The 53,103-nt window shown below is 43.8% G+C and overlaps 1 protein-coding gene across 1 annotated transcript; it reads left to right on the top strand.

Annotated features, from left to right (window-relative positions):
- Positions 1–3,074: 3,074 nt before the first annotated feature.
- RAB22A (RAB22A, member RAS oncogene family) lies at positions 3,075–51,017 on the top strand. The gene is made up of 7 exons (XM_055544616.1): positions 3,075–3,397; positions 4,392–4,471; positions 35,805–35,886; positions 44,479–44,550; positions 44,643–44,749; positions 45,298–45,407; positions 49,539–51,017. Exons 1-7 carry the CDS (start codon positions 3,362–3,364, stop codon positions 49,634–49,636), a joined length of 585 nt encoding a protein of 194 aa, XP_055400591.1. The 5' UTR covers positions 3,075–3,361; the 3' UTR covers positions 49,637–51,017.
- The last annotated feature ends 2,086 nt before the right edge of the window (positions 51,018–53,103 follow it).

The raw sequence follows: 53,103 nt of genomic DNA, 5'->3' as shown, positions 1-53,103 counted from the left end.
ATGTGTGATTTTTTTAGGTGCAGCATGCAAACTCTTAGTCGGATAATGTGAGGTCTAGTTCCCTGACCAAGGATCGAACCCAGGCCCCCTACTTTGGGAGTGTGAGTCTTAGCCACTGGACCACCAAGAAGTCCCTAAGACATTTTGGGTCTTCTGTTTCATCTAATCCTCATATTAGTCCTATGAAGCATCTCCAGTTGTCAGGTCTTCCAGATGAAGAAAGTGAACAAAGGTGAGTGATCGGCTCATGCTGACTCAGCTAAAGACAGGAAGTGGGTCACCGGACCTCAGGGTTTTTGCCGTAATCACAGTGTAATAATGCCTCCCAAATACTACCACAGTAAAGTGTAAAGGTGGGACCCAGGGCAGCATAAGTTACTGTGGGGGAAAGGCCCTCTTATTATGGCTATTAATTAGACCAATTATATTGTAATTTCATAGATACAGCATCCTAAAGACTCCACCTCTGCGCAATAAGGAAGCCTTGGGAGGCTCCCCAAGTGGCTCTACCCATGGCCTGGGTATGTTCAGAGCCATGATGCTGGTTTCCTTCCTTACCGAGACAAGTCTTCAGCAGTCTCCTAAACAGTATTGAATGAATTCTTTATTACAAGTGTCACCTAAGATATGTACAAATAGAGCCAAAATCAGAATTATTTTCCTATATAATCTCTTAATTCCTTTCTGTACACATATACAGAAAAGACAAAAGGAAGTTAGCTGCCAGAAGAGATCCAATTGCCTGCCACCACTACCCTTTGAAAGTCCAAGCTAGCCAAGGGGAAGAAGCAGCTGTGGAACTGAGGCCCTGATCTACAGTTCCAGCAGATTTCCTTGCCAACGGCCAGGTGAGGAAAGCCATTTTGAACCCTCCCATCTCCCCAGAGTTCCAGAGAACACATGAGGCTTCTGTATCACCCAGTCAATGCACAGAATTGTTATGCTGTTGATTTAAACCACTAAGCGTTCAGGTAGTTTGTTAGATAACTGAAAAATAGCCAAAAAACAGCTTTTCCAGGCAGGCCAAATATTAAATCTATGAATGAGAGGTGCCTTAACAGCAGCTTACTGTTGCTTATCAAGAGCAATACTACATTCCTTCCATTCAAAGACACCCATTGACTGAAACATTTTGTAAACCCATGGCCCACATTGTACCTTGCTCCACAGTATTCAATAATAATGGCAGGTAATATTTACTGATTCTTATGTACAAGACTTCATGCTAAACCTTTTATTTTTTATATATTTATTTGGCTGTGCCAGATCTTAGCTGCAGCACACAGGATCTCTGATCGTCATCAAGGCATGCAGGACCTTCTAACTGCAGTATGTAGGATCTTGAGTTACGGCATGCAAACTCTCAGTTATGGCATGTGAGATCTAGTTCCCTCACCAGGGATTGAACCTGGGCCCCCTGCATTAGAAGCACAGAGTCTTAGCCTCTGGACCACCAAAGAAGTTCCTAAACCTTTTATTAGTTAACCTCTACTAAAGCCCTCTGAGGTGGACCATTATTACGCCCATTCTACAGATGAAGCCAGTGAAGCTCAGAGAGGTACAGTGACTTGGCCAGGATCACACAACCAGTAAAGAGTGGCTCAGGATTTCATCCTCTGGCCGTCTGACTCCAGAATCCACAACCACTGGCCCCTTCAAGGGTCATTTTACTTTAATAAAGTTGCCTCCTTCTGAAAGAAATAATGTGTATAAATTACACATGTTTCTGAAAGAATATGTGTATTCAGCAAGAATATGTGTGTTCTTTCAGAAATATGTGTATAAATAAATGTGCCTGACCTATGGTATTTTCAGTAAACCCCAGTTCTGGTTAGTAGGAAACTTGTAGATGCAGAAGGAAAAGAGCACAGTAAGCCCCATTGATGTTGGTTACTGTGATGGTTTGTACAGGCTTCCTTCATCAGCAAGCACCCAGGGTTTGGTAATTATCTGTTTACAAGTTGGCTCTCTTCCTGGCCTGTGAGAGCCATCACAGTCTCAGGTTCATCTTTGTAGGTTCTGGGATCGGCACGTGGCCTGGCCCAGAAACAGGAGGTCCTCAAGAAAAGTTTGCTGAATGGAAAAGAAATGCTTCATTCACCACCAGTGCGAACTTGCCTTAACAGGTACATCTTCTCCACCCATTGTGGGCAGGAAGGTACAGGAGGGAGACCCATCCGAGAAACGCGGGTACCAGTGGGCTCCTCAATGGGCTTGTGGCCAAGACACTGGAGAAGTCTGTGCGAGTCTGTGCGAGTCTGTGGTCGGCCACACGTAGAGCCGGACCTCCCAAACTCCCCGGCATTCTGAAAAGTCCTGGGGGACAACTGGAGACCCTGGCTGGAAGCCCCCCAACCCCGGAGGGGGCCACGCCTCCTCCCGCCGGGAATCGCCAGAATGAACGAAGGACTAGCTCTCCCGGGCCACCGCAGGAGGAGGAGGAGGAAGAGAAAGAAAGTAACAGGAAGTCAGAAGTTTTCCAACAAAAATCCTCCCCACTGCGGGGAGGGCTCCCCGCCCTCGACCGCCCCCGCCCAGTGAGGAGGGACCGCCACAAGTGCTCAAGGCAATTGGGGGTCCCCCTATTCTGGTTCCAACACGAAAAGCCCAGCCTGTAGATCCCACATCCGCCTTCTGTGCACCCCTAATTCTGCGAGAAGTTCCCAGGGAAGGACGGGATGCCCCAACTGTTACTTACAATCGTCTAAGTCATCCTGCAAGTCCACAAAGTACAGGGACATCTCTGAAAACCAAGAGACACACAAGGAGTTACGAGGGGGCTGCGGCAGGTGGGCTCAGGGACGGTTGTGGGGGTCCTCGGGCCTCGTGGGGTGGTTCCGGCTGAAGGGGAGGGGGGCGCCCCAGGAGCTGGACCCCATTCACCCGCCATCTTGGGATGACCTGGAGGCGGGGCCGGCGCCTGAGGGGCGGGGCCTGAGCGATAGGGGCGGGGCATATGGCTTAGTGTTCCGCCCCCTTACTGCCAGCCCCGCCCTCGAGCCCGGGCCTCCCCGCAAGCCTCGCTGCGCCGGCCGGCCCCGCCCTCTCGGCGAAGGTGGCTGCCGAAGTGGGCGGGGAGGTCAGGTGACCCGGCCGGCGTCTCAAGATGGCGGCTGCGGTGGCGCCCGGGAACCCGCGGCACCGTCCGGGCTGCTGAGACGGGGCTGCTGAGACGGGCCCCGCGCGGCTGGCGACGGACGGGCCGGGCCGAGGGCCAGCGAACGGGCGGCCGCCGCCTCTGCGCGCCCCGCGGCCGGGGCTAGGCCGTGCGGCGGCGGCGCTAGGGGATGCTCGTGCTGGGCCGGGCCTCTCCCTTCTTAACTTAGGGCGGCGGCGGGCCCGCGCCCCTGGCTCCCAGGCCATGGCGCTGAGGGAGCTCAAAGTGTGTCTGCTGGGGGTGAGTGGCGGCGAGCTGACCGGGAGGGCCGCGGGAGGCCGGGCGGGCCGCAGACCAGGGCGTGCCCATATCCCCTCCGCCCCTTGCCCCAGACTGGGTGCGGGACACCGCCTACCTGTCCGGAGCCTCGCTTCTGCCCCCTGGGCCATCCCGCCCACCTGGCCGCACCCTCCTGAAGGATTTGCTGTTGGTAGGGTTCACCCTTGCCCCTCCCTAGTGCTCAGGGACTCTTCCTGGCCCCCAAAGGGTGAAGAGTCCTCCCTGCCCTTCCATTGCTTCTGGGTTAAGAGCAGTCTTAAATAGTTTGCCCAGGTACTAGTTAGGAGTTGGCCAAGGCTTGCAAAGTAAGATTAGTAACAGGTCTTTTGTTTTACAAGCAGCATTAGTCTGCTTTTCTTGTCTGCTTGGTGTTTTTGAACTTGTGGAATATCCCTGATACTTAACGCAGATTTACCTTCCTGGGGCGGGAGTGGGACATTCAAATCAAAAAGCCCCCAAAACTGGTTTGAAGCTTCAGCTGCCTAACTTGTCAAGGCAACTTTGCGATTTCAGAGCCTATTTTCTGAAGCTGATGCTCTCTTACCAGAGTTGCTGCTTTAAAGACTGAGAAAGATTTCAATAACTTAGTCGTACCCCTTCCCAGATTGGGTGGGGCTGGGATGTATCAGGAATTACTCAGAAGTAGTTCAGGAGTTCATTCTTAACGTAGACTTGTTAGAGAGCAATTGAGTTTGTCACTTTGCACACTACGCAGAAACTTGGGGTCTTTCAGAAGATCCTCACATCTTTTGTAAACTCAGATATTGTCTCCTACAATACATTTTGAAATCTTATCATTACTCCTCTGAATTTTTATGAAAACCTCCTTTGCGTTTCTTTAAAATTCGCCTATCCAGGATGATTTTTCCAAAATCCTGAACTTGGGGCACAAGGCAGTTTTTGGTACGTGCCAGCAAGTAACTTTTTCTTCTTCACCTCTCTGGTTGTATTTCAGGATACAGGTGTGGGTAAATCAAGCATTGTGTGGCGGTTCGTGGAAGACAGTTTTGATCCGAACATCAACCCAACAATAGGGTAAGAGGTTATGTTTACTGAATATGCGTCTAAAGGTGTACTGAAAAGTCCTTTCAAACAAAGGTGTGTTACAAGGGTAGGCATCTGCATTCTAAAAGCTAGTGAATTTGGAGACAGTGATGACCATCATCTCGAGAAGAACTTGAAACAGTAGAGCAAGGATTGATGTGTTTTAGGAAAATCATCTTTTAACTTGTGAGGAGTGAGAACTTGAGAGTGAGAGTATGGAATTAAAGTTTTACTTATTAGAATATACATAGAGTCTTCAATCTGTGAATAGGAACAGCAGATTTCACCTTGAAATAAGGCAGAAGAAATAGATCTTAATGCTTTTTTTCTCTGGCATGTCAACTAAAAGATACTTTAGATGGCTTTAGCTCTTCCTGAAAAATAGTTTGAAGTCTGAACCCTTCTCACACATTTCAGCACTATGGCTGCACATTCCAGTAGCCGTGATGAATTAACAGAGAAATATCAAAATGTAAGCCTTTTGGAGGTACCTGGTTCATAGGAAAAGTGAAACTGACTGGCTATAGGTTTTTGACTCTAAACTTTTCAGGCTGTTTAAACTTCGTACTGTTAATACTTCCTCTGTAAGAAGTTGTGTTTTGTGTCTTTTAATACTCGTGTTAAGCTTATAAAACTAGGTAGCTGCTATGCAAAGCCTCACCCAATTGGTTGTTTCCACTTAAAGAAAAATTCTGTTCTGCCTAATGGGGACATAATTCACAGCGTGCACGTCCATATTTGAAGGCGTCAAGATGAAACCACCACTGACTCTCTGAAATTCAAGTGACTTTGAATGTTCTTCAGGAAAGGACTGGGCGTGTCTGCAAGTTTGATGTGTGAACTCATCCTCCTCTAGGCCTGCCTGTCACTACCTGCGTGGGAAAGTGAAGGGACAGGAAGTGCCAGTAGGCCCTGCTGCTGCCTCAGGGAGCGACACTCCTCACACTAGTCAGCCCTCAAGCCCCACCGCCAGCTCGGTTAGAGGTGCCGCCTCGCCAGGGAAGAGGGGGGCTGACAAGGAGGTCTGTGGCCCTGTCCTGGGCGGCCAGGCCTCCCTGTTTGGCCGCGCACCCAGTCCCTAAGCCCAGCTGTCTTCCCCATTTAGTCTGGGTGAATGTCTCACAGAAAGAGCGATTTGAGGCTTTCCCGTCATCTCCTCCACCCTCCTGTTTCTCTATCCTTGGCACATGTGTTCCTCCTTCACAATCAGCCCCACACACACCTGAGCTCAGGAGCAACCCCCGACTCCTTCCCCAGCCCTGCTCCCCTTAGACAGGGCCATTCCCCAGGCCTGCTGGGCAAACGGGGGGTTCTGGAACAAGAGCTTACTGCTTCTTCAGCCCTCTGCCAACCATCCCACCCCTCTGCTCTGCTGAAATCACCTTCCCTCAGGACCTGCTTCTGTCTCACTGACAAAGCCAAGGGCTGTTTCCTTTCATTATTGCTCATCCAGTGCCGGCTGTATGCCAGATGCTAGCCTGGGTGCTGGTGATTCGGAGCAGGGCTCAGCAGACCCTGGCCTTTTGGCCCACCTCTCAATTCAATGATAAAGCCTTAGCGAGACACAGCATACCTGTTCATTTATATGTGGTCTCCACTGCTTTCCGGCTCAATGGTAGAGTTGTATAGCTGTGACTGAGACCCCATGGCCCACAAAGTATTTATTATTTAGAGCTTTTCAGGAAAAGTTGACAAGCCCCTCCTGCCCTCAGGTACCTTCCAAGAAGGAGAGAGACATACTGTGTAACCAAAGCACAGGAAGTGAGTTCTTTGGCCATTTTCTGTGCTCCGAAGGAGGAATGTGGAGGCCCGGTGAGAGCATGTAGCCAGGGCCTGACCCTGGCCCAGGGCTCTGCCAGTTCTCAAGGTGCCTCACGGTGAAAATATGAGGCACTTAGAAGCCCTGACATCTCAATATTGATAAATGAGTAGATTATATTTCAGAAGATAGTCTAGAGACAAAAGTTTTTGAAGAGTGGAAGGGAGCTATTGGCGATGTTGAGGGCAGTGAGTAGCATGGGGGACAGGGCGTGTTGGATGGGTGGCCCAGAGGCTGGACAGGCTGCAGGCCCAGGCCACGGGTGTTCTTTCTCTTCCTGTGTCTTTGCATGCTCTTCAGTCTTCTGCCTGCCCTTCCTCCTCTGCTGAGTTCACACCCAAGGGTCTTCCTCATGCATCCTGCCTGACTCCTCTGTGCCTTTCTCAAACATATTGGAGCTCTGCATATCCGTGACTAAGCTCAGGAGCTCCCTATCAGAGGCCTGGCCCTCTGCTCCTCTTTCCATGGACCTTGTGGTAGAGAGAAAAGGACCAACATGTCCTCTGGTACTCAAGCCAGAACCCTGGGCATCCTTTCTAGATCCCCCTCCTACTGTCCCTTCTCCTCCCTGAAGCCAACATGAGTCACTTGCTCCTGTCCAGGACTCCTGAATATCTGTTCATCCCTGCTGCTTTGTTGACTTCTAGACCTTCATCTTCCCTGGTGGTGGTCCAGACATGGACATTGCCACCTGCCAGCTGGTTAACTCTGAATCTGTTTCCCCATCAGCAAAATCGTAGTAATAACTGGCACCAACTCCATATGAGATACTCCTTTTCAAATGTTCAGCTAAGTGCCAGGGACACTGGGGCTCAATACATGATAGCGTTGTTTTTAAAATATTTAGATCTTATTAAAACCTTTCAAAATTACTTTTACCAAAGCAATGTGTGTGTGGTTTTTTTCTGTAATAGCTAAGTATTTTTTCTTAATAGTTAAGTATTAACAGTTCCCTGGTCCACTCTGACTCACTCCCTAGAGGTATCTACTTTTGTGATGGTTTTAGCTGTTTTTTTCTGATCTGTCCTCCAGATTTTTTCGTTAACACGCACATACTGCTAATTCTTGATCCCTTCTCTTCTCCCCCACCCCATCCCCCAATTTTAGGCATTATCTAGTGCTTATTTTCTTGGGAGATGGGAACTTAGTAATCCTGCTTCTCTTACCTCTCCCTGCTTCATTTGCCCTCCTCCTTTGTGTTTCCATTAAAGCTCTACCACTGAGCGGCAATGTAGCGTTTAGACTGCAAGGTCTCCAGCCGGTCTAGCTGCCTTCACATCCCAAGTCTAACACATAGTTGCTCTGTGGCCTTGAGCAAAGTATTTAACCTCTTTGTGACTAAATTTGCACGTTTGGGATAATTAGTTGCCTCTAATTACAGAGTTGTGAAAATCAAGTTAAAATACGTAAAAATTACTTAGAATGGTACTTTCATATGGTAAGCATATGTTATTTCTTAGCAACTGATATTTTTTGATAAACTTCTAACTATAGTTTTTTTAAACTGTATTTAAATGGAATTAGTAGATATTGTTTTGTATCTGCTTATTTGATTCATACTTTGTGAGGTTCATCTATGTCATTTCATGTAATGATAGTTTATTCTTGTTCATCTCTGTACAATAAGTATCCCATTGGATAAATACACCACAGTTTATTCTACTGTTGGAATTGTGGTTGTTTCTAGTCAGGGTTTGGGAATTGGCAGGGAAATTCCTGGCTCAGAAGGAATATGTATCTTAACTCTAGTAGATGTCTTCTGAAGTATTGTGTCAGTTAATGTTCCTGCCAGCAGTGTTTGGGAGTTCTGGTTGCTTCATATCCCCTACAACATTAGATGTCATCAGTCTCAAATTTTAGCTGTGTTGGAGGATTGGTGGTACTGCCTTATTCTGGTTTTAATTCCTGTTTCCCATATGACTACAGCTGCTGAACACATTTTCATATCTTTATTGGTTATCTGGATACGTTGCCTGTTTGAGAATCTTGTTCATTTTTCTATTGAGTTGTTAGTCATATTTTCATTGACTTATGGGTGTAATGAATGTATTCTGGATATTGTAGATTCTGTAGTCATTTGTTGCATCTGACTATTGCAGATACTTTCTCGCACACTGTGACTATCCTTTTCACTCTCTGGATCTTTTAATGAAGGGTTGTTACTTTTAATATATCCATTTGATCAGTCTTTCAATGAAAGATATTATGTTAGTGCTTTTTATGTCCTTTTAATAAACTTTGATTTACCAAAGTCATGAAAATACACTCCTGTTATCCTATAGAAATTTTGTTTTGCTTCTCAGATTTAGATTTAATTTTTACCTAGAATTAATTTCTATATGAGAAGTAAAATTAAGTTGTGGGGGATTGTCTTTTTTTTTTTTTTCTTTTAATTCCAGCAGAGATTTACTTCTCAATTTTTTTTTAAGATTATCCATAATTCACTGTTGTGTACTGAGAGCTGTGATTGTCATAAATTGATCATCTGTATTTATAGTGCACTTTTTATGGATTTTTTTAATTGTATCCCATTGATCTGTGTTTTAGTTTTTTTATAATTTTATTTGTATATTTGTTTTTATTTCTGACTATGCTGGATATTCGTTGCCGCCTGGGCTTTTCTCTAGTTCCAGCAGGCAAGGCCTACTCTCCAGTTGCGACGCACAGGCCTCGTTGCAGTGGCTTCTCCTGTTGTGGAGCACAGGCTCTGGGGTGTGTGGGCTTCAGTAGTTGCAGTACATGGGCTCATGAGTTGCGGTTCTCCGGCTGTAGAGCACAGGCTCAGTAGTTGTGGTACACGGGCTTAGTTGCTCTGCGGCATGTGGGCTCTTCCCTGACCAGGGATTGAACTCTTATCTCCTGCATTGGCTGGCAGAGTCTTAGCTGCTGAGCCACCAGGTAAGACCCAATCTGTGTTTTTAATTGGCTCACTAAAGTATAGTTTACATACAATAAAATGCACCCATTTTTAGTGAACATTTTGATGAATTCTGACAAATTGGGGAAGGAAATGGCAACCCACTCCAGCATTTTTGCCTGGAGAATCCCATGGACAGAGGAGCCTGGCTGGCTACAGTCCATGGGGTCACAGAGTTGGACACGACTGAAGCAACTTAACACGCAGCACACGTATACTTGTATGTATACATCTGTGAGCTCATCGCTACAGTCAAGATGTAGAACACTTGCATCACTCCAGTCTGTCCCCTCTTGCCCCAACCTGTATTTATCCCAATCCCTACCACAGGCTCCAGGCAACCACTGATAAGCTTTCTGTCTCTACAGATTATATGGAATTTTAAAGTTTCAGTTGTTTGTTCTTCATGTGCAAACATAAAGTTGACCTTGTGTCATGTGACTTGGCTAAATTCAATTAGTTCAGACATCTTTCTAATAGATTCCTTGAGATTTTCTTAGGTGTACCATCATGTCATCTGTAACAGGCAGTTTTCTTTCCTTCTTTCCAATCTACATGCCTTTTATTTCTTTTACTTGGCTGTCACGTGAGCTAAGACCTCCAGTACTTAAGATAAGTGGTTAACAGCCAAAATCCTTCCCTCATTCCTAGTCTTGCTGCTGCTGCTGCTGCTAAGTCGCTTCAGTCGTGTCCGACTCTGTGCAACCCCATAGATGGCAGCTCACCAGGCTCCCCCATCCCTGGGATTCTCCAGGCAAGAACACTAGAGTGGCTTGCCATTTCCTTCTCCAATGCATGAAAGTGAAAAGTGAAAGTGAAGTCGCTCAGTCGTGTCCTACTCTTCGCGACCCCATGGACTGCACCCACCAGGCTCCTTCATCCATAGGATTTTCCAGGCAAGAGTACTGGAGTAGGGTGCCATTGCCTTCTCCATCCTAGTCTTGAGGGAAAAGTATTTGGTCGTTTCCATTAAGCTGGATGTCTAGGCTCTTAGGTTTTTTTTTATAGGTGCCCACTATCAGGTTGAGAATATTCTCTTCTATCCCTAAATAAATGAGAATTTTTTTTTATCAAGGATTGTTTGAATTTTGCCAGGTGGGTTTTTTATCTTTTGAACTGTTCTTAACACTTTATCGTTTTCAGTCTTAAAATAGTGAATTACAACAATCAATACTAAAATAACAAAGTGATGTTTCATTCCTCAGATAAATTTCACTTGGTTATTATGTATTTTTTTAATATACTACTGAATTGGATTTATTAACATTTTTGCTAAAAGTTTTTGCCTCCATGTTCATGACTGATATTGATCTGTAGTTTTCTGTAATAATAACGTTTCTCTAGTTTTGGTATCAGGACCTCATAAAATAAGTTGGGAAGTATTTTTTCATCTTCTGTTTTTTGGAAGATTCCGTGTAGAATTGGTATTATTTCTTCCTTAAAGGTTTGGTTTAATTCACGAGTGAAGCCATCTGAGCAAGGAGTTGTGTCAGCAAAATTTAGCTACCGTTTCAGTTCCTTTAATAGTTACGGGCCTATTCATTTCTTCCTGAGTAAGCTTTGGTATGAATAGTTTGTGTATTGCAAAGAATTTGTCCATTGTTTTGGTCTTTTAATTTATTGGCATAAAGTTGTTCATAATATTCCTCTACTATCATTTTAATGTCATTAGAATCTGTCTAGCTATTTTAATGGTCTTCTCAAAGAACCAGTTTTTTATTTTATTAATGTTTCACTGTTTTTCTCCACTTTTCTTTTTCATTGATTTTTGCTTTTATCTTCATTTTTTTCCTTCCTTTTCTTATTTTGACTTAATTTCTTCTTTTTTAGTTTTTTAAAGTGGAAGTTTAGAATATTGACTTTTAAGGCTTTTTTACGTGTATGCAATTAGAACTATAAATTTGTCTGTAAGTACTGGTTTGGGTGAAATATCATAGATTTTGATGATTGTATTTTCATTTTCATTTAGTTCAAAGTATTTCTTTCCCTTGTGAGTTATTAGTTGTTTGAAAGTATGTTTTCTAACTTCCAATTATTTGGGGATTTTCCACAAATTTTCAACTACTATGATTTGTGGTTTAAATCCATTGGATCAGAGGACATAACTCATTGAATATTTCAGACCTTTTTACATTTAACGCTTATTTTATGGCCTAGCATGTGGTCTTCATGAATGTTCCATGTTTAGCAGAAAAGAATATGTTCTGCTGCTGTAAATGTGTTCTATAAATGTTAAACAATCAGCTTGACTAATAGCACTGTTCCTTTCTTCTGTATACTTAACTGATTTTTCCCCCTCATTTGCAGTGAAAAGAGTGTTTGAAATCCAACCCTAATTGAAGATTTGTCTAGTTCTGTTTTTAGTTTAATCAATTTTGGTTGATATGTTTTGAAGCTCTTACTATTGAACATATCTATTAATACATTTTATTGTTTTTATTCTTGATAGCGTGACCCTTTTGCTATCATGAAATGTCCCTGTTTTTCCCTGGTAACAGTCCTGATTCTGAATTTTTCTCGGTCTTATATGAATACACGCTCTTCAGCTCCATGTTGATTAGTGTTTGCATATCTTTTCCCGTCCATTTACATTTAACCTATTTCTATCTTTATATCTAAAGTGAGTTTTTGCAGACAGACAGCATTATGGGTCTCGCGTTTTAATTGGAGTAGTTGCACCAGCTGTCTAGTACAGTTGTAGGTAGCTGCACGTGGCTGTCTGAACTTAAGTTAAAATTTTAACTTGAGTTCCTTGGTCACACTAGCTGCCATTCAAGTTCTCCTTGTAGAAGGCTCTGTTGTACAGTACTGGTTTAGACCATTTTTATTTTTTATAGCTATCAATATTGTTTGGCTTAAATCTACCATCTTGCTGTATTTTTCTACTCGCCCCTTATATTAATGGTTCCATTTTATCTCTGCTACTGGCTTTTTAGCTGTACCTATTCTGTTGTTTTAGTGGTTGTGCTTTGATTTACAATATACTTCTTTATCATTCTTCCTTCAAATAATAGACAGTTTTACATATAGTATAAGAACCTTACAGGAGTATGCTTTCATTTCTCCTTGCTGATCCGTAGTGTTATCATTGTCATATATTTTGCTTCTGCATCTTATAAAATCCATAGTACAGTTGTTTTTTTGTTTTTGGGGGTTTTTTGCCTTAGTCAGTGATCTTTGAAAGAAACTATTCGTCCTTTTTTTTGGCCCTGTGCCAGTGTCTTAATTCCTCTATCTGTGTAATAAGTCTCTCTGTCCAGTGGCATGAGTACTTCTGTGTTATTCTTCAATAATTTCTTGGCTATTCTTGGCCTGTTACATTTCCATGTGAACATTAGTGTTCTCTTTTTTCATACCAACACACTAATTCCCATTGTGTTTTTGATTGACGTTTCATTGAATTTATAGATTGGTTTGGAGAGAAATGACATCTATATGATATTGCATCTCTAATATATGAATATAGAAATGTATTTTTCCATTTGTTAGGCTTTTTTTTATTTTTCCTGAGCATTTTTTCTGCTTTTCTGTTTAGTGGACTGGTACATCTTTCATCAGATTTTATCCAACTGGTTTGATGTTTCAATGTAGTTTTCTGCTGTTTTTGTGCTAAATGGTATTGCTTTGAAATCTTTATTTCTAATCCTTAAACTTTTTGTATCTTTTATTGAGTAGGATCTCTAGTTCAGTTTTGAATAGAAATGATCATACTGGATATTCTAATCTTAGCAGGAAAGCTTTTGCTATTATGCCACTAAATATGTTTGCTGTAGGGTTTTTGTACACACACCTTAGCATATTACAGAGTGTCTTTTTTTATCATATGCTGGAGTTTTTTGTTTTTGTTTTTTTTAAGTGTGAAGTGTGGATGGAGATTTTTATTCGATTGCCTTGGTTGTATAATTATTCTTTTATGCTATTAATGTGGTAAATTGTTGAATTTTCATGGAATAAATCCACTTATATTGTGATATATTATTCTTTTTGCATATCACTGGCTTTAGTTTACTCTTTTTTAGAACTTCCATGTATGTTTATGAGTAAGATTGTCATGAAGTATCCCTTTCTGTAACGTACATGTCAGGTTTGGTATGAAAGTTTTGCTTCCCTGATGAAACTATTAATAGTTGAGAAGCTCTTTTATGGAAGAGTTTGTAAAAAAAAAAAAAAAAAATGCTGCTATGACTTTTTTAAATGATTAGCAAAATGCATGTGGGCTTTGAGTTGTCCCTGTGTAATAGGGTTTAAGAAGTCAATTTCGTTCATAGTTGTAAGGTTATTCATTTTCAGGTTTTCTATTTCTTGCATTGATTTTGATAGATTGTGGTTTGTTTAAGGATTTTGATAATTTTCATATACTTCCCTCAATTTATTGGCAAAAAGATGTTAACACTTTATTCTGTTTACATTTTACACATACCCCTTTTACATTTCTGATACTGGTTTTGCCTTTGATGAACTCTGCAATCTTTCTTCTTTATTTCATTAATCCATCCATGCACCTATTTATAGTTTCTGTCCTGTTCAACATGCTAATTTTTTCTAACTTCTTCAGATAGATAGTTATATAATTGATTTTCACTCCTTATTTTCAGTTCTATTCCTTGTTTTAAAACTTTAGTCATGACTTTTACCAGATCAAACTAGTTTTTATAAAATATCATTTCAATCATTCATTTCAGAATATTTTCAAGTTTCTATTATGATTTCATCTTTGATCCAAACATCATTTAGATGTGTTTGTTGAATTCCAAATATAGGGAAATTTTCTAGTTAATATTTTTAGTGATTACTGCATAATTACATTGAAATTAGCGAACATATTTAAATCCTTTATTACTGATATAATTTGCAATTTGCCTGGCATATGTTGATTTTGGTAAGTGTTTCATATGTGTTTGAAAAGATGGCATACTTTATCTGCTTTGCAGCTGCATTAAGTACTTAACAAATCTAGAACCCTACATCTGACTGCAACACAGGCCTCCCACCATCTGAACTGCCCTCTGTAGCTCTGGCAGTGCGCCGCCTGGAGGCCTAATTGTGGCTGTTAGTGTACCAGCAGCATTTCCTGTGGTCGGTGTTTGCGTGGCGCATTTTGTCTCTTTTTGTTTTTTAACCTTTCTGTATCTTTTACTTAAGGTGGGTTTCTTGTAAGCAGCTTATGATTTGAATTTGATAATATTATATATATATTCCATATAACTACCCCTAATCAAGATCCAGACATTTCCATCATCTTAGAAGTTTGTTTCTGTGAGTCCCACTCCCCATAAGTGGCAACTGTGCTGACTTCAGTCGCTGTGGATTAATTTGCCTGTTCTTGAATTTCACGTAAATAATACAGAAAGCACTCTTTGGTGTCCTATTTCTTCCCATAAAACAATGTTTCAGAGATTCAGCCATATTGTTGTATGTATCATAATCTTTTTTTTAATTGGTGACTGATACTCTTCTATGTGAACAGGTAACTGTTTGTTTACCCATTCTCCTGGTTATGGAGGTCCAGGTTGTTTCCAGTTTGGGGTTATTATGAATATAGATACTGTGATCATTCTTCTACAACTCTTTTTATAGTCATAGGTTTTCATTTCCTTTGGGTAAATAACTAGGAATAGAATTTCTAGTTCATAGGAAAGGTGCATTTATATAACTTAGAATGAACTTGCCAACTTGGTTGTATCATTTTACCCTCCCACCTGCAGTGTATAGAAGTCCAGTTGCCCTGCATCCTCACCAGTACTTGTCTTTTTAACTTCAGTTTTTCTGGTGGATATAAAATGGTATCTCATTGTGCTTTTAATCTGCATTTCCCAGATGACTAGTAATATTAAGCATCTTTGCATGTGTTTCTTTGTCATTCACTATGAAGTCACTATTCAAGTCTTTTGCCCATTTTTTCTTAGTTTTTGCCTTATTTCTTACAGACGTGTAAAAATTCTTTACATATTACAAATAGAACTCTTGTCAGATATATTTATTGTGAATATTTTCTTGCATTCCATGGCTTGTTTTTTCATTTTCTTAATGATGTCTTCTAATGAGGAGTTTTAATTTTAATGACGTCCATATTGTCAATTGGTCTTCCTGGGTTCATGCCTTTTTTGGTCCTCTAAACAAGCACTGCTTGCCGTAAGTTCTCAAAGATGTTCTCCTATGTTTCATCATAGTTTTAGCTTTACTTTTAGTTCTTTGATCCATCTCAGATTAATTTTTCTGTATTCTGTGAAGTAGAGGTAAGATTCATTATTTTCTGATGTAATTATCCAGTTGTCCCAGCATCATTTGTTGAAAGCCTTTCTATCCCCATTGAGTAGCCTTGGCATCTTAATAAATCATAATATTGAGTCTTCTGATCCGTGAACATGGTGTCTTTCTCCATTTACTTAGGTCTCCTTTAGTTTGTCTCTGCATCGTTTTGTATTCAATGCAGGAGTCTTTTTTTTTTTTTTTTTTTTCAATGCAGGAGTCTTAAAAAAAATGTTCTTGTTGAAAAATCTCACCTCAGTATTAATGTTTTTTAAACTACTGTAAATGGAATTGTAGTATTTTTATCTGCAGTTTTTTGTAGAAACACCATTGAATTTCACATGTTTACCTTGTATACTTTAATACTGTTAAATTCATTTTTTTCTGATAACTGTTTTGTAGAGTCCTTACAGTTTTTTACATCCATGATTATGTTGTCTGAGAATAAAGTCAGTTTGACTTCTTTTCCTTTTAATTTTTTCAATACCATGCTGCATTGTCTAGAACCTCCTACCATGTTGAATAAAACTAGTGAGCAATATCCTTGCCTTTTCCCAGTCTTAGTGGGAAAGCGTTTAACATTATACCCTTAAGTATGATGTCCACTGTAGGGTGCTCATTGTTAAGATAAGAAAACTTTCTTCTTTTTCTGGTTTGCTGAAAGTTTGTTTGTTTGTTTTTAAATCAAGAATGGGTCTTGAATTTTGTCTTAATACTTCTCTGCATCTTTTTAGATGATATTATGGCTTCTTAACCACCATTTTTCTGTGAATGTGGTGGATAACTGTGCTCATTATCAATTGCTAAGTAACTAATTATCCCAATATTTAGATTATCCCAATACTTAGCCACTTGAAACAACAAACTTTAATCCACATTTTCTGTGGATCCGGAATCAGAGTGGCTTATCTGGCATGGTTCTGACTCAGGGCCTTTTGTGGTGATGCAGTCAAGACGTCCCAGTTAAATCAGAGCTTCAGTCATTTGAAAGCTTGGCTGGGGTTCAGGATCTGCTTCCAAGATGGTGCACTCACATGGCTGTTGGCTGGAGGCCTCAGTTTCTGAAATCTTCACCATGTGGGCCTCTCCAGTGGGCTGCATGAGTGTCTTCATAGCAGGGCAGCTAACTTTCCCCAGGCAAGTGACCCAGTAGAGAGCAAAGAAGAATCTGAGGTATTTTTATGACCCCTTGGAAGGAAGTTACTAATAAGCCCATTCCAAACTCACAGGGTACGGAATTAAGCTCCAGTCTTGAAGGAGTATCAAAAGTCAAAAAATGAACATACTTTATTATAACTACCAGAATCATATTAATTGAATTTAATTTACATTAATTTAATCATTATTACTGTATAATCATATCATGTGTAAACATTAGACAAATTCAGATTGAGAAACTGTTCTCAGAATGACAGGTGTATAATCCTCAAAAGTCTCAAAGTTTAAAAAGTCAAGGAAAGACTGAAAAGCGGACCCAGACTGAAGGAGACTCAAGAATCATGACAACTAAATACAGCATGTGTTTTGAACAACAAAGGATATTATTAGAACAGTTGATAAAACTCACATGGGCTCTGAGGACTAGATGGTAGTAATGTGTTGGTGTTAATTTCACAGTTTTGATTATCTTATTCTGCTTATGTTTGTAGGAAAGATAATCTTGTTTGTAGGAAATGTCCACTAATGTTCAGAGGTAATGAGGCAACTTACTCCCAAATGGCTCAGGATAAGTAAATTCTGTATTTGTAACTTTTCTCTAAATTAGAGACTGTTTCAATGTTTTTTAATGATGGCTATTTTACTGTAAATAAAGGCATTAAGAGACAACCAACTGTTATCTCTCTAATGTCATTAAAAGACAACTGATTGCTTGGTATAAAAGAGTGTAACATTGAGCTGTTGATGCCCTCATGCTGGCTCCATGAGGCTGGGCCACCCCACCCCTTGGCCACATGTACCTCCCTGCTTGGCCCACCTAACAGTGACTCTGAGATTGATTATTCAGGGTAGGAAAAAAAGGAAGTGCAAAACTCATTTCATTTTATTTGACACACATATTACCTGTTTCCATGTCCCTTCATTCCTTTCTAGAGTTGACTTTTCATCTGATGTCATTTCCCTTCTGCCTAAAGAACTGTTTCAGCATTTCATGTTATTCTCAGGGCTACTGGTAACAGATCCCTCAGTTTTTGTTGCTCTGAAAAGGTCTGTATTGCATCCTCACTTTTAAAGGATATTTTTGCTAGGTAAAGATTTCTGGAATTTTCCCCCTTTTTGTATTTTGTTTTATACAGCATAATGATTTTATATTGGAAGGTATTGTGAAGTGGTAACGTAATAACTTTAGTTAACATCCAGTCACCACACATTGTTAGAAATTTTTTTTTCCTTGGGATGAGAACATTCAAGATTTACTCAGCAACTTCCAAATGTACAGTACGGTATTATTAGCTGTAGTCACCATGCTGTATATTACATGGGTGAAGTCAGTGAAGGTGTCAGAGGTACCTACTTCCAGTTATACAATAAATAAGTCCTGGAGGTGTAATGTACAGGTTTTTTTCTTCTAGCGTTTTGAAAATGGTATTCTGCTGTGTTATGGCCTCCATGGTTTGTGCTGAGTGGCTTGTCATCATCCTTAGCATTGTTCCTCTGTATGTAACACATCTTTTTATTACTTGGCTGCTTTAAGATCTCTATTTTTTTAATTAATTTTTGGTGCAGTGTAGTTGATTTCTAATGTTGTGTTATTTTCTGCTTTACAGCAAAGTGAATCAGTTATACCTATGCATAGATCCACTCTTTTAGGTTCTTTTCCCACGTAGGTCATAGGAGAGTGTTGGACAGAGTCCTCTGTGCTCTACAGAGGTCTTTGTATGCTCTGGGACCTCACTGTCTTTTGTCTTCCATCATTTACTGTTGTGTACTAGGTGCTTGTTATCCTCTGGAGTGACTGAGTTGCTTGGATCAGAAATATGATGGCTTGGGACATTTTCAACCATCATTTCTTTAAATGTTTTGTCTACCCCATTCTCTTGCTCTGCCTGTAGGATTCCAGTTATCCGTGTGTTAAACCATTCAGTATTATTCAAACAGGTGACTGAGGCCTAGGTTTTGTTTCACTCTGTTTCTCCATCTTTTTCTCTCTAGTCTTAGGATCACATTATTTCTGTTGATCTGTCTTTAAGTTCAGTTGATCCTTCTACTGCCTTTAAGCACATCCTGTATATTTTTTTCACTTCAGATACTGTCTTTAATTCTAGAATCTTTATTTGGTGTTTTTTTTATATTTTGTAAGCTTATCTGTTCACTCAATATGACTCCTTTTCTTTAAATCCTGATTATAACAGCTTTTAAAGCATATGTCTACTAGTGCCAACATCTGGATCAGCTCATGATCTATTGGTGTTTACTCTTTTTTTTTCTCTTGACCTTGGATCACATTTCTTTGCAATTGTAGTAGTTTTTCTTTAATTATTGTTGTATACTGACTGCTGCAGAAGATATGTTGTTGTGGGGATTTTATATTATCTTTTGCTAAGGAGTGCTGAGTATCCCCTTGAACTTGTTCAGGTTTGGTTTTACACTCTGTTAGGATGGTTCCCTTGGAGTATTTAGCTCATGGCACATCCTTATTCTGGGGGCACAGTCTTTACTTCTGAAATGTGGCCTAAGGATCAAAACTTCCAACTCTTCCTGTCTTGCAGTTGGCAGCCGCTGAAATCTCTGCTTGGCTTTTACGGTATTCCACTCTTGCTGTCCTTGCAGCCCACCCCCTCCCCCTCCCACCGCCATGTGTGAGTGGTTGTAAAGTGACTCTGGATTTGAGCAGATTTGATGTGTGCATCTGAGGCTCCCTTTGCAGCATCTTCCTCCCAGGGCACCCCCTCTCCCTCTCCAGGACAGTGGTAGCCCCAGACCCTGTTGTCCAGCCAGTGGTTTTCTGCTTGATCAGTTGGGGAGGGTCCTCCCCATGCAGGTACCACCACCAAGTCTGGACTCCAGAGCTCTCAACTTTGACTTTTAATTTGAATATTTAATTTTGCTTTTAAGATAATTACTGGTGTATCTATGTTTAAATACAGCAGTTTTACACTTGGCTTCTTATTTACCTGGTCCTGTGTTCTTTGGATTGAATTTTGTTTTGGTTTTAATGCCATGTTTCTGAACCATTAGTTATCTTGGTACTTACACATTCTTCTTGTTCAGTCTCTCAGTCATGTCTGACTCTGCAACCACATGGACTGCAGCACACCAGACGTCCCTGTCCTTCATGGTTTCCCAGAGTTTTCACAGACTCATGTCCATTGAGTCAGTGATGCTATTAAATGGTGATGCCATTTAGTTGTTAAAGAACAACTAAATACATTCATTAGTTGTTCTTTAACTCTTTACTCTTGCCATCATCTTATGTATCCTCGCCTTATTCCAGTCTAATGTAAGTTACTTTCACCACATTCCAACAGCGCAAGAATCTCAAGTCTAATTTCTCTATCTCCTGGGTTGTATGCTCTTACCTCGTATTGTAATTCCAGACCTCACAGGACCTTTATTATTGCTACACAGTCACCATTCCTGTCCCTTTTTTCCACGTTACTTTTCCTGTTGCTTTACATTCCTGCCTGCATTTCTGGCCTTCCATCTGGGGTTATTTACTTCATTCTGAAGAAACACCATTTCATATCTCCTTTACTGTATGTACTCTTCTGGTGCTGGGGTTTTTTTTTTGTTTGAAAATGTCTTTATGTCATCTTTTTTAAATTGAGCTTTTATTTACATACAATAAAATGTATAATTTAACTAGTCTTTATGTTGTGCTTAAGTGCCACCAAGCTATAGGACATTTCTATTACCCCAGAAAGCTCCCTTCTTGCTGTATCCACCCTTGCCTCGCCAACCTAACTGCCATCTGACTTCTCTCACGGTAGAGTAAATATATGTTTTTAAACTTTATATAAATGGAATCTTACTATATGTACTCATTTGTGCAGCCTTCTTTTGCTCACAATACTGTTTTTGAGATTCATCCATGTTTTTGCATGTATCAGGAGTTTGTTCCTTTTTATTGCTCAGTTGTATTGTATGAATATACCACAATTTGTTTATCCAGTCTCCTGTTGATGGGCATTTAAATGGAGTCCAGTTTTAAGCTCTTATAAATAAAGATGCTTTGAATAATTGTATACATTTTTGTGTGTGTGGAGTAAACTCCCAGAGTTTACTCAAACTCGTGTCCTTTCTCCTCCCGCCTTCAATCTTTCCCAGCATCAGAATCTTTTCAAATGAGTCAGTTCTTCCCATCAGGTGGCCAAAGTATTGGAGTTTCCGCTTCAGCATCAGTCCTTCCAATGAATATTCAGGACTGATTTCTTTTAGGATGGACTGATTGGGTCTCCTTGCAGTCCAAGGGACGCTTAAGAGTCTTCTCCAGCACCACAGTTCAAAAGTTATCAATTCTTCAGCACTCATCTTTCTTCACAGTCCAACTCTCACATCCATACATGACCACTGGAAAAACCATAGCTTTGACTAGCTGGACCTTTGTTGGCAAAGTAATGTCTCTGCTTTTTAATATGCTGTCTAGGTTGGTCATAACTTTTCTTCCAAGGAGAAAGTGTCTTTGAATTTCATGGCTGCAGTCACCATTTGCAGTGATTTTGGAGCCCAGAAAAATAAAGTCTGTCACTGTTTCCATCTATTTGCCATGAAGTGAAGGGACCCAGATGCCATGATCTTCGTTTTCTGAATGTTGAGTTGTAAGCCAACTTTTTCACTCTTCTCTTTCACTTTCTTCAAGAGGCTCTGTAGTTCTTTTTGCTTTCTGCCATAAGGATGGTGTCATCTGCATATCTGAGGTTATTGATATTTCTCCCAGCAATCTTGATTCCAGCTTGTGCTTCATCCAGCCCAACGCTGGGCTTATGTACTCTGCATATAAGTTAAATAAGCAGGGTGACAGTATACAGCCCTGATGTACTCCTTTTCCTATTTGGAACCAGTCTGTTGTTCCATGTCCAGTTCTAACTGTTGCTTCCTGACCTGCATACAGATTTCTCAAGAGGCAGATCAGGTGGTCTGGTATTTCCATCTCTTGCAGATTTTTCCAGCATTTGTTGTGATCCATACAGTCAAAGGCTTTGGCATAGTCAATAAAGCATAAGTAGATGTTTTTCTGGCACTCTCTTGCTTTTTCAATGATCCAGCAGATGTTGGCAGTTTGATCTCTGGTTCCTCTGCCTTTTCTAAATCCAACTTGAACATCTGGAAGTTCACAGTTCACATATTGCTGAAGCCTGCCTTGGAGAATATTGAGCATTACTTTGCTAACGTGTGAGATGAGTGCAATTGTGCGGTAGTTTGAGCATTCTTTGGCATTGCCTTTCTTTGGGATTGGAATGAAAACTGACCTTTTCCAGTCCTGTGGCCACTGCTGAGTTTTCCAAATTTGCTGGCATATTGAGTGCAGCACTTTCACAGCATCATCTTTCAGGATTTGAAATAGCTCAACTGGAATTCCAACACCTCCACTAGCTTTATTTGTAGTGATGCTTCCTAAGGCCCACTTGACTTTGCATTCCAGGATGTCTGGCTCTAGGTGAGTGATAACACCATTGTGATTATCTTGGTCATGAAGATCTTTTTTGTACAGTTCTTCTGTGTATTCTTGCCACCTCTTCTTAATATCTTCTGCTTCTGTTAGGTCCATACCATTTCTGTCCTTTATTATGCCCATCTTTGCATGAAATGTTCCCTTGGTATCTCTGATTTTCTTGAAGAGATCTCTAGTCTTTCCCATTCTGGTGTTTTCCTCTATTTCTTGGCATTGTATACATTACTTTTGAGCATATACCTGAAGCATATACTTTTGAGCATATTTCTTATCATTGTATAACAGATTACCCTAAGCTTAGCAGCTTAAAACAACAATGAATATGTACTGTCTCACAGATTTTGAAGGTTAGAAATCAGGAGCAGCTTAGCTGGCTATTCTGACTCTTGCCATACTGACCCCTCTATAGGGCTGCCTGAGTGTCCTCCCAACACTGGAGCCCGAGATGGAACCCACAATGTCTGTGTGACCTCACCTTCATTTCCGTGATATCCTCCTGGTTACAGGGGACAGCTTCACTCACTGTGGGCGGGGACACACAAGGACATCCACACCACGAGTATCCGTAGGGCCGTCTTGAACGCTGGCACCACAGTAGGTTTTAAGGCATGTTTATAAGAACTTGCTGTTTTCCATAGTGCTTACATACTCTTCTCCGTTCCTACCGGCACTACATGAAAAGTCCGTTGGCTCCACAATTTCATCAGTTGTTTTTAATTTTAGCTCTTTTGGCAGATTACAATCATGTTTTGAGGCCTCTTTTCATTAGATACAGAATACTCGGTTTTCAGTTATTGCCTCGCAGGCCTTTGAATATAATGTATCCCATTTTCATATGACTTCATCTGTTTTGATTGAAGTCAGGTGTTAGTCTTGTTGCTGTTTCAATATTAACGTGTCATTTTCTTCTTGGGAGCCTTTGAGATTTCCTTTTGTTTTTAGGTTCCAGCAGTCTATCTTTGATATGCCTAGGTGAGATTTTTGTTTTATTCATTCTGCTTGGGTTCATAAGATATCTTGAACCTGTGGTTTGATGCCTTTCAAGTTGGAAAATTCTCAACCATTATCTCTTCAATATTATTCCATTTTCTCTCCTCACATTCTCAGACTGCTATTACATATAGTTTAGAATTTGTGTGTGTGCCTCTTCCATTCTTTTCTATATTTTCCTTTTTTTTTCCTCCATGCCTTAGACTAGGTATTTTCTCCTGGCCCTTCATCCAGTTTATTAATCACTTTTTCAACTAATTCTAATCTCATTTTAAACCTATCTATGAAGTTCTTCATTACAGTTATTATTTTTCTAAAGTTCTAGAATACTGTTGATTTTTTTTTAGTGTACCTTTTGTTTGTTTGTTTTGCTGACGTTACCATACTAATCACTGTTATGATACAATGTTTTGTTATCTTCATAGTAAATATTGAAAACTATAGTCATTTTTCTATTTATTTACTTACTTGTTGTCTGACCCCACCACTCCATAGTTCTATGAGAAGGGGAACCTTATCCAAAATAACCACTGATGTATCCTCAGTGCCTAGCCCTTAGTTATTTGCGCAGTAAAAAAAAATTTTCTTTAATTATAAGATTTTTATAGTTGAATACAGCCATCATTTCTCTTTACCAATCTGATTCATTTCAGATCCTCCTCTTATCATCTTCTGCCCTGTTATTTCACTGAAACCACTGTTTCAGAGTTTAACATCAACTCATGAATGGCCATTTTATTGTATTTGTCCTCTCTAGAAATATTTGGTGTACTTTTTTCACTGCAGAGCCTCTTGTTACCTGGCATACAGTTCTGATTCTCCTCCTTCCTATTTCATGGGATGGTCCTCTTTTTTCTGTTTCTTGGCCTTGGCATCCACTCCTAAAATGTAGAAGCAGGGAGGGTTTCTGCCATGGTCCTGGGTCTTCCCAGGTGACTTCGTTCACACTCACAGCTTTAAGAAGATCCCCTTTCTCCAATGACTGTGTATCCCTGCTGTGTCACTACAGACACACTCTGGACACCACATGTCCGCCTCTGACCTCCTCTCCCGACCCTCTCATCCCAGAGGCCTCAGCCTGCCTTGTCAGTGAGTCCACCACTGAGTGGAAATTGGTACAAGCACTCCATGCTGCAAGTAATAGTGATAATGTTTATCATATTCCATTCTTCAAATGTGGTCACTTAACTCTTAAAACAGCCCTGTGCACTCACAGTTCAGATATAAGAAGTCAGAAGATTCTCGTCCAAAAAATAAAACAAGCAAAATTAATTTTTAAAAGCCCACTAGACATCTGAGCTCACAAAGAAACCTAAATGAACGCAACCTCAGACAGTGACAAGCCACTCATAAGAGAGAAGGACCCCTCGCTGCTGTCCATCTCTGCAGAGACAGGAGTTGGGGGAGCTGCTGGAGACGGGCCTGTGGGCTGTCAGCTATGGAGACTTGAGGCCACAGGCGAGCCCAGGGAAACCTCTCTGAGGAAGTCCCCATCTTCGCTGGACATTGGGTGACTGTAACCAGGGCAAAGGGTCCAGGCGGGGAACTGGAAAGCCAAGATAACTCCTCAAAATTGTAATCACATTTACTGATCCTTCCTCCACTGCATCCAGTTAGCCACTAAGCTCATCTAATAAAATTTATATTGAAAGTCAGGTCAGGAGAGGACTTCCCTGGTGGTCCATTTATAGGAAACCAAAGGCCAATCAAGACTCATCTGTGAAGTAGAGGTCAAAAATGGTTTGCCTGAGGTAGGTATAAGACTTAGCTAGAAAAGGGCATAAGGGAACTTTCTGGGCTTAGGGAAATGTTCTGTATCTTGTTTTAGACAGTAGTTACACGAGAATGTGAAACATCAAACCCTATACTGCATGTTATTGTTCGTTAATATTACTTGGGTAAAATTTAAAGCGTTTTAAATTCCTGTGTTATAGGTACTGAAGTTATCCCTAGTTTTCAAATGAGAGAACTGAGGCAAAGAGAGGTTAATTGACTTGCCCAGTTGGTGGCAAAACTAATAAGCAGAGCGGGTAGTCTGTCTAAAAAGCCCGCATGCTTAGTGAGAATGCTATTGTCTCATATCCTTGCCCAGAAATCCTACTTCTAGGACTTTATCCTTCAGATAAACTTACTCATGTAAGTTTCAGACAACAAGGGCAGTAACTGTCCAAGGTTAGTAATTGCAGCACTGTTGATTAGCAGGGATCTGATTATATAATTTATAGTATAATCACTCAATAGAATGTAATATAGGGGGAAAGGCCAGCTTGAGAAAATTTCTTGTACTTACACTGGATGACCTCCTAGGTTGTAGCACAGGATGAAAGAATCAAAAGTGTGTTTTGTGTTCTACCATCTGTGTTAATAAAGAAGGTTGCAGGGGAAACTGCATACACATATACTGTGTAAACCATGGGCGTATCAGAAAGGCAACCTGAGAAGCAGATGAGATAGTTTTCCAGGGCGAGGAGTTGAGTGGCTGGAGAGAAGGATGTGCAGGAGAGTTCAGTCCAGTGCACCCGCTCTATGCACTGTGGGTCATGAAGCCCGTGAGCATGTTGCCTGTTCTGAAAATCAAGGCGCAGAGTACAGTTTGGAAATACCTGAATCACACATCACACACACCGCTGCCTGAGCCAGAAGCCTGCCTCAGACTTCTTAGAACTGTCCCTCTCAGCAGCCCACACCTGTGGCTTTAGGGTGTCAGCCTCATGGTGTCCCTTCACACCCATCAAGCCAACCCCATCTTTTTGCAGGACCCTCTCATGGCCTCAGAGCTCACCTCCGTTTCCCTCCGTCTTGTTCGAGCACTCAGCGATGCTCAGTTTCCTTGGGTTTTGCCTAGAATTCCATCTCCACTTCTGCCCCGTAAGGTCTTTAAAAATAGACATCTATCTCACTCACCCATGGATTATTAAGGGCTTGGTATCTGGTGGAAGGTATCTGTTGCGCGCTTCCAGAATTCAGCTTTCAAACAGATCTGGTGACACCATCCCTTCCTCCCCTTGGGGCCCCTCGCACTCTCAGCTGTCTCTCCCAGAACATCGCCCTTCAGATGACTCCACACAGTGCACAGGTGGAAGTTTTAAATTTATACTGTGAGGTATTTCATTGTGTGTTAGAAAATACAAAACTAGTCCCTGAATCCTGTGGGATTTTAATTTTACCAGTATTAATGCTCAGACAAGTTTAAGTTAAAAAAAAAAAAATAGAAGAATGAATTTTTTTACACCATTCAGCAGTAAGTAAGAGCACTGAAGCACGAATATGGCAGAAATGGTGATGGTGACACCCTGGCCTTTGGGAGATCCTGATGAACAGGAAACAGGGCCTCACAGAGCCGAGGCTTATCAGTGTGAAGGTGCAGCATCTTGTAGACCTTCACCCCCCATCTGCCCCCACCCTACCCGGAGCCTTTCATGTGGTTACCACCCCAGCCCTGCCTCACCAGGCTCGCCCTGCAGAACCACTGGCATTCTTCTTGCACATTTTCATCATTCTCTGCTTCTCTTCCTGCCTTTTCTCTTGTAGAATATGTCCCCACCCCGTCTCAGGTCTTGTTGCTGGGCCTCTGCTGGGCAGACAACCCCCTTAAACTTCTGGGTTCAGCTCAGACTTCAGCCCTTCTCATAAAGTCCTCCTTGGTGTAGTAGTTTCCGTTTGCTGCTGTCACAAAATATAGCAAATTTATCATCTTATAGTTCTGGAAGTCCAAAATCAGTTTCGCTGGCTAAAGCCAGGGTCTTGACAGAGCTGGTTACCCTGAGGCTGTGAGGAGGGAACTGGCTTCCTTGACCTCCAGCTTCCAGGGGTGTCCTGTTGTCCAGCCTCTGTTGGCATGGACAGTGTTTATTGTCAGGTGTTAAGAGTGCAGAATAGTAACAAACCAGAAGGCTGGGGGCAGAAGCAGGGCATGGCTGTCCTCCCACCACACCAGGTCCCTGAAACCAGGCCAGGTGGTGGGCCCCTGGTCCCTTCAGGCCCAGCATCCTCTGGAGAACAAGCTCCAGTGCAAGAGAGCTCCTCACAACACAGGGGAAAGAAGCAGCACCCTGGAAGATGCCCTTCACCCATCTTCAGGGCACACAGTCCTGCTCGCTACTTCCATGTTCCATCACCATCTCTGGCTCCAACTTCTGGTCTCCTTCTAAGGACTGTTGTGATTATGTTGGACCGTCTGATTAATCCAGGATCCTTACCCCAACATGAGATTTTTAACCTAATTGTATCTGTAAGGTGCCCCTTTTGCAGTGGGAAGTAACATATTCACAGGTTCTAGGGTTGGAATGTGGCCTTCCTATAGGGTGGGAGTGGAGGGGTGGGGCGGTCATCCAGCCTCCCACACCTGGAGTCACCGCTCCCCTAGGGACTCAGGTGTGGCTTTACCTGTGAGCCTCCTGGGACGGGGGTGAGGCTGCACTCACTCTGCCTGCCTGGAGCTCCTGCTCAACAGGAGGAGGCATGTGTTTGAGGGAGTCACCCCCCAGCACACCACGGTCCTGTGGTGCTGTGGTTCCAAGACCAGGCTCGAGGTCTTGCCTGACGAGGGTCCTAGCTGTGCTGCTGTCCTCCTCCGTCTCCTCCACGCCTTGTCTGCAAACTGGTGCTGACAAATCAGATCTGCCCCGGAGGCTCACACGAAGGACTCAGCGGGGCCACACGTATGATGGACGAGAAGAGCACTCGCCATTATGACCACTCAGTCGGGCAGCTCATTCCTTCCCGTGACTGTTGATTTTACTGTATGTGATGCAAACGGTTTTCCTGTTGGGTTAACTTATTCTTAACAAACTTAGGAAAAGAGATGCTGAACTCTTCGTTGTTAAATTTAATTATCTTTAGGTTTAGAGTAATGTCTTCATTGAGTTTAAATATTTTCACAAATAGTCTTAGAATGACAACAGTGTAAAAGGTCCTGGAGAATTTGCTCAGGGTGACCCGTGAATGAGCCTGCGGATTCAACCATCTCGTGTGCACCCACAGCTCTGGTGCAGGTGGGCGGAGGCGCCCAGGAGGGGGCCCTCTGCAGGGTGGTACGAAATGGCACGTCAGCCCTTAGATCTCATGAGTCTGAGAAATGGTAGAGTTTAAAGGTACATGAGATTCTGGGACTTGCATACAGAGCTGAGGTTATGGACACTCATTAAAAGGCACCACATACCGTTATGAGGGGGTTTCCCTGGTGGCTTAGCTGGTAAAGAATCCACCTGCAATGCAGGAGACCTGGGTTCGATCCCTGGGTTGGGAAGATCCCCTAGAGAAGGGAACGGCTGCCCACTCCAGTATTCTGGCCTGGAGAATTCCATGGGCTGTAGAGTCCATAGAGTCGCAAAGAGTGGCACACGCCTGAGCACCTTTCACTTTCACCATCATGAGGATGACAGCATCTGTGTGTCATTCCAAGAAAAGGGCTCAGGGGTACTGGACTGTGAACCAGGGCATACCTGTGTTTTGAAGGAGCCCAGCGAGTCCACTGCAGGTAAAGGAAAGGTGTTTTTAAAACCCCTTGTAGCAAGTACTTCCATTGGGAACTCATGCTCCCACCAAAGATTGTGGTGACGTGGAATGTCTGAAAAAAATGGAGAAGTTTATGAAAGGCAATCTAGCTTTAGGAAATAATGCTAGTAGGGATTTTAGATTAAAGAGGTAATAAGATCTGCCTAGACAGAGTGAAGAGAGATGGTTTAGTAGTGAAAAATAAGGGTGTCAGACAGGTAAATGGCAGGCTGGAAAATAAAAATGTGTCATTTGGATGGCAGGAAGCCATTGCCTGTTTTTCAGAAAGCCAGATATGAACTTATCCTGCCGTCCGTGTCATTTAACTTGAACATTAAAGGAGTGATCCTGGGATGGAGTGACGCTGGGAAGGAGAAATTGTAGTGGTCCCGCTTGAAGATGAGGGTCCAATTTATGAATTTACCTCAGGGACTGAAGTTCAAGTGTAGATTAAATATAAAATGGAGAGCCAGACAGTTCTCTCAGAGTGGATGAAAGTAACAAAGAAGAGCTGCAGACCAACGTTTCTGTGGAAGGCCGACACCACGTTCTGATTGAGAACTCAGAACTGGAGACAGACTGCTGTGAGGGTGGAGTGAAATTAAGCCCCGTCTTCACTGCCTTTAGTGTGGGGACAGGGACGAAGTGTCCTGACGGTGGAGCAGAGCTGCAGTCAGTCAGATTCAGGAGAGCATGTCCTCCACAGATGAAACCCTGAAGTGGGGGCCATGCGGGAGGCCTTCTGCCTAGTGCGCCTCTCGCCCCATGCCCACCCTGAGCCCCAGCGTCATCACTCTAGATCAGTCCAGCCTAATTCAAGTGCCGACGGGGAGGAGGTGGTCCTTACTGGTGTGACAGGCCAAGACCTCTGGTTCTCAGAAATCCATAGAGATGCCTGTTGCAGTGAGAGGCTTCGGGGGCACGGGGAGGAGGGGTTTGGTCGTCCCATCACCACCACTTGCGCTGGGACCCGTCCAGCATCACTGCTGCTTCCTTAGCAGGGTTCCGGGTACCCATCTCTGGCAAGATGCCCGGCTGATGCCTGGGAGCTGGCCTAATGGCTGAGTGGGAGCAGGTCGTGAGGATGTCCCTGGGCGTGGTCAGCCCTGCTGGTGGCACCCCACCCCACCCCCTAGAGGCCACACTCCTGGCTCAAGAGCCCCCCGAGTTGCCTCTAATCTTAGCTGTCTCTGCGCTTCAAAAGTACTTCTCACTGTGTGCTCTGGGGAGCGCTTGGCTGAGACTCCCTGGAACTGTGGACATCATGGAAGGCCAGGTGGCTTACAGCAACATAGTAGATGTTTTGTCAGAATTCCAGGGTAGCCAGCAGGGAGGTGAGGAAGATGCCCCTGTTACAGAGGAAGACCTGAACCGCAAGGTCCATACTTCCTGGCATTTAACAGATAAATTTAAAAATAGACAAATAAGCCAGGCAGACATTGTACAGGCCTTGTGGCAGACACCCTGAGGACAAAATGGGATGGTGTGTGTTGCAGGGTGAAGTTGAGATGTGAAGCCACCTGGCTTGGGTGGACCACACACATTTCTGTGACTGTTGGCAGTTGAGCTAAGACCTAAAGCCTGAGGAGCGTTTAGCCAGAGGGGAAAGCATTCACGGCAAAGGAACCGTCAGCATGAAGTCAGAAGCAGGAACAATTAGAAGGATTCAAGTCTGGGGGAAGGAGACCGGCTTGATGTCTGCAGTGGCCTAGGCGGGTTGTGCTGGGCTCATGGTCAGGGCCAAGGTGATAGGTGAATAAAGACAAGCAGAATCAGAAAAGTGGGGGTTACAGCTGGTGTGAATGAAATGAGTTCATTGTCAAGTGGGAGGGTTGACTGGGGACTATGTTGGGGAGCTTGGGCTTATAACTTCTGTCTTCTCTGAGAAGGAAAAAACGAGCTGCTGGCCTGGGAACAAGGGGTGGCAGGCAGTGGCCGGGGGCTGGAAAACAGTCAGTCATAGGAGTGTGGGATTGTTGCTGGGTGGAAGAAGAGGCCTGGGGTGGGCCCAGCTGACATAGGATCATCCCCACACCAGTCCTCCTGGCTTGGGGACTTTTCCTCCAGCAAGACAGCCACTCCACCTGTGTGCAGAATAAGCAGGGGAAGAGGCTGTCCTGGGTGGTTGAGACAGAAGGACAGATAAGACCCCTAAAGAATTGGCAGTTTGGCCAGTGACACTGGCAATACAAGGACAAGAGACCAGTAGATGTGGAAGCACGACAAGGAGTTGTGAAGGAGTTGTGTTGAGAGCATCCATGGGAGAGAAGGGATGGATGGTCTAAGGTCACAGACCGGAAGTTGGGTTTAATCCCATAAGATCCTTATATTTCATAGTAGCTGCCACTTGTCTGAGTCATGAATCTATACTCTCAGCAAAAGGAAGATGGTTGGCAGGTAGTTTGGACCTCAGTGAATTCTGATCCCAGAAGCGAAACACTTCCTTTTAACGTTGCATGTAATTCTCTCAGCTTTTGTCTCCTTGAAGCATATTTCTCCTCTTGTCCTCTGAGCAGCTAGTTTTTGCATGTTGGATGCTCTGGCTCCGTTTATAGGCCCGGTGCCTGTTGTACCTCTGACAGCACAGCCATAATTGATGGAGGACTGAGTTGCAAGCTCTTAGGACTAATATAGCAAAGTCTAAACTAAGACATTTCCTGGCACTGCCTTTTAATAATAATAATAACAATAATAATACCTTGTTTACAGACAGTACTTTATAATTTGCAGAGCATTTTCACTATATCGTATCATTTCATCTTCACAATAAATAAGGCTTTTTGAAGGCTTCAGTTCAGTTCAGTCGCTCAGTCGTGTCCGACTCTTTGCAACCCCATGAATTGCAGCACGCCAGGCCTCCCTGTCCATCACCAGCTCTTGGAGTTTACTCAAACTCATGTCCATCGAGTCAGTGATGCCATCTAGCCATCTCATCCTCTGTCGTCCCCTTCTCCTCGTGCCCCCAATCCCTCCCAGTATCAGAGTCTTTTCCAATGAGTCAACTCTTCGCATGAGGTGGTCAGAGTATTGGAGTTTCAGCTTTAGCATCAGTCCTTCCAAAGTACACCCGGAACTGATCTCCTTTAGAATGGACTGGTTGGATCTCCTTGCAGTCCAAGGGATTCTCAAGAGTATTCTCCAACACCATAGTTCAAAAGCATCAATTCTTCGGTGTTCAGCTTTCTTCACAGTCCAACTCTCACATCCATACATGACTACTGGAAAAACCATAGCCTTGACTAGATGGACCTTTGTTGGCAAAATAATGTCTCTGTTTTTTAATACGCTATCTGCTGCTGCTGGTAAGTCACTTCAGTCGTGTCTGACTCGGTGTGACCCCATAGACGGCAGCCCCCCAGGCTCCCCCGTCCCTGGGATTCTCCAGGCAAGAACACTGTAGTGGGTTGCCATTTCCTTCTCCAAATATGCTATCTAGGTTGGTCATAACGTTCCTTCCAAGGAATAAGCATCTTTTAATTTCATGGCAGCAGTCACCATCTGCAGTGATTTTGGTGCCCAAAAAAATAAAGTCTGACACTGTTTCCACTGTTTCCCCATCTATTTCCCATGAAGTGATGGGACCAGATGCCATGATCTTAGTTTTCTGAATGTTGAGCTTTAAGCCAACTTTTTCAGTCTCCTCTTTCACTTTCATCAAGAGACTTTTTTCTTTACTTTCTGCCATAAGGGTGGTGTCATCTGCATATCTGAGGTTATTGATATTTCTCCCAGCAATCTTGATTCCAGCTTGTGTTTCTTCCAGCCCTGCATTTCTCATGATGTACTCTGCATATAAGTTAAATAAGCACAGTAACAATATATAGCCTTGATGTACTCCTTTTCCTATTTGGAACCAGTCTGTTGTTCCATGTCCAGTTCTAACTGTTGCTTCCTGACCTGCATATAGGTTTCTCAAGAGGCAGATCAGGTGGTCTGGTATTCCCATCTCTTTCAGAATTTTCCACAATTGATTGTGATCCACACAGTCAAAGGCTTTGGCATAGTCAATAAAGCAGAAATAGATGTTTTTCCGGAACTCTCTTGCTTTTTCCATGATCCGACGGATGTTGGCAATTTGATCTCTGGTTCCTCTGCCTTTTCTGAATCCAACTTGAACATCTGGAAGTTCACAGTTCACGTATTGCTGTAGCCTGGCTCGGAGAATTTTGAGCATTACTTTACTAGCGTGTGAGATGAGTGCAATTGTGTGGTAGTTTGAGCATTCTTTGGCATTGCCTTTCTTTGGGATTGGAATGAAAACTGACCTTTTCCAGTCCTGTGGCCACTGCTGAGTTTTCCAAATTTGCTGGCATATTGAGTGCAGCACTTGCACAGCATCATCTTTCAGGATTTGAAGTAGTGTTCGTAGTGATGCTTTCTAAGGCCCACTTGACTTCACATTCCAGGATGTCTGGCTCTAGGTGAGTGATCACACCATTGTGATTATCTTGGTCGTGAAGATCTTTTTTGTACAGTTCTTCTGTGTATTCTTGCCACCTCTTCTTAATATCTTCTACTTCTGTTAGGTCCATACCATTTTCTGTCCTTTATTGAGCCCATCTTTGCATGAAATGTTCCCTTGGTATCTCTAATTTTCTTGTAGAGATCTCTAGTGTTTTCCATTCTGTTGTTTTCCTCTATTTCTTTGCATTGATCCCTGAGGAAGGCTTTCCTATCTCTCCTTGCTATTCTTTGGAACTCTGCATTCAGATGCTTATATCTTTCCTCTTCTCCTTTGCTTTTCGCTTCTCTTCTTTTCACAGCTATTTGTAAGGCCTCCCAGACAGCCATTTTGCTTTTTTGCATTTCTTTTCCATGGGGATGGTCTTGATTCTTGTCTCCTGTACAATGTCACGAGTTCATCAGGCACTCTATCTATCAGATCTAGTCCCTTACATCTGTTTCTCACTTCCACTGTATAATCATAAGGGATTTGATTTAGGTCATACCTGAGTGGTCTAGTGGTTTTCCCTACTTTCTTCAATTTAAGTCTGAATTTGGTAATAAGGAGTTCATGATCTGAGCCACAGTCAGCTCCCAGTTTTGTTTTTGCTGACTGTATAGAGCTTCTCCATCTTTGGCTGCAAAGAATATAATCAATCTGATTTCGGTGTTGACCATCTAGTGATTTCCATGTGTAGAGTCTTCTCTTGTGTTGTTGGAAGTGGGCGTTTGCTATGACCAGTGCGTTCTCTTGGCAAAACTCTATTAGTCTTTGCCCTGCTTCATTCTGTATTCCAAGGCCATATTTGCCTGTTACCCCAGGTGTTTCTTGACTTCCTACTTTTACATTCCAGTCCCTTATAATGAAAAGGACATCTTTTTTGGGTGTTCTAAAAGGTCTTATAGGTCTTCATAGGACCGTTCAACTTCAGCTTCTTCGCCGTTACTGGGTGGGGCATCGGCTTGGATTACTGTGATATTGAATGGTTTGCCTTGGAAATGAACAGAGATCATTCTGTCATTTTTGAGATTGCATCCAGGTACTGCATTTCGGACTCTCTTGTTGACCATGATGGCCACTCCATTTCTTCTGAGGGATTCCTGCCCACAGTAGTAGATATAATGGTCATCTGAGTTAAATTCACCCATTCCAGTGCATTTTAGTTCGCTGATTCCTAGAATGTCGACTTTCACTCTTGCCATCTCTTGTTTGACCACTTCCAATTTGCCTTGATTCATGGACCTGACATTCCAGGTTCCTATGCAATATTGCTCTTTACAGCATCGGACCTTGCTTCTATTACCAGTCACATCCACAACTGGGTATTGTTTTTGCTTTGGCTCCATCCCTTCATTCTTTCTGGAGTTATTTCTCCACTGATCTCCAGTAGCATATTGGGCACCTACTGACCTGGGGAGTTTCTCTTTCAGTATCCTATCATTTTACCTTTTCATACTGTTCATGGGTTTCTCAAGGCAAGAATACTGAAGTGGTTTGCCATTCCCTTCTCCAGAGGACCACATTCTGTCAGATCTCTCCACCATGACCCACCTGTCTAGGGTGGCCCCACACAGCATGACTTAGTTTCATTGAGTCAGACAAGGCTGTGGTCTGTGTGAAGGCTTAGATCTTCCTTAAAGTGAGAAGTCCTGGTGCACATCCTGATTTAACCATGGCAAGTGTAAAAAGTTTTTTAAACTAAAGATTCTGATACTTAACCTAAGCTCAGTAATGCTTCAGAAAGTCATTTTATCGATTTCAGCTTGCACTTTCTTGAAAATTATGTAACTGCTACTTGAATCTCTTCAAAGATATTTCAGATTCCGAATATGTGAAAATGTCTAGCCATTGAGTTCATTGTCCTGATTAGGATGATGAGGGTGTGATTCCAAGAGCACAGCTTGACCCTCAGCCCCAGAAGGTTTATTCAGTGGGAAAGAAGACATAATCATCCCTGGGTTCTTCTGCCAGACTGGGATGCCCAGAGGAGGCTGGGAGACAAAGGACTTCCCAGCAGGGAGCTTTCTGGTGGGTTGGGAGAGGAGAAGGTAGCATTGGAGCTAGCGCTGGCCTGGGACAGGCCTCTAGAATCTTCATCCAGGAGCCTCCAGAGGGTCTAGGCACGTGTTCCACAGTTCCTCACAGGTTCTCCCAAAAGCACAAGCCCCTGGCCCTGCCTTCAGAGGCCCCTGCATGGAGCAGTCCCTCACAGAGAGCAGGAAAACCTGTACAGGAGCATTCCTTCTCCACCCAGGACTGGGGTGGCCCAGCAGGACAACCAGTGGGGGGCCGATCTGTTACTGAAACACAGAGGTGGTGATTGGGAGTCTTTCTGCTTCTTGTTGGTATTTTAGTCTTATTAACCCTACTAGTCTAATACTAGCTCTTCACATGACCCTTTGGTTTAGGAATGGGCTGAGGACAAAGCCAAATGACCCACTGCTCACTACTAGTGCACTCATTTCCTGGACACACAGGTTTTCACAAAAGTTTTCCCATGGTGCCATCTTTCTAAAGAACAGCTTGAATATATTACAAGGGAGGCTAATGTCTGGATTATCAAATTATCTCATGGTTCTTTTGATGTGAAGTTTAGGCAGCCACAAGCCAAAGAACCCTTCCATCTTAGAGCATGCAGCCAGCATCTGAGTGTCTCATTCATACTCCAAAGAGGACCACAGTCAGAATGTAGTGTGGAGCAGGAATGTGAGAACTGTGGGGTCTAAGCAATGTTTCCAACTGGGGCTGGTGACGTGGTTTAAATACCTGTGTTCTGATTGTTTAGGTCTCTCTTTGTAGGGCATCTTTTATGACCAAGACTGTCCAGTACCAAAATGAACTGCATAAATTCCTCATCTGGGACACAGCTGGACAAGAACGAGTAAGTCACCCTTTGCATCACTATGTGTTTTCCTGAGGCCCAGGTGAAAGCACCAGTGCAACTGCTGGGTCCGGTCGCTTCACGTCACTCACTGCCCTTCTCTGCACCGGAGACACACACGGTCCTGTTTGCGCGGCCAGCCCTTTCCTGCTCAATTGGAACCACGAAGTCCACGGATGGAGAAAGTGCTCATGGGCACTAAGGGCATTTATATATATTTTAGTGTCTTCAAGTAAATGCTCACTAACAGGCCTGGTGAAACCCCGCTCAGAGCATGGTGTGTAATTTTGGGGCTCCATCCTTGAGCAGAGATATAGAAGAATTAGTGGTAGGAAGGGAGAGTGAAGCACATCTCATTATAGCCGCCTTTTAAGAGCTAAAGAGGGAACTTTAACAGCATATAAAGTTTGAGACTTTAAGTGAAATGGATGAGCTAACACTGTGCCATGCAATAGTGCTTATTAAACGCCTAATGATAAAGTTGTCCTGGATGGCTGTCTGCCTTGGGAGGGCCTGGGCCAGAAGTGGGGCCAGGGCCATGGTACCGCGGTGCAGAAGAGGATTTGACAAAGCCCACCCAAATGGGACGGGACAGGAAAGTGGGGAAGGGTCTGGCTGCTGCTGCCGCCCCATTCTTCCCTGTGTTGAGTTCCCTGTTGAGGTGTGTCTGGCAGCTGCCCCATTATTCAGCTCCTGTTTAATTTTGTTTTCAAACAGTGTTATCAAAACAGAACATATGATGGATGCGCTGTGCTATCTTAAAGCTCTTAAAAGTATAGCGGAAGTAATCAGGAGAAATAGTCTGTCCCCACAGTCTTATCTGAGACAGCATAGATGCTTCGAATGGTGTAAAACCCGACAAGCATCATCACAGACAAATGGAGGAAAACACAACAAGGCGTTACTTTTGTCCTGGATGTAGACATTGCACATTTGTACAGATTTCACATCTCAAGTTAGTTCTGTTTGGTTTCTTCTGTTTTGTGTTATTTTTTTAAACCACTGGATGTCACACCTTATGTCCACTTCCTCATCAAGATGTGTCTGTTTGGTCTCCAGTCCCCACGGCTCCTGCGTTGTCTGGGCCATGTGTGCTGAGGTGGGTGGGCCTTGGCCAAGCATCACTCACCCATCCTTCAGAAGGGCCGCCTCCCACAGAGCCTCCCTGAGTATGTCCACAGACATAGCCCTGGCATCCAGCCTATTAGCCACAAACTCATGGCTCTTCATACCAGTAATATATGTACCCTTTCAGTGAATCCCACATCTCAGTTACCCCTCCCATATATTTGATGAGACAGCAAAGCCCTCATCATAAAGCATCCTACTATAATATAGATTCCATTATGCCTTGAATCAGAGCCTGTCCTCATAGACACAGTGATGTATAACATCTCTTTTTTTTTCAGAACGTAAAAAAAGAATAACACGAGGGTTTATGCGTCTCTCTTGCTGTTGCCATGATAGCAGGATTCTGTTAAGTTTTGTAATTAGCTGGTCTGCCTGCCTCTTGTTTCCGCACCTCTAATTGATTCTGCACCAGGAGTCATTGCTCTGAGATGCAAATGTCCCTCACCCCTACCTGGAGCTCGATCACTGAGCCAGCCAAGGGCTCGCACTGGGAATACAGATGAGGCAGCTGGGCCCAGGAGGCCTGCCCAGCAGAGCCCCGCGCTGTGGAGACTATCAGGAGAGGGACGCTGGCCGTGCGCCCCCGCTCCAGCTGGTCGTTGCCAAATCATAGGGTTTAAGAAGAGCTCAACATCAACAGCGAATCAGAGACTGCTTGAAATGCTATGAAAATCCTCCAGGGCGCCTCTGTGAGCCTTTCCTGCTTGTTTGTCCCAGACACAGCCTTTTGGGCCTGGATGGTGCCAGCCTCCGCCAGACTCTCCATCATCACCTCCTCCCACCAGTTCATCCTCCAAGACCAAACAAACCTTTCAGATCTGCCGTCACCAGGCCAGTGCCTGCCTTCACACCCATGTCCCGTCATTCCCTCTGCTTGGAACACCCTCCCTCCCAGCGTTAGCCTGGAGAATGCGTGTTCAGCCTTCAAAACTCTCATCCCATGTTGCTTTGAGGGGGCTTTCCCCACCACCCCTGCCTTCCTCAGTTTGCCATAGGCCCACCTCGTTCAGGTGTGAGTCTAGAGGTGCTCCCTCCCCGTTAGCTGTCCTGACAGCTGCAGCTTCTAAGTCTACTCACTTCTCCCTGTGTCCACTGTCAGCGGCCTGCCACCTCTCACTCTCACCCAAGAGTTCCTCTCTTGGTCACTGGTCTCCCTGCCTTCCCTCCTCCCAGCCCCGTCACCCTGTGTCCGTTCTCCTCACAGGACCTAAGGTTCCCTTATGAAAACCTGAATCAGACCCTGTTAACCCTCCTGCTCACCTCCTCAGGAACTGCCGGCTGCCCCTCTCCTGGGAGCCGCACCCTGTCCAGGGGTGTGCGGAGCCCTCATGGCCTGCGCCGCCTGCTCTCCAGGGCCTCCGGTCCAGCCTCCCCTCACCTTCTGAGTTCCAGCCCAGGGCCTCCGTTCACGTCCTCAGACACACCAGAGTCGGCCTTCACACATAGCATTCCTTGCACCAGAAGACTGTCCCTTCACGCAGGGCATGGCCATCTGGCTCCTTACCAGCCTTTCCGTCCCAGGTTCAGCGTCACACCCTCCTGTTTCCCCTCATCCCTCTGCACCTCAGCACCACCCCAGCTTGTTGTACATCAGTTCAGTTCAGTTGCTCAAGTCGTGTCCGACTCTTTGCGACCCCAGGAATCAGAGGTGCGCCAGGCCTCCCTGTCCATCACCACCCCCTGGAGTTCGCTCAGACTCGTGCTCTATTCATTTCCCTCAGGACCCTCATTCCAAGTTGTAAGTAGCTACCTGTCACACACCTCTCCTGACAGGCTCTCCCCACAGACGAGAAACTGAGAACTGGGCCCACGGGGTTATGTTCCCAGGGCCCAGCACAGGGCCTGACCTGGTGCTATGGTATCAAGTAGACCAATTAGCAGGTAGACTCTTCAGTGTATTTCTTTGTATTCTGAACCATCCTTGTGATTGCCCACAACCCCCAGGTTGTACCCCGTCTCCTTGCCTGTTTATCTTCTGTTAGCTCCTTGAGGGCAGGGGCTGTCCTCACATCTATGTGCTCAGCCCCTGGTGCTCAGCACTGATACCTGTGGATTTATGTCATTTAATTGTGAGCCCTACTCTGGCACAGGGAAACAGGCCCAGATCCTCCCCCTACTTTTGTCATGTGAACAGCACATGCCTCAAATGAGGCATTTCTGATATCTATGTATTTGTTATTCAGTTCTCTGTAACGAGATTTATCATGGAATTAGAAGTCATCCTAAGATGTAGCCATTCATGATGAACTGACCATTCGGACATCCTTCCCATTTGACCCTCACGTCTTCACAGATGGATTATCCTTGATGGTCCAGTCACAACTGATTGCAAAGTAATTTCATTAAGTCAGTGAAAGTGATTTGGAGAATTCCACAGATGTTATACAAAGCCATTGATGGTAGGGAGCTTCTTAAATTAAGTGAAGAGAAAGCTATGATCAAAGCGATGACATAAGTGCCTCAGAAGATAATGACTTGTGTATCAAAAGGCCTAGGGAAAACCGATGGGAGTCCTCAAATATTTTGTAAACGTTCCCTTCCTGTGACAGGACTAGGAAAGGCAGACACGAAATGAAAGCTAGATGCCATGTTGTGCCAGCATGTGGTTCACGGGAGCTTGGTGGCTGCGGTTCACGGGGTTGCAAAGTCGGACGTGACTTAGTGACTGAACAAGAACAACATGGTCCTATCAGAAGAATCATGGTCCGTTTATTAATCAACTTTGACTCAGTGTTCATTCAAGAAACTGGCTGCAATAATAAGCCAAAGTTTTTTCTAATATCAGATAAAATAAAACTTGTTTTCATAATTTTTTTCTCAAGACAGAGCCTTTTCAGACCTTTTCATCCCTAAATGAATTAATTTTAAATGATCTTTCCCCACCAATCTTCCTTCACCAACAAGGAGTCCTCCAGAAGCATAGCGACAGACCTAGCTGCTGCACAAACGTGCACCTCACATCCATGTCAGAAGTGCTCCGTAACTGTAGCAGCAGTATTTCAAATACTTGCCATCTGCGTGTGATCATGTGAAAAAAAAGGTGCTTAACCGAAGTCTAATAGACACTGCAGCCAGTCTTGAAGATTTATGTCCCTGAATCTTAATGTGGTTTCTCCTGACGACCATTTCTAGAGGTGAGAGTGCCAGGAAGACTTGGAGTCATTTGTTGTCACAGGAGTCACATAAGGGATATACTCAAGTTTGAAATCAGGAAAACGTGTACACATCGCTTAACATCTATGACCAGGGTCCACACTGTGGCTCTCGGGCCAGATCCAGCTTACTTCCTGTTTTTTAAGAGCACAGCCGTGTTTATTTAACTTGCTGTCTGTGGCTGTTCTCTTGCTTCCATGGTAGAGTTGAGGAGTTGCAGCAGAGATCACGTGATCCACAAAGCCTAACGTGTTTACCACTGGCCTCTTCCAGAAAAAGCTGTCCAGCCCCTGATCGAGGGCCTGATTGGGAGCAGAACTATGCTCACATCCTTTGAGTCTCTTTGTATGCTGCTGCTGCCTTTTTTTATACCACAAGTACGGTATATAGAAAGAGTTTCAATGTCAGGCATGGAGGAGTAGCTTGTAACAGGCTAACCCTCGCACAGATAATGGTTATGTATAAACACTGGGCAAAGCATTAAAAAACAACTCTGAAGGTCCTGTGGAGCCGCCAGATACAGTCAGGGACTGAAAGGGGAATGACATTGAATGAGACTCACGTTTTCATGGCTTTTCCCCCAGAAGGCACACCCACGACCATGCAGCACAGGGTAGCCAGAACTCAAGTGGGGGGCTGTCTTCGTAGCTCACAGTATTTGAGGGCAGAGGTTAAGGTTGCTAGAGCAGCTGGGAAAAGAGGAGGCACATCCCAGAAAAGATGAATCCCACAAGGCAGGAAGCCCTGAAAATCAGCTTATAAATCCCTTTCCTGGCTTTGCTTAACCCTCAAATTGTGAAAGCACGGGAATGACACTAAGGGCCTCAACAGAAGCCAACAGCTGGAGAGGCGATGGGACTGAGCTGAGGTCCTGCTGCTGCTCGTGAGAATAAGCAGGGTTTAGAGTCCAGTCCTGCCTGTTACGTAAGGCTTAATCAATACCTTAGGATCCCCCAGAAACTGCCAAAGGGCCATGTCTTAGCAGTAGAGACCCACATAGACTCACCCTAACCACGTGTAAAACCATCTAAGGGTGATAAGCCAGTATTTTAACACTTCAGAGAAGATAACGGAAACCAGATATTTTAAATATGTAACTACAGATGGGGAGTCTCACACAAAATGGCAACTGATAAATGAAAATGCTAAAACTGAAAACTGTTAGATCTAAAATGAAAAATCCACCAGATAAGTGACAAATTAACAAATCAGAAGAACAGAGAGTAGAAATATAGGAACATGGTACCTAGGGACAAATTCAAATGATCAAACGTATGTGTGACTGGAGACCCAGAAGTTGTTAAAAAGAAAAAAAAAGTGGGGGGACAGAAAGAAAAGATGTTTCGAGAAACAGTGGCTGAAATTTTTCCATATTTTGGTGGAATTATCTCAACTCACAAATCCAAAAGTTTAGCAGACTCACACATATCAAGAAATCTATGTCTAAGTCTATCATAGTCAAATTGCTAAAAATCAAAGTTAAAGAGGAAAATCTTGAAAGCAGCCAGAGATAATACCATAGGCACATGCAGCTTCCACAGTCAGTGGAGGCCAGAAGACAATGGAGCCGTTTCAAAGAGTCAGAATTACCCACTTACCACATTATCTTTCAGATATGAAGTCAAAGTCCTGACATGTTTAGAAGAAGAAGAGCAGAGAGGATTTAGCAGCAGTGGTCTCAGAAAGGTTCTTAGGCTAGAGGGGATGACGCCAGATAGTAATTGAGATCCAAGGAAGGAACAAGAACCACTTGGAATGGTTAATATAAAAATCTGGGGACTTTTCTTTTTATTAAAAAAAAATTATTGGCTATTTAATGTAAAAATTATAATATTGAATTATGTGTGTTATCGTATAGGTTTAAAATATTTGACAGCGGCACAGAGGACAGTGGGATAAGAAATCTTGGATGGTTCTGATTGTCACATAAGGTGGTGCATTTTAAACTCTTAAGTCAGCTATGAGAGACACACATTGTAGTTACGAGAGCAACTACCTAAAAGAGTAATACAGGGAGGTATAACTAAAAAACCAATGGACTAATTAATACATTAAAAGTAAACAGTAAAAAACAGTTAATGCAAAAGAAGGGAGGAAGGGAAGAACAGGGTTTTATTTTGTTTTAATGTAACAAAATATAAAGCAAGTAGCAAAATGGTAGTCTTAATATCAGTAAAAAACAAATATATCAGGAAGTATGTTAAGTGCTAAAATTGAAACTCCAGTACTTTGGCCACCTCATGAGAAGAGTTGACTCATTGGAAAAGACTCTGATGCTGGGAGGGATTGGGGGCAAGAGGAGAAGGGGACAACAGAGGATGAGATGGCTGGATGGCTTCACTGACTCGATGGACTTGAGTCTCAGTGAACTCCGGGAGTTGGTGATGGACAGGGAGGCCTGGCGTGCTGTGATTCATGGGGTCGCAAAGAGTCGGACACGACTGAGCGACTGATCTGATCTGATATTAGTGTAAAGGAACTAAATATTCCACTTAAAAGGCAAAGGTTTTCAGATTGGATCAAAAGTCAAAATCAAACAATATGCTGGTTATAGAAGGGATTACCTTACACAGAAACCTAGAGATCACGTGAAAATAAGAGAATGGAAATGGATATTCTGTGCAGACCATAAGCAAGAGAAAACTGTAGTTTTTATATGTATAGCAATAAATAGACTTGAAGAGAAGGGTTACCATCAAGAATAAAGAAGGGGCTTGAAAAGAGTAGCATTGGGGAACTTTTCGTGTTGATAAAGACATTTCCTATCTTGGGATGGGACAGGATGAATGTATATATACACATTTGTCATTTTATCAAAATTAAGACCTTTTATCAGCCTTAAAATCTTTGCACTTCTCTAAATGAATCTTACTTTATAAATTTAAATACCACACACACACAAAATCCAACAGCCTTGTAAAGGAAGTTGCTGGAATCATGCATCAAAAGTGAAAGCTAGTACCATAGCCTTGTGCCATCTGTATGCTTCTCTGTCATCCCAGGGAGGGCAATTCAGAGTCTTTCCCACCTAATCGTCTGGTTTCCTTAGTTTCTTACAAGTTTTTTTTCTCTTTAAAACTTAACATTTTATTGGAAGTTTTCTGACTTTGACCCCAGAGGCAGGGATCTTTCTCCCTGAGACTAGTAACGCTTAACCTGTATGGTATCACCGACTCGATGGACATGGGTTTGGGTAGATTCTGGGAGTTGGTGATGGACAGGGAGGCCTGGCGTACTGTGGTTCATGGGCTCGCAGAGAGTCGGGCACAACTGAGCGACTGAACTGAACCTGGATGGATGTTTGAGGCTAGCATTTATTTTGACATCACCCTGCACCTAACCAGTTCTTAGGTACTCACTTCTGATAACAGTGTCTACCTGTGTTTTGAAGGGAAGCCACAGAACAGAGAGCAGGAGGGGAGTCCCGTAGTACTTCTCACATCACGTGTACGGGTCAGGTTTCAAAGTCAGGGGATACAACAGAGATCAGTCAAGCCCAAGTCAGTGTCTTGTCTCATACACTGACCTCACATTCACTGAGCAGGAGGCTTGACCAACACACACATGCCCAGAAACCAGGGTTGACTGGGGTGGGCACATCCCATTTTCCATCTGACACCCTATCAAAACAAATGGCCCGCTAAATCAGTCCCACTATTTAGATTGTCTTTCCTTCTCTTCCCTGTTGTGTTGGGGGGAGGGGGAGAGCTGGAGGGTGATTGGTGGGAAGAAGCCCTGTACACAGAGTTAAATGCATGTAAATGGAATGAGATATGTACCGCTTTGGGGAATTGCCACGTATGTGGACGATATCAAAAAAGCGAGTTACAAGCTCATCCAGGCCGTGAATGTAAATGTATACTCATTTCTGTAGCACAATCAGCATTTAGATTGCAGGTTATCTTTACGACACCCAAATGCAGGCACTTCTCTGGAGAACTATTTACAGCATTATTTTTATCTCCTTGTTTGGGGAGCGAAAGTTTAAAGGACTACTGAACAAATGAATTTGGAAATGATAACATTGAGTGCAATTAGCCTTTTCAACTGAAACAATTGTTTATAGCACGTATTTAATTCCCATAAAAGTGTATTCTAAAGTACCTTCTGAGCGGCATTTCAGTGTTAGATTTGAAGTTTTTGCCTTTGGTAATTACTGGTTCATTTGCTTTAAAGCATCATGTCATCTTTCTTGGCTTAAGAGAAAGATTACCTTCTGTGTGGGAATAATGGGCTTCAAAGTCTAGTAAGAAACATATTTAACCAGTTTTCCCGATTTTGTTGTTTATTTTTCCCTCTTCTCTGCAGTTTCGTGCCTTAGCGCCAATGTACTACCGAGGCTCAGCTGCAGCTATAATTGTTTATGACATCACGAAAGAAGTAAGGCCTGACATACCATCTTCTTGAGACTATTCTGAAAACTCTGTTTAGGTCGCTTCAGTCTCCAGTTGCTTTCCTCCTTTGTGTTACAGGAGACATTTTCAACATTAAAGAATTGGGTAAAAGAGCTTCGGCAGCACGGCCCACCCAATATTGTAGTTGCCATTGCAGGAAATAAGTGTGATCTTATCGATGTAAGGTAAGTTATTAGTGCAGGCGATACCAGTGCTGATTGTGTGTTCTTCTAACAGAGCGCTATCCAGTAGAAGAATCTAGCTTCTGTTTTATCTCTGACATTGAAAATTTCCTTTTTGTTGTTTGGTTGGGGTCCTGAAGTTTCAAACTAAAATTGAGAGTTCAGACACTCGGACCTCATTAGATTATGTATCGAGACAGGTGTGTAATTTATTTAAACGTCAGTTGCAGCACACTTGAACATGATCTGAGATTGATGTAGCCTCAGATCCCATGGCACAGGGTATTCGAATGGGGAAAGGACATTTTAAGGAAAGCACGTTGATTGGCAGTTTTTCTGGACCACTTCCATGATCCTCCAAGCAAGGGCTCTAGTGGGGGAGGGGGGAGGGGAGAAACCATGGTGATTCTCTGACCATTCCATTAGATGCATTGCTAGTGGTTCCAGGTTCCATTCTGATCATCATAAATCTGGTTAATTACTGGGTAGATGGGGATCACATTAAGCTCGTGACAGATAGAGTTTGTGATCTACAGTTTATTGTTTTCCAGAGAGGTCATGGAGAGAGATGCCAAGGACTACGCCGACTCCATCCATGCAGTCTTTGTAGAGACAAGTGCGAAGAACGCGATAAACATAAATGAACTCTTTATAGAAATTAGTGAGTATCTGTACCTCATGCATTTCTTCTGTGCGGAGCAACTTAATACAGCTTTATCTGGCCAGGGGGACCTTCCTCCCTACACAGAGCAGTCTAGACTGGTGGTGTTCTCAGTGGAATGAGATTTGAGAATTGAAGAGTGACAGCGGGTTTTCATATCGGGCTGTAATTGCTGGAGAGCTGCTGCCTGATGACTGGCCCTTCTTTCTAGGAGGAGTGTTGCTCCTGAATCAGTCATGTGCAAGGCCTTGGGGTCCTGGAAGCTGTCATTGTCCTCTGTCTCTTTAAATGTGTTTCAGTTAGTCATCCAAAGTCATCGAGTGTGAATAAGATGAATAAAGGGACATGGAATGTGTGTGTAATTCCCCCATAAGAAAGTCCTCAGAAATTAATATGAGGCTCTTGCCAGTGAGAGGTTAAGACGCTGTCCCCTCCCCTCCTCTTTCCCTTTCCAGCAGTGTTACAGGGATGACACTCAGTGGGAGAGTCTGCTGCGTGCCTCTGGGACCGTCCGTGGAGCGTATCTGTTCATTCATTTCATTCCAATTCATCAGAATGTTCACTGAGACCTGTTCCAGACTCGGGGGAGACAGCAGCAAGCGTGACGGGGCAGCCTCTGCGGTCCACTGGGGGAGAGACAGCACACAGGGAAGCAAGACCCTTTCTGATGATGAGCAGGAATACAAAGTACATAAGATAGACTGAAAGGAAAGAGTTTGTGCAGGTGGTCAGGGAAGGCTTCTCTGAGGAGGCACTATTGGAGCCAGACCCTGACAGAGCAGATGTGCAGAGCCCTGAGGTTTGTGTTAACTGAACAAGCGCAAGAAGGACAAGAGAAAGCCACACTGAGATCCACCCTTTGGGGAGATCTGAAGGTAGAAGGGCGCTTGGCCAGCATGTAGAGGAAGGGCCAGCAGGGCCAGGCTGGGACGGCCCCCAGGGAAGCAGACCTAGGGGCACACCAGGACCTGGGGGCTGCAGGAAGCCCTGGTGACCCTGACAACTGGCCAGGGCAGGCCCAGCTCCAGCAAGTGGACGACAGTGGCAGGTAGGCCCCTGGCTACCTGGCTACCCCATTACTGGGGTTACTTTTGGTTTTATTTTTAATTTTTGATGTTTTTAGTTTGTTCAGAGATCTGCATTTTATGTAACATGTCACACTTTTTAAATCTGGCCACTTACTGAAATATTTTCAGAGTACCATGCAGGCCTGCTGGGCCCATCTGCTGCCTGGAACAGCTGGTGGACCCTGGTGTGTGAGCCCTAGTCCAGCCCCTTCCTTCCAACATTAAAAAGCAACAATATTTATCGTCTTCCTAGATTGTAAATAGCAGTTACTCAGATGCGTTCCTAAAAGGCAGTGTGTAAAGGTAGTCGGGAATTTTTCACAGTTTAGTTCAAGCTAAAATATCTCGGTATGTGGTATCGTAATTATCACTGTTTTTATAAAATGTTCTATAGCAGTATTAAGAATAGGAAGGTAGTGAAGCCTACCAACAGTGAAAATTCCTATATAAAAATTAGCCTGTACATAATGATTTTAACTGTGAAGAATAAAAAATATGTTCCGAAAGATTAGAAAAACTTAGAGAGATGTAAATTGAGTGTATTATTTACTGGGCATTGTAAGATCAAGTTAGCATGGGGCCTGGGTTTGCTGGCTTTTTATTGAAGTCTAATATACATGCTGCAGAGTGCTCCCATCAGAAGTATAAAGCTCCAGGGGTGTTCACGGGCTGAGTAGACTCCTGGATCAGCACCCATGTCAAGACCCTGAGGCCTTGACAAGAACCTCACCCCTCCCCCTCCCACAGGGAGCCCCCATCCTAATGACCAGCTCTTCTTGTTTTACCTGTTTTTAGACTTTATGCTTTTTAAAACAAACTGGATTTGCTCATGTGTGTCTGGTGTGTTTGACTCTACATCACATCTGGTAGATAGTCTCCATGAGCACATGACTCATTGTCATTGCCGTGGAGTGTGTGTCAGGGCGGGCCACCTCCACGGGGCAGTTACCGCCACGTGGATAGGCATCTGGTGGTTGTCCCCAGTTTCAAGCTGTGACAAGTAGAACCTCTGTGAGCGTTCTGCTTCGTGTCCAGCGTGCACGATGTGTGCACGTTTTTGTTGGGGTCTGTTTACACCCAGGGGATGATTTGCCGAGTCATCAGGTATGCGCACATTGGGTAGAGGTTTGCTGCCCAGCAGCCTTCAGGGTGGTCACACCCGGCAGCGTAGACACCAGTGGGATCTGAGAACCCCAGTCACTCCATGTTGGGCTGGCAGGATCGTGACCTGCCACTTTGGACAGTGAATGAAGTCAAGCACCTTTCTGGCATTCGTTTACATTTTTATAATATTTAGATAGCCTCTTCTGTGTAGTTTTGCCTGTTTTCCTGTTGGATTTATCTGCCTTTGTCTTAATGTTTATAGTTTATTTTGGCTATGAGTCCATTGTTGATTATGTCTGTTGGAAAGCTCTACTCCGTACCTTGACTTTCATTTTTGGATCAACTCCTTCCGTGAACTGGAGCTTTAAATCTTAATGTATCCACTTTGTCCTTACTTTCCCTTGCAGTTAGCTCCTGCTTAAGAAATCCTTCCCTATTCCCAGGTCACAAAGGTGTTCTCCTCTGCTTTCTTCTAAAAGTATTTCAGAGATGGCTCTGTAATACCAGCTGTGTTTTCAGCATCCATTTATTGAGAAATAAATGATGACAAGAGTCAGTAGAACTTATAAGTAAATTTGTGTTGTGGTCATAACAGTGCATGCAGGCATTTGAAAGTGCTTGTAGGACTTACTAGGGGTGCTTCCTCGCCTCGTAGGCACTATGCTATGTACTGCCCTCCCCCCCACCCCACCCCCCAGTTTGCCAAACATGTGGGTGTCAGTTCGTCCCATGGTTTCAAAGTATCTCAGCACCAGGTGGTGTGCTGAATGGACACTGGAAACATAAAGCTAGAGACATGCTGCTTTCCTCCAAGAGCTTGGGGCCCCATTCAAGGGAGAGAGGAGATCGCTGCCTGAACAAACATGTAATAATGGGCTTCTGGCTCCTGACTAATGTGAGCGTCCAAGGTGCTAGACAGAGTTAGAACTGCTGCTGGTACCGGGAGCAGCCCTGAAGTTATCAGGGAGGGTGGGTGACTGGGTGATTTAAGGCTTCTCTCGAAATTGACACTATGCTTCACAGAACAGTAAAGTGAAACCCATTCATTCTCATGCACTGTTGGTAGGAGAATAAAGTGCTGCAGCCTCTTCAGAGAGCAATTTGGCAGCATCTGTCAAAATTTAAATTGCACGTCCTTCCTGCATTTGTGCTGGATAGACCCTGGGAGTACAGTGTCTGTATCAGACGAACACCCATGAGTGGAACTGCATGACCCAGCTCTTCCCAGCTGGTCCATTTGTCCTACACCAAGATAGTCTTTGCATTGTTGTTAATGACATCAGAATACTGGAAACAAGCTAACTATCTGTGAATTGGGGATCAATGGCAGGACATCCACAGACGCAGCATCACAGAACCTGTAGACGAACTCTGCTTGGGCAGTGCCCAGGATGCATGACGTGAGAGCAGTCTGTGCTCTTGCCTGGGTTTTAAGAACAGGGACGGGTGCGTGTGTGTTCTGTGCACGTCTGCGCACACCTCTCTCTGGAAGGTGGCCTCTGCTACCAGACAGAAGGATAGGGACGTTCTGATGCAGTTTTAACATGTTATATCTTTTTCATTTAAAAAATGTGTACTAAATGCCAGGTGATACTCTTCTTTGGACCCTGGGACCAAAAAAAAAAATGACAGGATATTAGTGGGAAAACTGATGGCAACCGGAAGTCTGGAGTTGGGTGAATAGTGATGTTCCAGTGTCGAGTTCTTCATTTTTGCCAAGTCCCACGGTCATCCCATGAAGTCCCAAAGCCGGGGGAGGCTGGATGAAAGGACCCAGCAGTGCTGCATGTTGCCTTTGCAGCTCGTCTGTGCATCTAAACGTCTCCCAAAGTTAGAAGTTTATTACCTTTTCTTAATTTTAGTGAGACCTGTCAAACTGCAGGTATAGAATGGTCATGTATGAGAATGAAGCCTGAGAAAGTGAATGCTCACTGCCCTCCCTCCTGTCCTCTCGGTTTAGGTCGAAGAATTCCATCCACTGACGCTAGCCCACCTTCTGGCGGAAAGGGCTTCAAACTCCGCAGACAGCCTTCGGAGCCAAAGCGGAGCTGCTGCTGACCGGGCCTCGGCCCCCCGGGCTTCCCGATGAAGTAGGTGGTCCTGACAGGTCTCGGGAGGGCTGGGCCCCGCCTCCGGGGGTCACCTGCCAGTCTTGGATCTTCTTCGGGCAACAAGGATTCACAGGAATTGACCGGTTTCGTCTCCTCTTTGGAGACTGCAGCAATAATACGTCAGTCTGTGGACTTCCGTCCTGTAAAGAATCTCTGTGTACACAGGGACTGCATCGTTGGCTCCTGATCTTGCTGAGAAGGAATGTACAGTTGTGTGGATGGTAGGATGAGATCATTGAGTAGCTTTGTAGTCAAGATTCTATGTCACATTTGTAAAGGGAAAATTAGCACTTTCGTGGTTCTTGAGGAAAAAAAAAACAGCCTTGTGGAGACATTCCTTCCCTTGGTTTCCCATTGCCACTGTTAGAGGGAATGGTAGCATTTAGAATGTGTGCACTTACCACCGTGGAGAGATGGCAGTTAGGATCGTCTGAAGTTGACGTGGGTTGTTTCTGGGGCTGATGGAGAAGCACCCACGCCTGCCGTCTCTGACGCACTTTCCATTGGGCGCAGCAGCCCAGGACCCTGTCGCATGCGTGTCCCCAGGCACGTCACTGGCACCTTTTTAGGTAAGCTCTGATGATCGAGATGGTGGTGGTAGAGAGGCTGCCTGGAACATGTTGAATTGCAGATTCAGTTTAAACTGACTAGCCATGTTTTCCAAAAGAAGAGAGGAAGCCCAGAAAGTGGAGTAAATGCTGTCTGTTTTTTATTTAACCAAGCTGTCTTGGTGGGGGAAACAGTTATCTGCAGCTTGCTTAGCACATGTAAAGTTGTAGTCATATATTTATGAGACCACTGCTTACAGATTATAAATTATGTAAATACATTAATAAATTCTATGTTTCGTTTACCACTCCATTCACTCTTGCACCGGCCTGGCGCGCGCCCCCCATTTCTCAGTCCGTACACGGGAAGTTCTTTGAAGCACGTTTTATGTGGTGCAGAAGCATAGAGCATGTGGCTCTGGGTTGGCAAGGGTTTCTCTGCCTTCCCTCCCACCACACCTCCCCTACAGTCCCATCTGGAAGCCACTGTGCAGACAGATGCCACTTGGAGAAGCCTGACGAGTCCCTCCTAGTCTCGGGGTACAAGACCAAGCTCCTGAGCCCATGTCGTTTACCTGGTCTTGGAAATAAGCTGCTTTGAGCTTTCACAGCAGCCTCAGACCAACTGTTTGAAGAGCGCTTCTCTTGTTAACAATTCCGCGTCTCTTTCCCTTATTTTCCCCTACCTCTCTTAGTGGTTAACACTCTTTTCCCTCAGGGAGCCTAATGAGCTTTTTAATATAATCTAAAAATAAAGCACTGAAGTGAAGTTGGTGAAAATTTGTTCCTGGTCTAATCTGGCACCCTTCCAACCTGAGTATTGTAAGGGAAGGAAATTTACAAGATTAAATAGGAAATGAAACAGCTTGAATTTCAAACCAAATTGTGTTTTCAGAGCTACCCTTAAACTGAACAGTCAAAACTTTTAAAAATAATGGTTATTTCTTCATGCCCCCCACTTGATACGGTTAGATTTTAATGGGAAAATTATAACTCAGATTAAGTGAAAAACAATTCCCTTCCCCATAGTGTATATCTTGAGCATTTGGAATTGTTTATTCCCTTATTGAAATCATATAGAAGGAATGTAGGTAGTGAACATTCTCATGTTGCTTTGTTTAAAGTGTGCATGGACGCTCTCCTCCCCTGGCATCGAGCTTTCCTCCCCAGTGTGAGATTAGCAGGATTTGGACAGCGTGCATGATTCCATGGCCAGGCACTTCACACCTCAGGGTGGGTAGGCTTCACTTCATATACATCCAAATGGACTGGCCATCAGGCCACTGCCCTGGTGGGTCCCTGACATTCCCCCCACTAGGCCTCTGTCTCCATGACAACAAAATAAAAACACTCGACTTACCAAGAGGTGAGGCCTGTGTGGCCCTTATTTCACCAAAAGATGACACAGATCTGATCTCTGACCTTCACAGTTTTTCCACCACAGCTGTCCATCAGCGTGGCTGGTTTCATGGTGTCTGGGTGCACAGGGAAGGGTGGGCAGAGCGCTTCCGTGCCTCTCTGGTGGGTGAGGCCTCCCCTCCAAGCATCTCTCACCCGATTGTGACGTGGGCTGCACAGAGCCCAGCACAATCCATCCTTCCACCCCCACAGCTGCCTTCTCCTCCTGATCCTCGTGGTCCTCTCCACATGCTCCCCACACAGTTTGGGGGCCTCTCTTGCCCTCATTTTCCTCAGTCTGTCTCAGAAATCAACGTGGCTCTGTACCTCACATGATGTCTTCTTAATACTCAGCAGTAACAACTGCACCTTGCTCTCATAATCCATAATCCATACTCGATGAGAACAGGGGAAAGGATGTTTTCCGATATCTTGTTTGCTTCTGAAGCACAAAGATGGATATTAACATCAGAAGCAGTGTTTTATTTTGAGCCCACTTTGGATTATTCACCTGAGTAAACAGGGATTTAATACATGTTTCATACATCCTTTATTCTTCTTATCATGAGAAAAAGCTTGTGAAGGAATTGAGACACAGCCCATCTATAAAAATCTGCTTTTGGTTCTCTTATGACGCAGGGCCATCTTTAAAAACTTGGGGGACTGAAAAGAGAAAAGCTGTTCATTAGCTCTGAGTGTCTGTTGATTCCTCTCAGAGAAATGAAAATCAGGTCTTTGCTGGCGTCCAGTTCTAGGAACCAGTGATCTCCAGAACTCTCCTTTCACACAAGTGTTTTTCTGATTCTGTGATAACTCATTAATTACCATTTGGTGATTAAAAGAACATAAAGGGGGAGTATGATTAAGTGTCCTTCATCTTAAACTCCTTTTAAGAAGTTATTAGGGAGAAGTACCTACTGCAAGTCCTTCTGGTTCTAAATGAAACCTCCATGACCTGCTCTTCAGCCACAGTCAGGCCCAAGTGCTACATGTTGCAACAGAAAGGTTCGGTTCCTTTAAAATAACTCACTTCCTTGTCACCCATGTATGATTTTGTGGGAAGTGCCTGCCCCCCATTATATACACACTTCCTGGGTGCCTCCTCGCATCTGAGAGGACTGGACCCTTTGTGCCAGAGGCTCCATCTTTTCAGTGGGCCGGTGTCCTTCTTGAGGCTATCAGGTTTTGTTATTTCTAAATGTGTAGAAAGGGAAAGAAAACCACATTTACTTCCAGAACTTCTCTTTACGTTTTTGTATTTATTTATTTTCTGCTCTCAAGAAGGAACATAGGTCTGCAAGACCTTCTAAATTAAACCCTGACAGAGCAATGAAAACATCCTCAGATGACATTCCATGGCTTTCCTGGAGACATCAGACCAGCGTATCCTAACTTTTACAGCATCACGTTAAAATGGGCAAGTTTAATTGCGACAACAGTACGCTAATTGGCCTGTCAGCCTCGGAGC

The sequence above is a fragment of the Bubalus kerabau genome, chromosome 13 (genome assembly GCF_029407905.1).
Source record: "Bubalus kerabau isolate K-KA32 ecotype Philippines breed swamp buffalo chromosome 13, PCC_UOA_SB_1v2, whole genome shotgun sequence".
NCBI lineage: Eukaryota > Metazoa > Chordata > Mammalia > Artiodactyla > Bovidae > Bubalus > Bubalus kerabau.
Note: the sequence above shows the minus strand (reverse complement) of the source record. Positions and strands in the feature narration are given on the sequence as shown.

Excerpts from the sequence above, each read along its gene's own strand:
- RAB22A (XM_055544616.1), top strand. The coding sequence starts at position 3,362 with ATGGCGCTGAGGGAGCTCAAAGTGTGTCTGCTGGGG. Across the intron at positions 3,398-4,391 it reads TCAAAGTGTGTCTGCTGGGG|GATACAGGTGTGGGTAAATC; the intron begins GTGAGTGGCGGC and ends GTTGTATTTCAG. Across the intron at positions 45,408-49,538 it reads TGAACTCTTTATAGAAATTA|GTCGAAGAATTCCATCCACT; the intron begins GTGAGTATCTGT and ends CTCTCGGTTTAG.